This window comes from Moschus berezovskii, chromosome 4 (assembly GCF_049115385.1).
Source record: "Moschus berezovskii isolate FMDL1 chromosome 4, NW_MosBer_1.0, whole genome shotgun sequence".
Classification (NCBI taxonomy): Eukaryota; Metazoa; Chordata; class Mammalia; order Artiodactyla; family Moschidae; genus Moschus; species Moschus berezovskii.
The window spans coordinates 94534944-94597379 of NC_142463.1; the positions used below are offsets into that span (position 1 = coordinate 94534944).

The following is a 62436-nucleotide window of genomic DNA, read 5'->3' on the forward strand; positions in this document are numbered from 1 at the left end:
AAAAATGTACAGTGTCACTAATCTTTGGGAAATACAAATAAAAACCACAGTGAGATGGCATCTCACACCCGTTAAATGGCTATTATCAGAAAGAAAACAAATAGCAAGGGGAAAAGGAAACCCTTTTACATTGTTGGTGGGTTATAAATTGGAGCCACCATGGAAGACTGTATGGAGTTTCCATTAAAAAATTGAAAGTAGAGCTACCATATGATCCAGCAATTCCACATTTGGATATTTATCTGAAGAAAATGAAAACATTAACTGGAAAAGATACATGCACCCTTATGGTCATTACTGCACTATTTATAATAGTCAAGATTGTAGCAACGTTGAAAACAACTAAGTGGCCATGGATGGATAAAGTTTTAGTAGATGTATATAATAGACTACTGCTCAGCAGAGAAGGAAATCTTCCCATTTTTGACAATGTGGATGGACCCTGAGTGTACTATAAGTGAAAAAGTCTGATGGAGAAAGACAAATACCATTTGATTTCACTTATATGTGGCAAAAACCCCCAAACAAGCCCAGAGTAAAAGATAACAGACAGGTGGTTGCCAGAAGTGGAAGGTGGGGGGTAGATGAAATAGATGAAGGGAGTCAGAAGGAACAAACCTCCAGTTATAAAATAAATAAGTGATAGGGGTGTACAGCATGGTGACTGTAGTTAATAGTAGTGTTGCATAGTTGAAAGTTACTGAGAGTAAATCTTAAAAATTCTCACCACAAGAAATAAATTCTTTAAAAATTTATGATGACAGATATTACCTAGACTTATTGTGGTGATCATTTTGAAATATTTGCAAATATTGAATCATTAATTCCTACCTGAAAGTAATATATGTCAATTATACCTCAATTTTTAAAAAGTTTGATTTTTCTGTATGAGATTGCCTCCTATACTGAGCAGCAAGTCTAAGTGCAATAAAAATTCTTTTTTTGTGGTATCTTCCACTCTACTTCTATTGTTAAGTAATAAGTTCTTCCCTACCCTCTCATTTCTCCAGGCCAATTTCTATTTAGCTTTTACACAGCTATGTCTCACTTTCTCAACTTCTATTACTTTTTACTTGACTCATTTGTATGGGTTCTTCAGGACTCAGTTTGGTGTCCTTAAAATTCAGGAAGCCTCTCTCCTCTGACCATTCTCTTCAAGGCTGAGTAGATCCACTCTGGGTTAATGATTATCATAGCACTTACCTCATGGTAATTATACTTTCCTGTTTTCAACTCTAACCTCCTTGAGGGCAGAGACTTGTTTTGTTCATTTTAGCATATCAGCATTCTCATAAAGAGTTTTTCCAAGTGTACAAAATAGTAGTTCTAAAACAAAGTAAAAAAATAATTCTAATATTAGAGTTGGTTGCAGAGAAATAGAGGAAAACAATAGAATGAGAACGACTAGAGATCTCTTCAAGAAAATTAGAGATATCAAGGGAACATTTCATGCAAAGATGGGCTCAATAAAGGACAGAAATGGTTTGGACCTAACAGAAGCAGAAGATATTAAGAAGAGGTGGCAAGAATACACAGAAAAACTGTACAAAAAAGATCTTCACGACCCAGAAAATCACCATGGTGTGATCACTCACACTCACCTAGAGCCAGACATCCTGGAATGTGAAGTCAAGTGGGCCTTAGGAAGCATCACTATGAACAAAGCTAGCGGAGGTGATGGAATTCCAGTTGAGCTATTTCAAATCTTGAAAGATGATGCTGTGAAAGTGCTACACTCAATATGCCAGCAAATTTGGAAAACTCAGCAGTGGCCACAGGACTGGAAAAGGGCAGTTTTCATTCCAATCCCAAAGAAAGGCAATGCCAAAGAATGCTCAAACTACCGCACAATTGCACTCATCTCACACACTCAAAATGCTCAAAATTCTCCAAGCCAGTCTTCATCAATACGTGAACTGTGAACTTCCAGATGTTCAAGCTGGTTTTAGAAAAGGCAGGGGCACCAGAGATCAAATTGCCAACATCTGCTGGATCATCGAAAAAGCAAGAGAGTTCCAGAAAAACATCTATTTCTACTTCATTGACTATGCCAAAGCCTTTGACTGTGTGGATCACAACAAACTGTGGAAAATTCTGAAGGAGATGGGAATACCAGACCACCTGACCTGCCTCTTCAGAAACCTGTATGCAGGTCAGGAAGCAACAGTTAGAACTGGACATGGAACAACAGACTGGTTCCAAATAGGAAAAGGAGTACGTCAAGGCTGTATATTGTTACCCTGCTTATTTAACTTATATGCAGAGTACATCGTGAGAAACACTGGGCTGGAGGAAGCATAAGCTGGAATGAAGATTGCCGGGAGAAATATCAATAACCTCAGATATGCAGATAACACCCTCCTTATGGCAGAAAGTGAAGAAGAACTAAAGAGCCCCTTGATGAAAGTGAAAGAGGAGGGTGAAAAATTGGCTTGAAGCTCAACATTCAGAAAACAAAGATCATGGCATCTGGTCCCATCACTTCATGGAAAGTAGATGGGAAGATAGTGGAAATAGTGTCAGACTTTATTTTTTGGGGCTCCAAAATCACTGAGGATGCTGATTGCAGCCAGGAAATTAAAAGACGCTTACTCCTTGGAAGGAAAGTTATGACCAACCTAGATAGCATATTAAAAAGCAGAGACATTACTTTGTCAACAAAGGTCCGTCTAGTCAAGGCTATGGTTTTTCCCGTGGTCATGTATGGATGTGAGAGTTGGACTATAAAGAAAGCTGAGCACTGAAGAATTGATGCTTTTGAACTGTGGTGTTGGAGAAGATTCTTGAGAGTCCCTTGGACTGCAAGGCGATACAAACAGTCCATCAGAAAGGAGATCAGTCCTGGGTGTTCATTGGAAGGACTGATGTTGAAGCTGAAACTCCAATACTTTGGCCACCTGATGTGAAGAGCTGACTCATTGGAAAAGACCCTGATGCTGGGAAAGATTGAGGGCGGGAGAAGGGGACGACAGAGGATGAGATGGTTGGATGGCATCACCGACTCAATGGACGTGGGTCTGGGTAGACTCTGGCAGTTGGTAATGGACAGGGAGGCCTGGTATGCTGCTGTTCATGGGGTCACAAAGAGTCGGACACGACTGAGTAACTGGACTGAACTGAACTGAACTGAACTGAAGAGTGGGTTGCATCTTATAAGACAGAGAGACCCAGAAAAAAATATAGGAACTCTAACTATGGCTCTTGATATATAGTTGTTAAATTAGAATTGGCAAATATATCAAAAACTATTCATTAATTCAACAGATGAATGTGTTCAAATAGGTATTTGGTATCTTGGAAGTATCTTTAGTTATACACAATTATGCACGTTTCAATTATATTAGGTTGGTGCAAAAGTAATTGCAGTTTTTGCACTGTTGACATTTGTCATTTGATATTGGAGTATCTTCTTAAATAAATGTGATTATGTTAAAACATCATTTTAATGCACATTTCTCATGCTATGTTTTTTCCTAATAATTTATTACTTGCTCTTTATTTTAGGCTAGGGAAACGATGTTAGACAAAAAGCAAATTCAAGTGATTTTCTTATGTGAGTTCAAAATGGGTTGTAAAGCAGTGGAGACAGCTTACAACACCAATAATACCTTTGGCCCAGGAACTGCTAATGAACATACAGTGCAGTAGGGGTTCAGGAATTGGTGATGGACAGGGAGGCCTGGCGTGCTGTGATTCATGGGGTCGCAAAGAGTCGGACACGACTGAGTGACTGAACTGAACTGAATTGAACTGAACTCTGCATATAAGTTAAATAAGCAGAGCAACAATATACATCCTTGATGTACTCCTTTCCCAGTTTGGAACCAGTCTGTTGTTCTATGTCCCATTCTAACTGCTGCTTCTTGACCTGCATACGGATTTCTAAGGAGGCAGGACAGGTGGTCTGGTATTCCCATCACTTTAAGAATTTTCCAGTTTGTTGTGATACATAGTTCCCACTAATAACTCTATGGAAAGGTTACTACTCTTTCCTTTTTTCAGCAATTGTTTGGGTTGATTGATATTAATAGTTAGACATTTAGATAAGTTGTATGATAAATATGTAAGGAAATTTTAAAATAAATCAAACAAGCAATTGCAGTACATAGAAAATTTAATTTGAAATAACTTAAAATATTTCATCAAGATACTTTGATTCAGTGTCTGGGTACCATACATTTAAGAAAATGTTTGGGTCTGATCTCATATTAGTTCAGGTAAACAAATATAACCAAAAACTTATATGTGCATATATATTTGAACACATATATGTATATGTGTTTATATATATACATGTATACATATATTCAAGTTATGCATATATATTCTATATATAGAGAGAGTCAAGATATATATGTATATAAGTCTACTCTCACTCAGAGGTTAAATTCTCTACTTTTACTCATGGCACATATATTAGAAAAATTACTCCCAAAAGATACACTTTAATCATATATGGAACAAATCTCTACTCTTCCACTTAAACTAGACTTCTTTAAGGTTAATTCAGATACAGAATGAAACTCACTTTTGTTGAATCCCAGAGGAATCTGAGCTGGAAGAAACCTAAATATACCCTGAGGCTTGTTTCCTGTCTTTAGGCAGACAAATGAAGTAAAGCCACCAAGAGAGATGGACTGCTTGTTCTTTACTTTCAGAGCTCTATTTCTCAACTACCAGCGCAGAAACATCCATTTCATGAAGTGATTTTCTTAAAATAATCTTTTTGTTACCTGTGAACACAGTGAAGTAACCATGCACAATTAAATTTTTAGCTTGCCTCCAACTGGACTTTTTTTCTAGAAATCTTCCTCCACGGTTATTAGCAGTAGCAAGTATGGCAGGACAAACACGGTTCTCTAAGGGAGTGAGATTATTTCAAATGGATAGGCCTTTTCAGCAAAATGTTTTGTGAAAGTTTCTTGAAGTGTATACTTTCCTTTAGTGCAGACCCAAAGACTTGTGTTCTCACACGAGTATAAACTTATTTGCGGGTTTCAAAAGTCCCCCATACTTTCATTTTTGTATGGCCTTTTAAAATGTAAATTTAAAAAAATCTATGTTTTACTAGCTACAGCAAGTTGTGAAAAATGGACATACGTATCAATTTAGATTATAAATTTGGGACTACAATGAAGCATCAAGACCATAAAGAACACAAACATTTTATTTTTATAAAGAGACTTGCACAGAAGGAACATGTTTCTGTTGTGTGTGTATTTTTATTTCCTTAGCTTGTCTCTGTTGTGTGCACTAAACTAGGAGAGGATGTTTTCCTTTATTTTGGTTTAGCTAAGGATGCTCATGATATAATCTATTTTAAGTGGTGAAAACTTGTAGTTTTTAATCTATAAAGAAGAATTCTCTAGGTGAATAAATAAGAAAAATACAAAAAATTAGGAAAATATGTAAACTCAAGTTTATGAGGTATTTCAAAGATACAGTGCCAGTAAAAATTTTCTTTCCCACAATTTGCAACTGCCAGATCTCTTGCTTTAGTCTTTCTATGCTTCCATCTGAAGAAACACAGAAAAGTTTGAGATCAAAGCCCTTTTGTGGATGTGAAGGTGGCAGTGGTTCAGAGAAGAGTCAGAAAAGGAAAGTGATAAAGCAATATTTAAATGTCTTTATATAAGAACAAAAATATTTCCTTAAAAAGTTGTTAAAAGGTTTTCCTTTTAATCCTGAAAACACTCAGTTTTATAGAGCATGTGATTGTCTGTGTGACACTCTTTCCAGAGTGAGGTTTTTTTTAATATTAGGAAAGTATGACTTATTCAAATTAGATTTTCCATGCTATATTTAGTTTTACCGGTGTATTTAATCCTAAATTCTGGAGAGATTACATATATAAAAAAAAAATCCCAGGAAACCCTTACACCTAACCCAAACACAGTCACTTTTACCACTGCACCATGATCTCTCAATTTCTGTGGCTTATTGCTTCTGTAAGTTAGAAATCCCTGAATTCTCTGTATCTTACTTCCTATGGCTAGAGTCTGAGAAACTGACCTACTATCATTTTTCTTCTAAACAACCAAGTTTCTTTTTTCATAGCTTTTTGATCTTTTTCTTAGAGTTAAATATGCTCACATACCAAGATTCAGGAATTCCCAGCAACCAGATTTCATTATGCATATACCAGAAACACGCAGATCACACATGAACATGCTCTCAGTCAAAATACATAGGCATTCATTAAAGGTGCAAACCGGTCTTGAGCCAAACACGCATACATGTGCAAATGTACAATTAACAGCAAATTATTTTAGATCCTAATGTCCTTTGAATATTAAAAATGAGCCAGGAGACAGCCCCTGTGACATTTGTATATTCTAGATTACACTTTTCATGTAGAAGTAGCTTCATATTACATCTCGTGAATTTCGTATCGCACAGCAAAGGACCATGCTGAATACCATGCCAAAGATCTGAAACAGAAGAGACCACTTGTTAATGACTTTCAAATGATGAAAATTGATTTTAAAAAAAGATCAGCAAACTGCCTGCATGTTTAACTCGAGTTAACAAGTAATTATAACCAATAATTACTGGTTATAAGTGGCACTTTTATGTGTGATACATAATTATGGCTACTGGTTAAGACTTCCATTAACTGCTTAAAATACATTCCTATTTTATTATTGTTTTAAAAATAACAAGACTCTGCTCTAAGAAAAGGCATCTATTTCTAGCTCACAGGACTGTTCTCAATAATTATCAAAGACTTAATACACTACTGGTTTTGAAATTTTATATTTCAGGTTAACCCCAGATCTCATTTTTATTTTTACTTTGGAAAATGTGTTTGTAACCATTTGTTGTTTAAATACACTTGTGGTCTAAATAGTTTTCTATTGCTGGCAAAGCTTTGAATTTTTGCAACACTGACCACATATTAAAAAAATGGAGCATCTTGGGACTTTCCTAGTAATCCAGTGGTTAATACTCCAGGCTTCCACTGCAGGGGGCATGGGTTTGCTTCCTGATCTGAGAACTACGATTAAGATCCTGCATGTCATGCAGCATGGCAAAAAAAAAAAAGAAAAAGCCACTGATTCATTCACAAAGTGGAGCATCTCTTCATTTCCAGTCCATTTTTAAGTGCAAATGATTCTTAATAAAGCATCATTATTTAACTCAATAGTTTCACCAAAGCATAAACTGAGGTGTTTGAACTATGGCATTACTGACATCCTTTATGTCTTGGATAATTCTTTGAGAAACTAAATATCTGGCAAAATCAAAGCTACTTAAATGGTTTGAACAGAATGATGCCAAAAAATCATTTTTGTCCTCAATAACTTCAATTTTGTAGAGTCTATGAAACACTATGTCTAGGTGTGATATTTATAAACTGCTACCAATGTTTGTTCAAAGAAATTAGTATCATAACTCTCTGACTCTCTCCTCAATCTCGTCCTACATCAGACTAAGATCTATAAATGCTGGATTTAAAAAGGCACGTGTTAAAAGTAAATAAATCAATAAAAAGGCACGTGTTATCAGTTTTGGGAAGGGAAAAGATAGACTTAAGGGAATAACCGGGATTGGGACTCCAAGCTTCTGACTGACGGAATTCAGCACCAGGGTGTGGCAGGGGAGACACCTAATGGCCATTTTGTTAACTGATTACACGGTAAAACTTACCTTATGAAGAAAAGAATTAAAGAAGGAACTTTAGGGGTGCTGAGTCAAGATGGCCAACAGAGGGCATTCCTCCTTTTCCGTGGTTTTAAGGAGGGATGCAACCCCTACTTAAGCCACATTGTACCCTCAGAGAGAAACTTCTTCAGTCTCCCCCTGTCACTATCGTGAGTCAGGGGTGACCACTTCTAGAATGGGCAATCCTTGAGACTGTAAAATTGTTGGCAGGGTCTATTTATCACTTCTGTTAATGCAGATCTTTTTCAAATCTTCTGCCTCAGAACTGTCCTTGGGAAGCCACAGACTAGTCATCAGCTAGCCCCAGGGTGTGTGGGGAGGGGCCTGAGAGAGGTCCCCAGATAGGAATGTCCTGCATAGTATTTTCACCCATTGCCCCAGCCCTCTGAGCTCTAAATACAAGAAAAGAGCAAAGATGACTGTGTGTCCCCTGAGAACTGCCAATTTATTAATTTCCTCACAATTCCATTCCCCTTGCCTTAGCTTAGACCCTGAATTAATCTACACAGGAGGACTAGAGGGTAAGTCTATCTCGTCTGCTCAGTTGTTCAGCCATGCCTGAGTCTTTGTGACCCTATGGCCCACCAGGCTCCTCTGTCCATGGGATTTTCCAGGCAAGACTACTGGAGTGGGTTGCCATTTCCTCCTCCAAGGGATCTTCCTGACCCACGGATTCAACCCACATCTGTGTCTCCTGCATTGGCAGGCGGATTCTTTACCACTGAGCCACCTGGGAAGCCTAAGTCTATCTTGAAGTGAAAGTAGCTCAGCCGTGTCCAACTCCTTGTGACCCCATGCACTATACAGTCCATGGAATTCTCCAGGCCAGAATACTGGAGTGGGTAGCCTTTCCTTTCTCCAGGGGATCTTTCCAACCCAGGGATCAAACAAGGGTCTCCCGCATTGCAGGCGGATTCTTTACCAGCTGAGCTCCCAGGGAAGCCCCAAGTCTATCCTAGCATTAGCTATTACTCAACAGCTGGACAGTGGAAATCACCTCTTTAGGGGCTTACCTAAATCTTACTTCCCTCCAACTTTATCTCCACATTGAACTACATGTCCTTCCAAACCTGGGTGGCTCCCCTCTACCTTAAAGGATAAAGCCCGACCTATCAAAAAGTAACGCAAAGAATTCAATTATGTGGACCCTCCTACACCATTCCAGTGTTATCTCTTGCTACACCTACCATAGCTTTCTGACCCTATCGACCGACTCTTGTACATTCTTCTTTTGGGCTTTAGAGGTACTGAGCTACTTGCTGGTGCATGGGTGCACTATGCTTCAATTCACACTTCTATATATGCTTTGCTGGGTCCTGGGTTTGGGAACACTCATTACATGAAGATCTAGCATTTATCGACTGCTGCATTCCAGACACTTTATATGAATTAATTTCTAATTATTCTTTACATCTATTATCCCACTTAATCTTCACAACAATTTAATGAGTTTGGTATATTAAGATCCCCATTCTGCAGATGAAGGAATTAAGACATAGAGAAATTAAGAAAACTTCTAGTGACCCCAGGGTTGTAAATAGTGGAGCTAGCAGTTGAATCCAGGGAGTGGGATGCCAGAAGTCACATTGTTAATCACTACATGGTGCTGCCTCTGAAGATCATAGGTGAGAGAGTTTAACCTGTGTTACCTTCAATTTCTAACAAAGGAAGAGACTCGGAATTAAAAAATCACCTGTCTAGTTTAAGCTTAATGGCCTTAAAATGGGACTGAGTTGAGTTTTTGCAACGAAAAACTCAAAGTCATAATTCATTTAAAATGGAAATTTGTATTACATTTTTAGAGAATTAAGTATTGATGGATCTAATTAGCTTTGTTCTTAGATATCCTGTCAAAAAGTCTTTGTCTTTTATGAGAAATCTCTCCAAAGACACTGCCACATCACACTTGAAGAGAAGTAAGATGCAAAGGTTCAAAGGTTTCTTAGGGGCCAAAGAAGGTACAATCTAGAATTTTCTCACCGTGAGACCTGCAATTCCAATACCGACAATTCCGATGAGCTGGAGCTTAACGCTGATTATGCTCTCAATTTCATCAATGCAATTCTGTTTTGGAAAAGAAAAGGTCAGGAATAACAACTGATAGTATGTGTGAATCATCCAGTTCCAATCCATTCCTGTGAGAGTTGACCTATGTCAGCTTCTGGTCATATTTAAACCATTCCTCCTAGGTACTTAAAATCTCCTTTAGGTTCTGATAAACCAAAAATGTAGTTGGGAGAAAAAGAATAATACTCTCCTTTTGGTGGAATTTTTCTATTTAGGCCAATGGTTGCTTCAAAGCCCTGAAACCTGGCTGGAGGAAACTATTCTGGAACATGAGGCATTTAAAAATTTGCAGCCTCTCCTTCCTTTCAGCAAATAAAAAATAAATAAAACACACCCAGAATAATAGCCCCTTGTTTTGGGAAGCCATTTATAGTTTAAATGATTTTACATACTTTCAAAAAATACTTGGTCCAATTCACTATGCAAGGTAGGCATCACCTAGTGGTAGGTATGTAAGTAAGAAGCTATAAAGTCTGTATAGGTTCAAATTTAACAAAGGAAAGCCAAGTGCAGGACTATTTTCTTCCAGGGTGGCTGAGATGGATGGCCTTATTCTTCCATCTGTGTCCCAAAGAGACTGTGCAGGGCAGGTCCAAAGAAACTTCACGGATGGGGGAATATTGGACAGGGGCAGAGTAGGTCACTCGTATAATAACTGTCACTACTTTCTCCAACTTCTGTTTGGTCCTTCTAAATACAGAGGTATTCTTGCAACCCAAATTTGCCCTTAGGCTGCCCAGGTCCTTTTACTTGTCAATGATCAGCTCTCTCTTATACTTGCATAAGCTCTATGAAACTCTTACCACTATCCTCACACCTCCTATCATACTTGGTTCATTCATGGTTAATTCATTCCACAAACATTTCTCAGCATCTGCCTTACATGCCATGCCACTGGAATGGCATGATGGATTTGGAGAAAATAAGACATGGTTTCTTTCACTCTCAGGGAGCTAATAGTTTAGAGAAGGCCATAGACTCACAAAAATAATTACATTGCATTCTGGTAAGAACCACTGCTTTAGATAATGACTCCTTTACTTACTGGAGTCAAGCCATAGAAATTCTTCCAACCTTCCTCACCTGCACGTATAAACTTACACACCCATTCATCCAGTGCCAGGTACTGCTCTCTGCAGGGAGCATGCAAGCTAAGTAAGGCACACTGCTTCCTGTCACTGCCCTTCTCTGTGGAAAGTTAACCCCTTTACTGACTCTGGATCTTATTCTCTCATCACTTCTGGAAGCTTGTCCTGCCACTTATCTCCCTTCCTTCCTACACATCCAGCCTCTCCTTCTCCACTGACACTGTCACTCATCATGTAACACCATGCACATGATCTGCAGTCTAAAGCAAAAATCCCCTCTAACAGTGTCCTCCAGTTCTGCCCGTGTCCCCTCCTTTCTTTCACAGAAAGTTTCTTTCTATGAAAAAGAGACTAAGAGGTAAAGTGAGGAGATAGGATAATGTGAGGACCATGATACAGATGCTTCTAGAAACATTCTCATACTTCCCTCCTTATTTCCCACATTGTTCTTGCACTTTCCCGACTGCTTCACCAAAACTGCATGGCAAATGTCATTAAGGATCTTCTAAGCATCAAATCCAGCACATTATTTCCAGCCTTTATTTCCTTGTCCTCCTCTCAGCATTTGACTTTACGGACAGTCCACCACCTCCCTCACTCTACAGAAGCACTGTCTTTGAACTTTGCCTCATTCTGACTCCTACACAGTCTCATTCTGGCTACTTGTCCTCATGTGTGTGCATGCTCAGTCACTAAGTCGTGATCGACTCTTTGTGATTCCGTGGGGTGTAGCCCACCAGGCGGCTCTATACATGGAATTTTCCAGGCAAGAATACTGGAGTGGGTTCGATTTCTTTCTCCAGGGGATCTTCCTGACGCTAGGATCAAACCCACATCTCCCATGTCTCCTGCATTTCAGAGTCTTTACCACTGAGCCACCAGGGAAGCCCACTTGTCCTCAGCTTACCCCTTAAATGATAGTACTTTAGCCCACCTCATTCCTTATTCTACATGCTCCCCTGGGCATTTCCACCCACTCCTAGGGTTTAGCTATTACTAGCTTGCTGGATTCTGACACCTGTGTCTTCAGCTCAGATTACCTGTAAATATCACAGGCACCTGGTGTGCAAACTTGACTGAAACTGAAGCTGTCAACTGCTCCTTTCCCTCTGTTCACCTCTCTTGGTGAGTGAGCCTCTGTCTACCCAGCAGGAGTTCAAAGTCTTAGCTTCTTCCCTTTTACTCCCCACTCACAATGAGTCAGTCACCTAGGGCTGTGGATTCTACCCCTAGACATCTCTGAGTCTGTCACTTCCTCTCCCTGCCCTCTGTCTGTGACTTGCTCTAAGCCCTCATCCTCTTTCACCAGGGTGAAACAAGCGTCACCTCCATGGCCTCCCTCCATGAATCTCCAGCCTTCTGTTCTACCAGTCACACCCCCAGTCACCTGAGTGCTCTCTCTACAATGTGAAACCGACTATGTTCATCCTCTACTAAAAGCAATAGTTTCCATCAAGTTCCAGGTATAAAATCATGCCTTTGCCAGCCTTTCCAAAAATGTCCCTTGCCATTCCCTCTGGGCTCCCTATTCTCTTGCAGTCCTGGAATTTCATACTGTCATGTTTTCTGTTCCTGCTACTTTCAGGACCTGGAATGACCTCCCCTTGTTCAAACTTGGCTCAAGAATCCCATCCATGGTCAAACTTTCCTGACTCCACTGTGTCTCCACTGTATGCTGGGCAGATACTGTACTCTGCACTAGCACCAGCTCCCTTGACTAGTCTGTGAGGCCACTGAGACAGGGACCATCTGTTTTTCATCTTAGAGTTTTCAGAACCTGGCATAGTGCCTGTCATGTAGCATTTAATAAAGGAAGCATTTATTAGTGCCATGACACCCATCGAAGGGTATGGGGCAACACTGTTAGAGTGCACACCCCTGGCCTTGGTGAACTTAATTAGTGTCACTCTATTTGCATTATTATCAGCAAGTCAGCACACCGTTATTCCCCAGGGTACCAGGAGATTGGGACTCAGTATTGCTTCACTTGTTCTATATAGAATAAAACTGAGGCTAGAAGTCACTGTGAGAGGGCCTCCTAGAATCACACCCTCCATCCTGAGGGCAAGAACCATCTTAACACCACAGGCAGGATAGGAATCTGGTAGAGAAGCTTACCTTGTGTCCTAGGAGCTCCTTTGGGCAGGTGGGTTGGACCTGTTCAGAGCTTTCTTTTCCACAGCACTGAAACTAGAAAGTCAGAAAAGAGCTTTTAGGGAAGGTAATGAGAGGGCACAGAGGAAGAAGTAGCAGTTACAAGTCTGGGTCTCTCTGTAAAGGACTGGGATTGCTGAGGCTGCAAAACATCTTTGTTGGCTGACATTGCAACCCAACAGCCATTCTGGGGAGAGCGTGGTCATATGGTCATGCTGGCAAAGCAGAAAAATGACTTCACCAAAGTGTCCACCTTTTATGACAGAAGGTAACTGAAGGCAATCCAAACAAGGCAAGAAGCTGACAGTGCCTGTGTAAACTGCTGTTTTTAGACAGGAGTTGGGTCTTTAGATTTTTCCTTTTGGCTTTGCTGAGTAGCTAATGTTTTATGAGCTTCAGGAAAGGCTCATTAACTGAAGAAAGCCCAGTATAGAGAGGAGAAGTGACCACAGAAAACCCCAGGGGCTAAAAAACTGGTGCTCAAAGACTGGCCAGCCAACAGGTATCCTGCCTTAGGGCTGCCCTTCAAAGACAAAGGAACCTGGGTGCTGTTTGATGTCCTTGGGGCGGCTGTGGCTGAACAGGATAAATGGTTGGCAATTTCCAGGACAGACCTGTGACATACAAGAACTGGGCTACCTGAAAACACCTGGCCAGGAGTTCATTGCTGCTTCTCTGTATCACAGTGGCTGAGAAATCAGGACACCGTTGGCCTGGCCCACCTCCTCTGGAAGTCTTTCTCGATTAACCGCTGGTGGCTGAAGAGTACTGCTCTGACAGCACGTTCCCACAGGACGTCCTGGGAGAAATGGCACATGCCTCTCTCACGCACCTCTTTGTCTCACAACTGGGCGAGCTGAGTGCGGATCAGGGAGGCAAGGAACTTGCTCCAGGTCATGAAGCTGTTCTGCGGCAGAGTTGCAGCTAGAGATAAGCTTTTCTGACGTGAAGATCATCGTTGTTTCAGTTACACCGCAGGGCCACTCTTAACAGAAGCTGGTATTTACTTGGGCAGCTTTGTCTCTCTGGGTGCATGTCCAGACTTCCTCTTGTCAACTCTGTGTTAGACCTTTTTCTCTTCTAGATTCTACATATAATGCAAACGGTGACTCCCACAAAGGCAGAAATACAATGCTGCTGCCTGGCTTCACTCAATTTATTCTTATTTTTAATCTAGGTGATTAGAGAGAACCTAGTTTGTGCATAATATTTGTTGCTGCTCAGTCACTCAGTCATGTCCAACTGTTTGTGATCCTATGAACTGCAGCTGCAGCATGCCGGGCTTCCCTATCTTTCACTATCTCCCTGAGTTTGCTCAAACTCAAGTCCATTAAGTCGGTGACTCAATAATCTTTAGAAAATGAAATTTGAAGGAAGAAGTAAAGTCACTTACCGTTGAATGGAAGGTGATGAGAGTCCCATTTCCCTTTTCCTTGTCTCTAAGGTAATCATTATAAGCTTCTTCATACATGGTCTGAACATGTCGTATTGCCTGAAAAAAATTTCAGGAAAACAAAGGGCCATGAGTGGGAAGTTCCAAATGTTCTCCTTTCATCAAGAAAAAAGCCCTCTTCCCCATCCTTCAAGAATATGGCCTTTCCATGTGTTTATTTGGACTTGAGGGTAATTCTGCATATATGGACCAGATTGCAGGTTCTGAAATTTCTAAGATGCTTCTGATGGAAGGATAGACTAACCAAAAATAATTTTCACAGAATAGAAAGATTTCTTAGAGTGGAGGTTCTCAGCCCTGAATGGACAGCAGCAAAAACTGAACCCCCGGTTCCTGGGTCCCACCCAGGTGATTCTGATGCACAGCCAGGGTAGAAACCTATGCATTCTTGGGACTCCCTTGGTAACAGGTACTCAAATGTTTTCATGACATGGTTTAAAAGGTGTTCACGACCAAGGAAAACTGTTTCAGCATTTAAATACCATAGAAAATGCAGAGAATGCTTTTCTAGTATAACAGCATGTGATCCCCAAATCCATAGACTCTCAAGAAGTCATAAGATCCAGTTCCTCTAACCGACATATTTGAGGTTAAAGGAATTTGAGTAAACTCCAGGAGGTGGTGAAGGACAGAAGAGCTGGCATGCTACAGTCCATGGGGTCCCAAAGAGTCGGACATGACTTCGCAACTGAACAACAACAACTTTAGAAAAATTCTAGAGGAGGTGATATTTACTCATTCTACATATTTACCATTTTTAAAATCTAAAATAAATCCATAAACAGAATTGATAGCATGTGGATTTACACAAAATACAGCAAAACTTAAGATTCCATTCTTCCTCCTGTTCCATTTCACTCCTCTTTGCATGTTTAAGCCTAAAATGTTCCCTTTGTCTGTGGGTTCTTCTGATAACCTATCCTGCACACCTACAGTGTGAGCACAAATCTAAACTGGCTTCATGGGCACCCAGAAGGCAGACTGTAGTCTTTGAGGCTGACTTGGCTTCTGCCCAGGCCAAACCCTAAGAACAAAGGACAGGTGAACAGGGATGCGAATGTGTGTTCTTCCCCATCCCTACTTCTCACACCTGTAATCTAGCTCCTCCCACATTCCAAATGGGATCACCTTAAATTAGAGATCCTTTTGTTACAAAAACCCATAGATTCCTTTATGTATCTAATGAAAGCAATTCACTACCTCCCCAGGAATATATGTGCACTTACATGTATGCGTGCGCACGCGCACACACACACACACGCTTAAGTCTGCACCACATTTCTAGGTTAAAAATTCTGCATAAAAGATAATTGTGGGGGTTATTTGGCTTTGGAATATAACTGTGGTTGTCAATATTCTCATGTCCTTTGCCAAGAGAACACTTTAACCATCATTAAAGAACATTTATAAGTAACATTTACTTACTACATCCTTGCCTATGAAAGCAAATACTCCAGTGGTTATTTCAGCAGCAAATATCACCAACAGGCAGGTAAAAAACTGTAAAGGAGAGAAAATACTAACTTCATTAATTCAATAACCTTTTCAATTTATTTAACCTCTTCAATTCTAATTCCATTTGAAAAACAAGGTTATTAGTTTGAACAGAAATATTACAGAAGGAGGCATCTGATCCCTTAGTCCACTTGCAGTTTGTTCTTGCAGTAATTCATTCAGCAATCATTTATCGAGCATTTGCTCTAGGCCAGGAACTTCCCTGGGCACTGGGTATACAGTGGTGAATAAGATAAGATCTCAGGGTCTCTGCTCTTCTGGACATAACATTAATAATAGAAGGAGGAGGAAATGATGAATGAGCAAGCAATTTCTATTGTAAGATAATTTCAAAGTGATCCAGAGTGATATAGAAATCCCGCCACCTGGAACAGTGCCTGGCACCCATATGTTCAGTGACTGCTTGATGAACAAAGAGGTTCTATAAAGATGTAAAATAAGACCAGGAGATAGAGAGTGACTGGAAGTGCTAGATTTGGGGAGGAGGTGACCTGAGACTGCATGCTCTAGATGGATTCTCTGAGGAGGAGGGATTGGGGTGAAAGGTGTCCTTCTGGACCGATTTCTGCTCTGATCTCGTAGGTCTGCTCTGATTAAACTAAGTTCAGTGATAAACAGGACACAAGATGCTCCACAACAGGGGAAAAAGAAAGATTGGAGAACTGAGGAAGTGAGTTAGAAACCTTACGTGGCAAGAGATCGGGAGAAGCGGCCACAGTTCAAACATCAAAGATTGCAGAGAGCAAGGAGAGGCCACCTAATACACCTGCTGTTTCTGATGCCTCGTGGAGAAATACAGAAACTTCCTTCCTGCTCCTCTTTTTGCTTTGGTCACACTGGCATTGGATGGATAGCAGTTAACTGCAGTTCTGCAGTTTTTCCTTTTTTTTTTTTACAGAGGCTGCTTGTTGAAACAAACCACAAGAGGGATGTTTGCTTAAATTATTGATCTCAAACAGCAGTACTTTTCTTGTAGATAACAGTGCTTCCCTGACTACAGGAATCTTGTAGCTGCCTCAGTCACTGTGAGGTAACATCAGGCACTTTTCCTCCCCAAACACCTTCACGCTAACGAACTATTTTTTTTTTTTCATGCTTTCCACAGACATGGGGACAAAGATAATGCCCAGCTCCAGGCCAAGTCCCTCCCCATTTCTCCCCACTTACAAATCCGAGAACACACTGCGACTCCCTCGTGGCCCCACAGCACCCGAAGAAGCCCACGGCCATCATCAGGGCCCCTGCTCCAACCAACACGTACAGCCCTGTGGGGCGAGGACAGAGAAGACGCTGGCCAGTCACGATCGGCTCTCTCCCAGCACCAGGGCCGCCAGCCTGGCCTCCATCACCACCACCCCAGACATCCCACCTGGCAGAGCCTTCAGCTGTTAATATGATAAAGGTTAACCCTTGGGGAACGCTTCTTGCTGAGTGCTTCAAACATCTGCACAAGGATCCTGAGAGGGAGGGGCTACTATAATCCCCAGGGAACAAAGAAAGCTTGTGTTTACAGAGGTGAAGGAAGCCGCTCAGGGTCACACAAGAGCAAAGACTGGCCGGTGCATCTGTTCCACAACTCGTGCCCTTAGTCACCTCCAAGTGCCTCCTATCTGCCTGGCACTGTACCTTCCAGCCTCCACTCCCCTTGTGAAGTGAGTGTTAGTGCCATTCATATAAACTGGTAACACTGAATCCAAGGGTGGTGAGGAGCCAGTGTCAGAGCTTAGCCAAGAACCCACATCTTCCTAGGGGCCCGTGGTCTCTCGTGGCACTCTGGATTAGTAGCTGTCCCCCACCTTGTGGCCCTGAGGACAAAGTGTCTGGGAGGGGAGAGGGCTGTTGATCTGCCCGTGCAGAGACAGGGAAGCAGGGAGGAGGTGGGACAGAAGAGGGAGGCTTTTAATTAAGGAGAGGGGTGGAAGACACAGTGATGAGGCAGTAAGGCTCTGTGTGAATGATAAACTTTACAGGGCAATACCACATACACAGGACACATGCTAGGTTATACATGTTACAAGAAAAAAGCTGGTGAGGGGAGGTAATAAGGTAATATGCACCAACAGTATTATTGTTAATAGACTATTAGCTGGATTTGCTTCAAGGGCTTCTTTTCTCCAGGACTGTTCTAAGCACTCGACACAAATTTATTCATTTAATCTTCATGAAGCAGGTACCATTATTATCTTCTTTTTTTTTTTTCAGGCAGAGGAGCTGGGTCCTGAAGGTCAAGTGATTTGCCCAAGATCATAGAGCTGGGATAAAAATACCCATCTGCCTCTAAAGCCAGCTCCTGGCCATCAGCCCATCCTGCCTCCCCTGCAATAACAGCGGCCTCAATTTGAGTGATAATTTTGCTCAGTTCTAAAGTCAAGCCACAGGAACAGCTCTTCTCACAGAGAAAGAAAAGGGCAGAAATGTTCTCGTTGTGAGAGAAAGAAGGGCAAGCCAGGTTCTGACTTCCTTTCCTGATCCTGAGATAAGTTAGAACACAATATGGGGTCTGGAACTTGGCTTGCTTAGAAGAATGCCCATTGCCTCAACTCTGTTTTCTGCATTTTATTCATGTGAGTCACCTGGAAACCACTCCCATCCATGAGGGGGTGGGGAGCTGGCACACCACCCTTTGGGGAAACCCTGAGGCTGGCCTGCAGGGTGCCTCTGGGGGGCCCCCCTCTGGGTGCTGATGGTGGTTTGTGGGCAGACCTTGCTGTTCCCTGACAGACTGAGCGGCAGGCCTGCCACTTCCTGAACCACCCAGGCTGTTCTCAGGTCCCTCTGCAGAGTCGGGGAAGCCCTGTTTGTCCAAGGTCCCGAGACAGGTATTTATGTATTTCCTGCTAGGCAGGCTCAGCCACTTCCTCCTTTTTCCTTTTCCCTAAAAAAATAATTTCATGGAGAATGGATGTGGTAATGAGAGAAATGAAAGCATGTTAAAAATAATACTACTGTTGGCCCTACTGCCTAAATACCTTATTGTTCTACAGAAATTCTTCACTTTTCAAAGCTCTTTTATTTCCATCTCCTCAAAGCAGTAAGTAAGGCAAGTATTTTACATGTTTCTATTTCTATAATGGCAGGACACACAGGTCTGGAGCCCTGATTCCACCCCATTGAAACAGTTCCCTCACCGAACGTTTCCTGGTTGGGCCACCTTATTGGATGGATTTCCTGCTTACAATGTCCGTCGCCTCTTCACTGCTATGTGATACTGTCTACGGATCCTGCTTGGAGTCACAGCCTAGAGACTGGACCCCCTGGGATCCTTATCCATCCTACACTCCAGCCACATAGGAATTCTTCATGATGAAACTCAACCTGTGGGTTCCCATATGTGTCTTTCTCATTTATAGATGTTAAATCCTTGAACAAACGTTATTCACCCTACCGAGAATATGCCAGGAACAAGATAGAATTCCCAGTCAGTGTTTGTTGGATATGAGGATAAAGGGAGAGCAAATCAGATTGGAAGTTTTAGATGGACTGTCTACCATCACCCATCTTTGCTTAGAGATACATGCTGGGGCTACATTCCAACAAGAATCCAAGAAGCCACCACATGACTGCGCTCTCTTGAGTCAGGCAGGTGAGGACTGGCCGCACACCTGCAGAAAGGCTCCTGAGAGTGGGCAGCCTAGGAGGGAGGGGTGCTCTTGAGGAGGCTCAAGTACAGTGGACAGAGGCACTTGTGTCTGAGGAGGACAGAGCCGCTCCCCACTGTGAACAAGATCCCTCAGCCTCTTGCCCTTCTGAAATAAGAGCTCCCTTAGAAAATGTGCTTATTTGTACAATATTCCATTCTTCCAGTGGTAAAGAATCTGCCTGCCGATGCAGGAGATGTAGGAGACGTGGGTTTGAGCCCTAGGTCAGGAAGGTTCCCCTGGAGTAGGAAACGGCAACCCACTCTAGTATTCTTGCCTGGAGAATCCCACTGATAGAGGAATCTGGTGGGCTATGGTCCATGGGGTCTCAGAGAGTCGGACATGACTGAGCACATACACATGCTCCATGCTCCATTCTTAGGCTATCAGAATCACAGAGCTCAGAGCAAACACCCTGAACCTAACTCAGCAGCTCCAGTTCCCGAGGCCTCTCCCTGGCAGGTCTCTCCCTGGCAAACCTCTCCCCAGCACACCCCCTGTGCATGTGTGGCTACATGACCAGCCCTATGCCAAAAGAGCACTGCTGGTCGGAGTTGATGTGAAAATCAGAAGAAATTCTACTCATGGCAAAGGTCTTGGGCCTGGTGAATCCAGTTTCAGATCTGGCTGTAATACTCTGCACACCATGGGGCCACCTCTAACTTCCAAGGATATCTTATCCTTTTTCTGATCTGGCTCTCAAAACACAGTTATTGAATGGATAGATTGATCGGCAGCCACACTTTAATTCCAAGATGCTTTCTGTAGGTCAGGAAGATCTGCTGGCGAAGGGATAGGCTACCCACTCCAGTATTCTTGGGCTTCCCTTGTGGCTCAGCTGGTAAAGAATCCACCTGCAATGCAGGGAGACCTGGGTTCAGTCTCTGGGTTGGGAAGATGCCCTGGAGAAGGGAAAAGCTACTCATTCCAGTATTCTGGCCTGGAGAATTTCATGGACTATATAGTCCATGGGGTTGCAAAGAGTCAAACATGACTGAGCGACTTCCATTCACTTTCTGTGGAGCCCTTTTGCTCCTCTGCAGCTTTGTGACAAGTGGATAACCTATACCCAATCCCCTATGCTTCCTGAGTCCTTTTTCCCTCAGTTTGAGAAAGAGAAAACATTTTGATATTGCATTTTTAGCATTAACAGCTGGGTCTTGCCATGCCAGGGATCTCCAGGTGACATGCTACCACCAATTTCCTGACAATTCCATCACTTGTCTCTGGTTTCAGATCCTTCTTTATAAGTTAGAGGCATCATCCCAAGTAACACAGAAAGGAGACAGTGACCTCCTAAAAGTCTTGTCTGAGTCAACTCATTTTTAAATGGCTCACCTTTTAGGGACTGAATAGTGGCATGGTCATCAATTTCAGTGACTTTTTGGCAGCAGATGATTTTACATATCCATCTAATGACCGTTTTTCATCTAAAAATATTTTTTTCTCTGCTTCTATGCAACTTTTGCTCCCTCCTAGCTTGTTGTGGACACACACACAATTATATATGAATTTAGAATACCGGATGGGACTTAATTTATGGAGAAAGTTAGGACTTGTGTGCTCAGTTGCTCAGCTGTGTCCAACTCTTTACGACCCCATGGACTGTAGTCTGCCAGGCTCCTCTGTCCATGGGATTCTCCAGGCAAGAATACTGGAGTGGGTTGCCATTTCCTTCTCCAGGGGATCTTCCCGACCCAGGGATGGAACTTGTCTCCTGAATTGGCAGGCGGATTCTTTATCACTGAGCCACTTGAAAAGCCAGGTAAGGACTTGGGTCCTCGCTAAATAACAATGACAGCTGTTAGTTATTGAGTGCTGTTGCAGGAGTTTAACATGCATGAGTCATGGAGTCCTTCAACACTAAGAGTGACCACCACCACTGCAGTGCCTCAGGGGCTCTGAGTCTGTACTGTGCCCTTGACGGGCATTATCTCAGGAATCTGGCGCCTGAGAAGCCTCAGTGCTATCAGCTAGTCTCTCGCCCTGACTCCCTGGCGTCTAAACCACTCCAATATCTCCCCTTCTCCTACTCTCCCATGTAGCTGTGCCACCCGCAGGCTGACTCCTCCCTTGGCCTGCCCTGCAGTAAGAACAGCCGCTAATATTTATTGAGGGCTCACTGCACTCAACTACATTCATAGGTTAAGTCGTCTCATACGCACATCAACCCTGTGAGATATGTAGAAGTGGTATTCATATTTCAGAAGTGAGGAATCTGAGACACAGAGAGGTAACTTACCGAAGACTGTACAGCTAGTAAGGCTCGAAACTGGAACCAAACCTGGGGCTCTCCTCCAAAGTGCGCGCCCTAACTCCTATGCTTCACCTTCAGTAGGAACCAGAAGAAGGGTGATTTTCTTAACTAGAAATCTGTAACTTTTCACTGGAAGGACTGATGCTGAAACTTCAATACTTTGACCACCTGATGCGAAGAGCCAACTCATTGGAAAAGACCCTGATGCTGGGAAAGATTTAAGGCAGGAGGAGAAGGGGAGGACAGAAGATGGGATGGTTGGATGGCATCACCAACTCAATGGACATGAGTTTGAGCAGACTCTGGGAGATCATGAAGGAAAGGGAAGTCAGGCATGCTGCAGCCCATGGGGTTGCAGTCCATGACAAAACAACAATAAATGGCAGGAGGGTTCTTTTTCTCCTTCCTTGAGAAAAGTGCCCAAGGAGTCTAACACTGATGATTTCTGGGTTTTCCCCTCAAAGCACTTTCTGGGGTGGGAGCCAGAAATCTGGGCCTGCCAACTGTGTCTTTAGGTAAGTCCTCTTATTTCTCAGTTTTGTTATTTGCAATATGGCAATAATGATCTATACTTAAGTTCTTGTAAAAATGCTTTGGAGAAATTTTGTCAGCAGTGTAAGCTATATCACATGTCTGTTTTGCAACTACTATGAATCTCAGGTACAACTAAAAATCGAGAAGTAGATCAGAGTGAGTCAGAGTCTTTAAAAAGCCCCAGAACACTCAGCACTGGAACCCTTACCTTACATGTGACATCTAGCCACAATCAAAGCCAGGCTCTGCAGCTCTGTATTCGCGGAGGGATGGCCACAGACAACCTGGGATTCCAGAGAGTGAGTGGCTGAGTCTGAGCAGGCCACTCCTTCCCCTTGGGGAGGAGACTGCTGATGACCTCCATCCTTGGCTCACAGACATGACTTCATGTGTCCCAGCCTTCTGAGGGCCCAGGGAATCTCTCCCCACCCTGTGCCTCTGGAAGGAAAACCCTTGTGTTATCTGTACCCCTAAGGGACAGCCCCAGAGAAAAATTGTAACGGGAGAGCAGAGTGGCATGTTAATGGAACTTGGAAGACATTGGGGGTTTCTTCCAAGAGTGAAGGAGACCAACGTGAAGATGGTCTGGGAAACACCAAGTCACCTAGCCTTTCTCATTGCCAGTTCCACTCTTGCCGGGCTCTCCCTTCTCCACCCTAGCAACTAGTGGTCGCGATACCCTGGGTCAGCATCTAGGTCTTGACCTGAATTCAGAAGTCCTTGAGAAGAGGTGGTAGGTGTATTCAGTCTGACTGCCCTGGCTCCCTGGCCTCATTTCTAACTCCCCTCACAGCTGGATCCTCTCCACACTGGTCCCTCACTATGAAGTCAATTCCAGATCTTTATTATACGAAGTGATATTCTCCCCATCACCAGGGAGGAAGACACAAGGTTCCCAGAAAGGAAAGCATCCCCCTAGAGGAAGAAGTGCATGGGTGCTGTGCTAAGTAGTGTCTGACTCTTTGCGACGCCATGGACTGTAGCCCGCCAGGCTCCTTTGTCCTTGGGGATTCTCCAGCCAAGAATACTGGAGTGGGTTGCCATTTCCTTCTCCAGGGGATCTTCCTGACCCAGGGATGGAACTTGTGTCTCCTGCATTGGCAGTTGGGTTTTTTACCACTAACACTTTTTGAACTGTGATGTCCTAGAAGAGTCTTGAGAGCCCCTTGGACTGAGAGGAGATCAAACCAGTCAATCCTAAAGGAAATCAACCCTGAATATTCATTGGAAGGACTGATGCTGAAGCTGAAGCACCAATACTTTGGCCACCTAATGCGAAGAGCCAACTCATTAGAAAAGACCTTGATGCTGGGAAAGATTGAAGGTGGGAGAAGGGGGTGACAGGACGCGATGGTTGGACAGTATCACCGACTCAATGGACATGAGTTTGAGCAAACTCCAGGAGATGGTGAAGGACAGGGAAGCCTGGCATGCTGTAGTCCATGGAGTCGCAAAGAGTCGGACACAACTGAGCGAATGAACAGCAACAACCACTTGGTAAGCCCCAGAGGAAGGAAGATTTTCTACAAAGGGTGGCAGTCATCTGCCCAGAAGCAGGGAGTTACACCACGTGCCTTCCTGAGGTCCCTCTCAGGGGAAGGTAATGTTTCTTTAAGAGCACTTTAATGGGCCAAGCTTGTTCTCCAGGGCTCTTTAACAAAGTGGTGATAAGAGTTTAATGTGCTGATTGCTTTGGAACCTATTCTGAAAAGAAAATACACAGTTCAGTGCACAGTACCTAGCGACATGAAGTGAGATTTTCCAAAAACCGAGCCTGCTTCTTCTTTAAAGTCCTATTACCTCATACTGTTTGCTATGCAAGTCCATAAACTGGTATCCTGGTACATTTTTTCTTTTCATTTTATTACTAGAGATTTGGTATCTTTCCTTTTTTTTTTTTTTTTTAGTATCTTTCTTATTTGGAAAATTATTTATTGAGGAAAAAAATATCAACTTCTGTAAACACGTATATTGCTCTTTCTATTTATAAGAAATATTTGAAGTGGAGAGAAGGTTCCTGACTTCACAAGGACTTTTTCTTGTTGGCACTCACCAGAGAGACAACACAGGGAAACAAACAGAACAAGCACAGGCCTGGGTATTGGCAAACCTGGATTGAGGGCTAAGCCCCATTGTGAAAAGCTGGAAAACCACAGCTGACTGCCAGCCCCTCTTCCCTGCCTGTTTCACGCCCTGGTCCTTAGTCTCCTTATCCTGTTCAGAGCTAAGACTCTGTGATAACTCTCTTCTCTGAACTTTGAGCACTGACCATAAGCATTCTCACCACCAGCCCTTCACGGGTGACTTAGAGAGGGGAGGTGTGGCTGAGGAAGAACCAAGGGTGGCAGACCCATGCCCATGTGCCAGGCCACCAGGAATAAGCAGGAAGGATTCGGGCCATGTTGTGGGGGCCGTTGTTTTTCACACCCTGAGTTCACTTGCTCTTCTTCTCTATTAGAGAACCTCCTTCACCCTCAGTTCCTGTGGTCTGACAGGGCTGACTTGCCTCAGCTCCATGGCACGTGTGAGGCCCAGGCTTCAGCCAACAAGCCCATCTCAAGCAGCTGGCTACAATGACTGCTGTGGGAATGGGCACTGGACCCAAGACCGCCAATGACAGTGAGACGCAGGACTTTGGCTGAATCAGTTGGAAGAAGAGCACACTGTTGCCAGGGTTACTTGGGAGATGGTACCTGGAGCTGTGGGTGGCTGATTTATCAGATCTCGGGGGAATCTGCCCCAGTCTGGAGCCACAGGAAAGCAGGGCTAAGAGATGGCTACAGACTGGATTCTGATCACATCACTTGTGTCCCTAAGATGAGTATTAATCCTGATGTTTCCATTATGAGTCAAGAAATTTCTGTTTTGCTCAAAACAGTTTGAGTCAAGTTTCTGTGATTTGCAATTGAAAGAGTCCTGACAAATATGTCCACAAACATGTGACATTTGTTGCATCTTGGGCAGTTCATATTGCTTTAGTTTAGATTTGGAAATAGGATCAGGAATGTTTATTTGGAGCTAGTTCACCCTCCTACTCAGCGCAGGAATCTCCTGTATGGCTAGAAGATCCATCTGGATTTTTGGTTAAATACCAATGTACCAGAGGGGTCACTTTCTATAGAAGTCTGCTCAGTTTCTTTGATTTATCAAAACATTGAAAAGTTTTTCTTTTGTTGGACCCAAATCTACACCTGTGAAACTGTTATCAGTGCTTTGTTTCTGGAGGAACACAGATAGAGGCTGCCCCCAGACTGGCCTCCATCCTTCTTTCCACACCACCACCCCTTCTCTAACCCAGCAGGGTCCCTGACTTCTGTAATGCAGGTTTCCATCTGAAAACCATGAGTTGTGACCTCTATGCTTGACTCTATCACTGATAGCTTTTTTTTTTTGGTTTTGATTCCTTCTGTCCCTGAGTTTAACAATGTTTAATAATAACATTTAATAATGCTTAATAAAGTTTCTTGCCTTTCTGTCCTTTTCTTCACAATTCCTACTGCTGCCACCATGGGTTATGCCCTTATTTCTTCAGGTCTGACTGTATCAGTAATCTAGCATGGTCTTTTTTGTCCTCCCCTCTCATTCCAGAATAATCTCTTTAAAATGCAGTGTAGATTGATTGTGAAAGTCACTCAGCCGTGTCCAACTCTTTGTGAGTCCATGGACTGTACAGTCCATGGAATTCTCCAGGCCAGAATACTGGAGTGGGTAGCCTATCCATTCTCCAGTGGATCTTCCCTACCCAGGAATCGTACCAGGGTCTCCTGCATTGCAGGCGGATCCGTTACCAACTGACCTATCAGGGAAGCCCTGTAGATTGAGTGTATCCTCCCCCAAACTCTAAATTATCCTCCTATTGTTTATTTGGTTTTTAAAAATTGTATTACTTATTTACTTTTGGCTGTGCTGTGTCTTCGTTGCAGTGTGGGGCTTTTCTCTAGCTGTGGAGAAGGAGGGCTGCTCTCCAGCTGCCATGCACAGGCCTCTCTTGTTGTGGACCACAGGCTCTAGGGCACATGGGCTTCAGTGGTTGTGGCACGTGGGCTCTGGAGCACAGGCTCAGTAGTTGTGGTGGATGGGCTTAGTTGCTCAGAGGCATGTGCTATCTTCCTGGATCAGGGATGGAACCCACACTTCTGCATTGGCAGGTAGATTCTGTACCACTGAGCCATAAGAGAAGCCCCCCTTCTATTGTTTATTAAATTAACTAGCGCTGACATTCAAGGCCCTCTGTATCTGTCTTCCCTCCCTTCTCAACTTTTCTAATTGTAATTCCTTCCATGCCCATATGCTTTACATTCTGGTAAGAGTTATCTGCCCAGCCTAGGCTTGCTAATCACTGTCCCACAGGCATGCCTTGTGTCCCAAACCTCTTCAGTCCCTAGTCATCCTCTTCTCTATTGATTAAGGTTGGTCTTTCATACCGAACTCAAATTCTTCTTGCCTCACCAGTTTAGAATGACCCCTGATGCACCGACTGCAAACACCACTAAGTTGGCACTTAGTTATACACTAGTTTCTCAGCCTCAACTTATCACATGGTCTACACCAGCTTCCCACTCCTCACCCCTTTCCCACTGCTGGAAGAAGGCTGCACTACCCCACTACTCTGAGGTCTCTGCCTAGGGAAGCTCTCCTGCCCCCACTCCCTTCTCTGCCCTCTCCACACCCCTCTGCTCCACTCCCTTCCCCTCTGCAGTCCCTAGTCATGGCGGGACTCAGATTAGCCCCTCCACACCTTCAGCTGTCTCTCTTTATTTTGAATTAGGTGTGTCTCCTAGACAATTTAAAATATACAAGATCACATATACACAAGACCAGAGCTTGACTGGGCAGGGCTCCCCTGTCACCCCAGGGATGAGCAAAGGACTGACTTTGCCGTGTACCCACTTCACTCAGAGGGTGCAGGGGTTTTTTCCGATTCTTTGGACATGAATTGTGGTTACATGCTGGGCTTCTTTCTTGAAGTGGCTGAAAGAAGTATAACCATTCAGTCCCAGCTGGTCGTCCTTGGTTTTGGAAGCAGAGGGATGAACCAGGTGTCGGGTAGCGGGGCCCTCTCCCCTCTGCCTGGCCTGGGTGGGCATCTGGGGCTCTGATTTGCCTCCTTTCTCTCCCTCCGTTCCCCTCCCATGGAAGTCTAGCTGCAGGCTCCCCTCTAAGCGCGGGCAACCCTGTCTAAAGAAGGGGAGGCTGCAGTCACTCACCCATGTAGAAGTACTCTGGGGACTTGTCCTCCGAGGAGAAATCCTTCATGGAGCCGCCAAACCGAAACCATAGTCCAAAAGCAATGACAGCCGACCCTGCCAGCTGAAAGGTAAACAGCTTGTGTTTACAAGGACGGGGAGCATGTGTGTATGAGCCGGGAGACTGGGGGGGCTGGCAGAGTGGCCCCTGAAAAACCAGCTGGACCCCTCTTCATGTTTCATACAGTGGGGGTGGAATGATGTGCTGAGTCCCCACCCCCACCCCGGGTCCCTGATGGGGTGTTGAAGCTGGGCTCTCCTGATTCCAAGCTCAGAGTTTCTCCCATTCTGTCAGGCTGCCCTGCGGTGACGGGGCAGGCACAGTCTAGCCCAGGACGCCTCTCAAACAGAGTTCCCACCACAGTCCCCCTGGAAGCTGTCTGCTCCTTGTCCTACTGTTCCCTGCTGGCTACTCTGGACCTCCTCACCAGCACCACAGAGAGAGGTCACCGAGAGCAAGAAGAACTCCCAGACCTGGGGGAAACCCACTTTTCTAAATAGGAAGAAAACACGCCAACCTCAGAACCCACCCACGCCTCCTGAGTGCGCAGCGCCCAGTTAGAAAGCCACTTTAGAAGCGTCTAGAACCTATCCAGCCCCCCAGGCCACCATGGTCACTGCACTGCCCTGCCTGAGGATGGTTTTGCAGGAGGGAAACTGGCCAGGTTTTTTTTTGTTTCTTTCTTTTTTTTGGTTGCTATTTTGGGTTTCCATGGAAAGCAAGAAAGGAAAAAATAATTTTCTGAAAAAGCCTGGTCTGTGTGCTGTGTGGCTCATGGAGAGGCTGCGTGGCTGGCACAGGCAGTGGCTGGGCAGGCTGGAGGTTGCTAGACTCATTGCCTGCTTCTCTGCTGCGGTGAGGGCTTCTGTGAGGCTCCGCACTGGCTCTGGACGCCTTCCCTGCCACTGCAGCACTGTCCCAGCGGGCTCCCGCCATGGCATCCTCTCTCTCCACAAACAACCATCTCGAATTTCATTATATCAATTCAACAGTTACTCACTGGCACCTTCTGGACTCAAAGCACCACAGGAAAGTGAGCAGAGATGTAACAAGAGCCTCCTGGTTCGGCCAACCCATTCGGTTAGAGCTGGGCTGCCTAAGCCATCCCTGAACCACAGTTCAGAGGCTGCCCCGGCCCCAGTAGGGAAAAGCAGGCATGGAGGCTGGTGACAGAGACAGAAGCATGAAAGTCAGAGACGTAGAGGTTTAATAAGGAAAATGATGTCAAAGTTGGGGTCAAAGCCCTGCTTATACTGGATCCTTCTGTGGGCTGTCTGTGAAGGGCTGGGGCTCTCTGACTGGATTTATATGTGGACTTTATCTCTTTTCACCCTCTATTCCCCCAAGGCCCATTCCCTTGGTGGCCGGCTTCTTCAGTAGAGCAGCATGATGTCTGCAGAAGGAACTGGAGGCGCAGAGTTCTACCAGCTGGACTCTCTGAGGTGGAACAACTAAATGTTTCCAGTACTTAGAGGAAAACACTAATTGGATAATGTGAGGGACAGTGAAAGGAACTGGGCTGCTCGACCAGCTTTAAAAGATTTTTGCAGTTTAAAAAACATTAGCAAGGCATGGAAAAATATTTAGAGAAGTACTGTTAAAACATTAAAAATATTTTTCTTTGAAAGGTAAAATTACAGGTGACTTTTCTCTTTGCATGATCCTCTCGAAGTTTTGTGGGTGAAGCAGGTATATTATAAACTTAAAAGCCTGATGTGGTAGTTTATCTCCTCAATCCAAAAAAAGTGGGGTGAGTTTTCTTGGGCTGGGCTTTAGTTTGGGAGGAAACTGGCTTTGAAGGTCATTACTATTTCTCGTACAGGGAAGAGAGCGATGCCCTTTGGGACAGCCCTGTCCTCGGGGTGCTGCCTGGATGGCTGTGTCCAGCAGAACCTCACATGCAGCCCTGCCTGCCCTGCCTCAGCAGCCACTCGGTGGAAAGAGTTTCCAAACACAAAGCAAAAATCGATTGACAGAGGCGTCAGGCCAAGGCTTGCAGCCACCGAGCAGACGGTGGAGGAGGTGACTGGTCACAGGGACACCGCACCACGAGGCCACATTTTTGGCATCTCTGTACACAGGCTCTAATTTATAGCTGTCTGGGATCATCCTTCCAGACGGAATACATTTGTCCGCTTCTGGCACAGATGTGTCTGATGCATAATGGAAAATTAAAAGAGAGGTTGCAATTTAAAGCCCCAGGACCAATGAGGAAAAAAATCTGAGCTTGCTCATCCACGTACCCCCCAACCCCCAACCTCAAACCTAGGGTTTCCTCCTGGGTCCAGGAAACCGTGGGGGAGCTGGGTGTCGTCACTGTGGAGGGAATCCTCCCAGCATGCCGCCAGGTTGGGAACACTGTGGGTGTGGACCAGGTCAAGCCAGAGGCTGCCCCAGATGACAGCCATGCCTGCTTTGGAAAGTGGTATCATCTGAGAGGACATAGTCCGTTGGTCCTTTATAACTCACCATTCTCGCAAGACTCTTAAAATACTCTGTGTTCACTGGGCTTTGGTTGCTCTACCACATACCTGAAATCATGTGAAAATAATTCCCATCGAGTCCAGTGCAGTCAGGGACAAAGTGAGCAAGTCTACCGTCAGTAAGACCCATTGCTCTGTGCCTCCCAAGCCTAGGAAGAGACGCCTCACCGAGTGAGCCTCTAGGCCTACATTTTAACCCTCCCAGACAAACCCATCACCCCTTGCACAATGCCCCCATTCTCAGTCCATCCTTTGCGTTCAGTCATAACACTCCACCTCAGCCAACATGGGAACAAAGGCTGCCCGACCATGCTGCTTTCCTTCTCATGCCCCCGCTGCCCTCACCTCCTTTCCTTTCTACATATCTTTCAAAGGTAACTATGGTCCTGACTGGGGCTAGGCTAAGCATCAAAGAAGCAACAATGAAGAAGACAGTCTGGCTTCCAGGGGGTGCTGGTGGTAAAGAATCCTCCTGCCAGTGCAGGAGATGTGGGTTTGATCCTGGGTCAGGAAAAGGATCCTTCTGGAGGAGGGCAACCCAATCCAGTATTCCTACCTGAAGAATCCCGTGGACAGAGGAGCCTGGCAGGCCATGGTTCATAGGGTCGCAAAGAGTCAGACATGACTGAAGTGACTTAACACACATGCACAGTCTGACATGGAAGATAATCCCATAAGCTAATAAACGTCACAGGATGCAGGAAGCATGCTCCATGGGACTGCATCACCACCCAGGGATTAGACCAAACTATGACGACCGGCTGTCAGCAGAAGACATTCCATTTTGACTTACATCTTGAAGAATGAGTTAGAGGAGCAGGGAGGGACTGCAGGCAGAGGGAACAGCATGGGTAAGGGCTGTACTTCCTTATGTGGAACCCTGTGCTGGGGAGAGAGAAGCATCTGGGGGAAGTAAGAGTCTGGAGCTTGAAACTGGATTTACAGCATGTGGCTCATGGCTTCTACTAAGCTTGCTACCATTGTGGAAAGCCCTTGGCAGGGTCTTGAGGGTAGGAGGAGGTGGAAGCCGTCACTTTGATGGGGACGAGTGCTGTGTGATGTCAGACACAGTGAGGAGCCACAGGTAACGACCTGAGTGGCTGAAGATGATTGGGGTTGCTACAGGATGGAGGCGATGATGGGCAAGGACCATGAAGGATCCACTCTATCAACCGGAGAACTTTGCTGAGGGCTGCTCTGCATCCAGGACCAGTATCACTCCCAGTGCCTTTGGAACAATTGCCATTAGGAATATTGTTTTTCCAGGAACGGGCTTTTTCATACAACAGCATGAGTCGGGCTTTGATGTTAATCATTTAATAAGTATTTATTGAACATCTATTGTGAGCCAGGAGGCAAAGATTCACAGATAAGGAAGATCTAGGAGGATCCTTCTCCAGAGGATCTCAGGGGCTTGTGAGAAGCTGATCCTGCCTCTATGGCCCAAGAGAGACTTTTAACGCTGTGGGTAAGAATTCCATCAGAGAACCAGCCCCTGAGAAGACACCGGATGTCACCGTTCTTTGTGTCACCATTTCTTTTCTGAGTACCAGTTGCGCGTTAAGCACTCAGAGAATGTTACGCAACAGGATTTTGAGGGCAAAAGTGTGTGCACTGTTTAAAACGAGGACAGAAGTAAAATAGAGAAGATAGAAGTGAAAGAAACAGACAATGACATAAATCCTCGCCATTAGATCGGGGATCACCCGGTACAATTACATTGTGCATTTTCACGGACAAGTTATTTCAGTAGCTAACTATATTCTGTAGAGTCTGCAGGACAAAGTTGCAAACTGTAAGCATATGTCTGTGGAGAAAGTACGTTTTTTTAAAACTAAAGTAGCAGGGGATAGGATGACTACAGATTTGATTAGAAAACTTTTAATGCAAAGCGGATGGACAAAAAGTTTTAAGTAATGCCCATCTGCCAGAAACAAGTCATTTAACATGAAGCAAAGCTTGTTAGTGGATTTCAACTGTATTGTACTGTATTTATTTCCACTTTCTTGTGATTGCTGATGAAAGGTTCTATCTTGAGGATATATATTTTTACTTCAGAATTTATTTTTTCACGAATCATAAACATGGTTCTTAGGAAGGCACTAATTGAAGGGAAGGGCAGTGCTGAGACATAAAAATGCAAATATTACTCACCAGTCCTGGGTCCTCCATTTTGCTCAGCTCCCCCCGACTCCCACCCCCACCTCTAGCAGAAGGTAGCCATGTTGACCACAAAGAGCAAATACATGCTACTCTGTTATCTGATGACGAAACTCTCCAGATAAAAAGCATCACTTAGGGGTGTTCTCAGACAGTTCATGTACTTTTTCCCTAGATGGGTGTGTGTGCTTAGTCATTCAGTCATGTCCAACTCTTTGCAACCCCATGGACTGTAGCCTGCCAGGCTCCTCTGTCCATGGGATTCTCCAGGCAAGAATACTGGAGTGGGTTGCCATGCCCTCCTCCAGGGGATTTTCCCAAACCAGGGATGGAACCCAGGTCTCCCGCATTGCAGGAGAATTCTTTACTGTCTGAGCCACCAGGGAAGCCCAAGAACAGTGGAGTGGTTATCCTATCCTTCTCCAGGGGATCTTCCCGACCCAGGAATTGAACCAGGGTCTCCTGCATTGCAAGCAGATTCTTTACCAGCTGAACTACCAGGGAAGCCCCTAGATGGGAGACACGGTAAATTGTCCTCAGATGCTCTCTCTAGTCACACACAGTTCCTTCTCTCACCTGGGGACCCTGCTCTTGCTATTTCCTTAGCTTAGAAAGCTCCCTGTTCCTTCCGCCTGGCTCACAGCTTTCAGCTCTGACGTTACTTCCTCTAGGAAGCTTACCCTGGCCTATGTACGTGCCTTCCTCCATGTCTTATATAACCATTTCTGTTTAAATATTTTTGTAACTTAAAGAAAATTAAGGCCTGAGCTGTGTGAGGGCAAGCACAGGGTCTACACTGCTGTGTTCCAAGCTCCTAATCCCTCTTCCTTGAACAACCAGTTCTGAACAGACATCTGTTGAGTGAATGAATGGAGGGCCTTCTTCACCAAGTGTCATTTAGGCTGTGCTGTGGACTGAATTGTGTCTCCCCCTAATTCATACATCACTGAAGTCCTAACTGGCCCTCACCGTGATGGTGTTTGGAGGTGGGGCCTTTGGGAGGTGATACGTTAGATGAGCTCATGAGGTGGGGATACCCTGTAAGAGACATCAGAGCCCTCTCCTTGCCATGGAGGATGCAGGGAGAGGCAGCTGTCTGCAAGCCACGAAGAAAGCTTTCATCAGGAACTGAACTGGTGGATACCTTGAACTTGACTTTCCAGCCTCCAGAACTATGAGAAATAAATTCCTGTTGTTTAAGCCACTCAATCTATAGTTTTTTTTTTTTTTTCTTTATGTTGTACTGACCTAAGACAGGCTGAGAGGAGCAACTGTGAACAACCTCCTTCACAGCCTTCCAAGGGAATACTTTCAAAGTAAAATTTAAGTAATTTTAAATTCATCTGTGCCTGGGAAACACTGGCCAGACACCTCAGATGGCACTGTGTGGAGACACTGTTGAGTCTACTCAGCATAGCACTTGCCCACAGAAAAATAATTAGAGCAGCTAGTATCAGTTCTGTTTTTCCAGCCTGTAAGGATGGAACTGAACTGAACTGAAGGATGCATGCCAGGCATCAGGCATGAACACAAAGAATAAATCTATATACACCTTTTACAGGCAGAACATATGAAGACTTAACATAATCATGGCAACACACACACACAGTGCCCTTAAAGGAAAGAATAAACAAAATGAATTCTGTATTTCTAGCTCTTCCAGGGTGAATGCCATTGTGTATATACATTGTGTATATACATAACTCATTGGCAATTTTCTTCTTTGGGATGACGTCACACAAAGCGGAAAATGACACTTCAACCCTAGAGATTTCATTAAAAGCTTTTAAGCTAATACTTGCTCTTGGAGGCAATTCTCAGCCCAGATGGAATCATGTAATGAACACTCATAATTCTTCATCTGATTGCAAACCACATTAGGAAACCATAAGGGTAATGGAGTTTCATCCTTTTAGCAGGCAAAAGTCAGAAGCACATTTGCTCTAGAAGATGATACTAGTTTTCTCAAAGAGGAAAGCCAGCTCCCAAGATTTTCATCCTCTTATGCAGTGAAAGCAAGGCAAGGATTCAGATGGCACTTTCTCAAAATGAAGGATTTTGTCAGAAGAAATTCAAGAGCCAAATGCCATATGACATCCAGGTGAAACCACCTCTGAGGAAGGTTGGTATCCTTGCTTCTGCATCAGGACCAGGTGAGGTGGAATTGGGATGCAGGATTGTGGCAGCGGACGAAGACATGGCTGTTAGCTTGGAAATGCATGGCTGTCAGTCTGGAAATACACTGGTTAGATCCCAGTGTTTCTGATTTCCCACATTACTTTCCTTATAACGATTTCATGAGAGCAAGCTCATGCTAAGAAATTCCTGAAAGACTTCCTTCAGGTAAGAATAGATTTTAAAATCAATGCTTAATTCTCGGTACCATGGAAGGGTATCTGTGTGTGTCAGTTGCTCAGTTGTGTCCGACTCTTTGCGACTCCATAGACTGTAGTCTACCAGGCCCCTCTGTCCATGGAATTCTCCAGGCAAGAATACTGGAGTGGGTTGTCATTCCCTTCTCCAGGGAATCTTTATGACCCAGGGGTTGAACCTGGGTCTCCTGTGTAACAGGCAGATTTTTTACCATCTGGGCCACCAGGAAAGCCCAATGGAAGGATTCTGCCATCCAAACTGCAACAGATTGGGACATTATCTATCTAACTAGAAAGACAATCAGGTGATATATTTGTGTTAAACACACCTTCTTCTGTTTGTTTAGGTTGTTACAGGGTTAACTGGTATGGATCAACTGACATTGCTGAGGTTGGGGGGATGCTTTGCACAAAAGAACTGGGGAGACACTACATTCAGGGGAGGAAATTGAGCCAGGATGAAAAGCTTCCTCTGAATGATAAAGCAGGTAACTTAAATACAGATAGGCAAAGTGTCTGTGTTTTTTCAGTGGTTGTACACACTGTATTTTTCTAAGAAGTACAAGGGAAAGGAGAAGAGAGATCCGTAAGAATTAGGAGACAGATGATGGTTACACGGTTTTCTTCACACATTAAAACAAATGCCACAGACTACTGGCTAATGATTCCAAAGAGCAGATGGCTTTATCAAATGAAGATCAAGTACAACTAAAGTAAAACCCAACCTACCAAGTTATCAAACTGATTTAAACCCAATGTCTGTCTCACATGACCTAGAAGACCAGCTCCAGGGGGACAAAATTGGTCTTTTGGATGTTGTCTGAACTTCCTCCCAGCAGCATCTAGCTGGCTTCATCCCAGGCTTGCCTCTGAGTAAGCATGTGACATCTCATTTGTATGGAGCTTTACACAAGCAAATTGAATATTTGCTTATTGAATATTCCACAAATAGAATATTAAACAATACTTATTTTATGGCCTAATGTTTTACAAGGTAGTCTGAGAGAACTACTCTTGAGCAGATAGACAGGTGTCGAATATCAACCAATAATAACAATCTTTGCCCAGTTTTAGTTGTTACAGAAAGACAATGGGAGGGGAGAAAAAATGTTTCAGGTAAAACTCACATTAGATTGGAACAAGCCAAAATACTTTTTTAATTAAAAAGTTAGCTTGAATGGAACCCAGTAGGAATCATGAGTCTTATATTCTAGAGAGATTATTCTTAACTATTTAACCAGAAATTATTTGGGGCAGGAAGGCAGACAGCACGAGGCCATTACAGGGGGCTAGACAGATACAGCTAGGGCAAGGAGAGACCACATGGGCTTCCTGGAGGAGTGGCAGCAGCTTCCAGGACCTGTCCCTGCCCCACTGGGCGGGCCTCTGTTGTCTCTCCCCATTCCCTTGGCCTAGTTCATAAGCTGACGCTTTCCCAATCACAATTACAATGGAGGGGACAGTGCTTAGCGTACACTTTGGAACATTTGCCAACTGCTCTTGTAGAAAACTTCACTTCTTCTGAGCTTTCAGACTGAATAACGATGCACTTGGACAGGTTAGTAATAAAAACATCCACTTGTATATGCTGTGTTGTTGAGGAGCTGCAGCAGATAAAAATAGGGGTTCTAGGCATCCTGGGTTTGAATTAAGCTCTGTCACTTCCTAGTCCTGTGACTTCAGGCAAGTCTCTTAACTTCTTTAATCCCCAGCTTCCTCAGCTGCAAAGTGGAGGTAATAATAGTGCCTCCCTGAGAGGATTAAATGACTTCATCTTACACACTCAGAACAGTGAGTGCCCAGCATTGATGATTATTATGGAGGTAGACTGACTAATGTTACATTCAAACTGGAAACTTAATCCTACTCAAGATAGGAAATACTGTGGCCATGATTCTAATGGCTTAGACCTCTGCTGTCTTCCTCTACTAATTTTAACTTTAGCTCTCTCTGTAACAGCTGGGAGTTTTCTAAACCTCTGTACTAAGTATGTCGGGGCCCCTTTCCGGAAGCTATGTTCCCCCTCTCTCTTGAGTTTAGTTAAGATCCAATAGAGAAAAGCAGGAGAAGATGACTTATGAGAGAAAGAATAAATTAGGCTCAGTTCAGTTCAGTTCAGTCGCTCAGTCGTGTCCGACTCTTTGCGACCCCATGAATCACAGCACGCCAGGCCTCCCTGTCCATCACCAACTCCCAGAGTTCACTCAAACTCATGTCCATCAAGTCGGTGATGCCATCCAGCCATCTCATTGTCTGTCGTCCCCGTCTCCTCCCACCCCCAATCTCTCCCAGCATCAGACTCTTTTCCAGTGAGTCAACTCGTCGCATGAGGTGGCCAAAGTATTACAGTTTCAGCTTCAACATCAGTCCTTCCAATGAACACCCAGGACTGATCTCCTTTAGAATGGATTGGTTTGACCTCCTTGCTGTCCAAGGGACTCTCAAGAGTCTTCTCCAGCACCACAGTTCAAAAGCATCAATTCTTCAGCGATCAGTTTTCTTCACAGTCCAACTCTCACATCCATACATGGCCACGGGAAAAACCATAGCCTTGACTAGACGGACCTTTGTTGGCAAAGTATAATGTCTCTGCTTTTTAATATGCTATCTAGGTTGGTCATAACTTTCCTTCCAAGGAGTAAGCGTCTTTTAATTTCATGGCTGCAATCAGCATCTGCAGTGATTTTGGAGCCCAGAAAAATAAAGTCTGACACTGTTTCCACTGTTTCCCCATCTATTTCCCATGAAGTGATGGGACCAGATGCCATGATCTTTGTTTTCTGAATGTTGAGCTTCAAGCCAAACTTTTCCCTCTTCTCTTTCACTTCCATCAAGAGGCCTTTGAGTTCCTCTTCACTTTCTGCCATAAGGGTGGTGTCATCTGCATATCTGAGGTTATTGATATTTCTCCCGGCAATCTTGATTCCAGCTTGTGCTTCTTCCAGCCCAGCGTTCCTCATGATGTACTCTGCGTATAAGTTAAATAAGCAGGGTGACAATATACAGCCTTGACGTACTCCTTTTCCTATTTGGAACCAGTCTGTTGTTCCATGTCCAGTTCTAACTGTTGCTTCCTGACCTGCATACAGGTTTCTGAAGAGGCAGGTCAGGTGGTCTGGTATTCCCATCTCTTTCAGAATGTTCCACAGTTTATTGTGATCCACAGCTATCCAACAGAACTTTCTCCAATGATGTAAATAGAAATGTTCTGCTGTCCAATATTGCAGCCATTGGTGACCCATTGTCACTGAGCACTTGAGATGTGGCTAGTGTGACTGAGAAGTTGAATATAAAATTCCTTTTAATACTAGTTAATTTAAATGTGCAAAGCCACATGTGGTTGGTAGCACAGCCACCATACTGGAGAGTGAAGAATTAACATGCTCATCCCAGCTTCAAACTTCTCTCCTTGTCAGTCTGTAGACTTGAGTGGTTAAGAGGGTAGATGCTGGGCCGCACACAGAAAGCCAGCTCTGCCACTGGTCAGCTCTGAGGCCATGGAAATGGCTCTGAACTCTCTGTGCCTGTTCCCTCATATGTAAACTAGGGGTGACAATAGCTGCTGTTTTAGAAGGTCATTGTGAGGATTAAAGAAGTTAATATAGAAAATATGCATGGGAAAGCAGATATCACATAGCTTCCATTTATATTTTGTTGTTCAGTTGCTCAGTCGTGTCCAGCTCTTTGCAACCCCATGGACTGCAGCACGCCAGGCTTCCCTGTCATTCATGTAATGTTTCATATTCTTCTTCAAGTTTTTGCTTACTGAAATTAATTTTAAACACCATCTCTTGATATCAATATATACCCTTTATCAATTCCCATCTTGCTTTTCCTTTGTCTTAAGGTGATCAGAGGTATTCTCAACTTCTCCCTCTTTCTCCCATATGCCAGAGTGTTTTATGCATCTTTTTTGTACCTGCATTTCTGGAACGCATCAAGACAATCAAACACTGGATGTAATCTCGCTGGTCATAGACTTCACATTTTCCAAGTCTGCAGCATTTATTGTACCTTTCACTCCACATGCCTTCATAAGTATGTATGGTGAAAACAGCATGGTGTTTAAAATCAGAAGACCTGAATGTGAATCTTGGTTTTGTTCCTCTTTAACTCTTTGATCCTAGACACCATCTACTGTGCCTGCCTTCCAGCTTCCTCATCTGTAAAATGGGGGTTACATTATTTCATGGGACTGTTGTGATTCATGATCAAATGGGATCATGTATGGAAGAGCATTTTGTAAGCCAAGGCATCATGTGAACGTTACTTTTGCCCATAAAAAAATTCAAACAGGATAAAAAAAAGCAAGCCAAGGTAACCCCTATTCATATCTGTATGATGCGCTCTCAACCCATCTGGTCATCCCATCTTACCCCCTTCTTTCCCAATTCCTTCTCTTTAATTCCCTAGCAAGAATGACATGATGGTGAGTGTAGTGTCACTTGCTTTAGAAGAACAACCTTGTTGTGATATAAACTGTCAGAGGTAAGATGGGGGATAGAAGTTGTGTTCCTTTTTGTCAGTCGTGGCTGGAGACTCAAAGATACTGCATTTTCTGAGATAACACAGTGAAATGCCACGGACAATGGGCAGATGACCTCCTGGTACTTGTAGAAACTATCAACCCTCAATGTGAAAGAAAAATCTTAAAAGAATAATGGTAGAGAGGTAACTGGAAAAAGAACTGCCACAAGGAAGCCAGATAAGCAGACCAAAAGGGAGGACATTCCCTGCTCCATTCAGAAATGAGAGCCACAGGGGCACCTTTGATCTTTTAGGGCCACATCTAAACCAGTTGTTCTCAAAATGTGTTTCCTGGACCAGCAGCAGCAGCAACATCTGGGGGCTTCTTAGAAATGCAGACCTACTGAATCAGAATATTTGAACAAGATTCCCTGGTGATCTGTATGCACATTAAAGTGTGAGAGGCACTGATCATGGGGTTTTCCTATTTCCACCCAGTGGGCTCCGCTTGGTTGCACAGAAGCATGACAGAGAAGAAAACAAACAGCTGCCAAGCTGGTGTGTATTAACCAGAGCCATGTCAGTGACTGCTGAAGCTCCTCTAGGTGCTGAGGGGTGGGAGGAGGAGGAGACTGGCACAGCGCACTCACGCCCCCGAGGAGCAAAGACATTAGAGAGATAATAAACTACACTCAAAGGCACAAGGGAGTGTGGTTCATTATCTTACTAATAAAATAGACAACTAATGAGAACCTCGGAGAAGGCAATGGCAAGCCACTCCAGTACTCTTGCCTAGAAAATCCCATGGATGGAGGAGCCTGGTAGGCTGCAGTCCGTGGGGTCGCTAAGGGTTGGACACGACTGAGCGACTTCACTTTCCCTTTTCACTTTCATGCATTGGAGAAGGAAATGGCAACCCACTCCAGTGTTCTTGCCTGGAGAATCCCAGGGACGGGGGAGCCTGGTGGGCTTCCGTCTATGGGGTCACACAGAGTTGGACACGACTGAAGTGACTTAGCAGTAGCAGCAGCAATGAGAACCTGCTGTACAGCACAGGGAACTCTACTCAGTGTTCTGTGGTGACCAAAATGGGAAGGACATCCAAAAAAAGAGGTGATAAGTGTATACATATAGCTGATTCACTTTGCTGTACAGAAGAAACTAACACAACACTGTCAAGCAACTATACCTCAATAAAAAGTTAATTTAAAAAAAGGCTCAATGAAGCACCAAATAAAGGCCTCTTGAGTGTCTCAAGATCAAGGACTGTATCTTAATCATTTCTGAATGCCCAGCACTTGGCAGGGTGCTGTGCACATGCTAGGTGGTCAGCACATATTTGCTGAGTGACTAATTGCAGGGAAAAGAATCTCTCCTTTTGACTCCAGGCCTTCAATAAGCTACAAGACTCTTGCCACTTTGCTTGATTGGTTGGACTTCGTTTTTTTTTAAGTCGCTCAGTCGTGTCTGACTCTTTGCGACCCCCGTGGACGGTAGACCACCAGGCTCCTCCATGCAGGGGATTCTCCAGGCAAGAATACTGGAGTGGGTTGCCATTTCCTTCTCCAGGGGATCTTCCTGATCCGGGGATTGAACTCAGGTCTCCCACATTGCAGGCAGACGCTTTAACGTCTGAGCCACCAGGGAAGCCCTTAGGACACCTGTTTCCCACTTTTCCTTACTTTCCCGGATCTCTTAGATTTTGGATTCCACTTTCCTACTTGTCTTCCATTGTTTTAACAGAATCACCACTAATATCTGTATGAGTGTTTACTATGCACATGTACCATACTTAATACTTTACATTTATTTACTCTTTTATCTGCGCCAAAATCCTAGGTTGATGTTGGGACTAGATAAGAAAAGCCTCAAGGAGGTTAAACAGTTTACTCACCAAGCTTCCTTAGTTAGTTAGGAAATACTATGGCCAGGAATAAACTCAATGAGTTGCAAGTATCCACTTTCCAGGCTTCGAATCCGTGGATGTGAACTGCCATGCTGCCTAGACCTGCCTGAGGTCTGTAAGACTACTGGGATGATAGCTCTTGCTTCTCCAGGCTGGTCCCTATTATAGGGTCCTTGCCTCTCCCAGCAACACTGGGCACCCTCTGTCATCCACAATAGGGGAGGCTGGCAGCTGGCATTCTCTTCTCACCTTGACAGAAATCAAAAGTGGAGACCAGGGCTTCCCTAGTTGCACAGTGGATAAGAATCTGCCTGCCAATGCAGGGGACACAGGTTTGATCCCTGGTTTGGGAAGATTCCATATGCAGGGCAACCAAGCCTGAGTGTTGCAACTACCGAAGCCCAAGTGCCTAGAGCCTGCGCTCTTCAACAAGAGAAGCCTGGCATTGCAACTGAAGAGGAGCCCCTGCTCACCACAGCTAGAGAAATGTCCACGCGAAGCAATGAAGACCCAACACAGCCCCCCGCAAAAAAATCACAAAAACTAAAGATTAAAATAAGTAGAGACCATCCGACAACAGGGCTGAGGAAATTTCTAACCTCCTTCTGGGGTGGTCTAACTTTGGGGTGGACCCCAAAGAATACTTTCTTCGCGTATTGTTTTTTTCAGTTTTTCTGATAGGTGGTACCTCTGAAGTTGCTATTTGAAATAAGTTTGGGAAAGAGGAGGAAGCAACCTCTGTGAGCTTTGGTGGAGTCAAACATCTTTGACTCGCAAGCCCACAAGACACAGCCCTTCTTAAAAGGACACGTTAGACATCACCAAGTGAAACCCCAAAGCTGCATTACAACAGTGAGAAGGAAAGGAGAGCAACTTCAAACAAGCCATATATGGCATCGGACTTTCGACAATGAGCGGTCTTGCTTCCTGTTGGTCGGCAACCCTGAGCAGCTCACACAGCACAATGATAGGAAAACGCTGAACACACAACAAACCAAGGAATAAACAGCGCCCAGGTTTTTTTTTCTTTAAACCAACACAAGTGGCTTGTTGGATTGTGGTGTTTTATTTATATTGCTATGCAACGGAGGGAAAAAAATAAAGGTGATTTCAGTGAAATGCATGGAACTATGTCATGCTATCTGATTGTAGTGGCCGAATTTAGACACGACAGATGTTGGGAGGGGTTACGTGTTAGACATCAACTGTGATAACAAATTAAATTAGTGGGGCTCGGGGCTAGGCTTTACTTTTGTTTTGTTAAAATTCAAGGGTGAACACAGTCATCAGCCCTTGGCCAGGCTCTGGTGGGATCTAGTTGAACGTTTATAAAATCAGGAGCACGACCTAGGGAAACTTTAGCCAAGCAGCCAGAAGGAGGTTGCAAATCCATTTGTCAAATTGCAGATCACAAAATATACCCCACCCCCGCTTTCCTCTGCGCCTGCCTTCTGGTGAGTTCCAGACAGGAAAGGAAGCGCTGTCACCCAGGGAGACCTCAGACAGGCAGACACACGAGCATCTAAGATTGTGTGTAAATATTACGCTTCAAGTCCCAAGTCCCGCCAAACGCCTGTCCTTCCAGGAAAATTCTCCCCTGCTCTCTCCCCCTTCCCCAAACTTCCCACAAATTCTCCAGCCAGGAAAAAACAACATAAGAAGCTAGGGTGGGGCTTTTCTGCAGTCAGGTTCCCTTGGTTACAGTGAAGGTAGATACTCAGACTATGTATCCCAAACAATCGCTTTCCTCTAAATCATTAGGCACTTGTTTCAAGTCCCCCCATTCCCTTTTTAGTACAAGTATAGACATGGGAGACCTGCCCGGCCCTGGTCCCCATTCCTCATGGAACTGAGAGTGAGCAAGGCCCCGCTTCCCCTCCTGGGCCCAATCTGTGCAAAGAATCAGTCGACAGGTAATAAGTAGAAAGAGTCCTCCAGATAAAGTTGACAATTGATTATCTGTGCAAATAGCGAAGGCCATGTATATCACGTTCTCTAGACTCATGAATTCTTTCTAGGGGTGCATTCTGTGTGCTGAGTACTATTAGGCACTAGAGATATATTTGTGAGCAAGGCAGAAAAAAATTTTCTGCTCTCCGAGTATTCTAAGTTCTAGTGGGGAAAATCCACAAGTGCACATTGAGAAGCTAATGTGTAAATGAAGACAAGCTGCAAGTTCCTTGGCAGCAAACATACACACTTTTCCCAGATATTAAGGGACTCTGGGGAAAGAGGGCTAACTTTCATTAATGCTTTCTGTGTGCCAGGCACTTAATAATAATTTTAAAACACTGAGCACTTACTGTATACTGGGCTCATGGGAAGGCGAAATCAAATACTTTATGTCTTTCCTTTTAATCCTCTCAACAACTCTTACCCCAATTGTTCAGCTGAGAAAACAAGGCTAGAAATAAGAATAACTTGCTTAAGCACACTCTGCTTGGAATCTCTGCGCTTGAACCTGATCCCTTTGTCAGATGGCACTCTCACTTTTGCTCTGTTATTCTGCTGGGGATGGAGGTGGTGTATCACCCCCTCACCCTTGTCCACCTCCAGTCTACCAGTCCTTCTAAATTCAGTTTAAACATCACCTTCTTCAGGAGAACTGTTCCAACTCATCACTAAGGCTATGGACTTTTTAAAAAATTGCTTACTTATTTATTTATTGTGTGTGTGTTTCCATTTATTTATTTGACTGTGTGGCATGTGGGATCTTAGATCCCTGACCAGGGATCAAATCCGTGTCCTGCAAGTCCCTGCATTGGAAGCGTGGAGTCTTAACCACTGGACCACCAGGGAAGTCCCTCCTGTGAACTTAATTAGATAAGATATATAAAAGGCCATGCCTAACCCTAGTGGCTAACATATGGTGGGCATTCAAGCATTGCTTGTTCCTACCTCCCTTCCTTCCTGTGTCAGAGGTGTGAAATTTGTCACTTGATTATATACTGTTGTGTTTGTTGTTGCTCTATAGGCCTTGGTCATTTCTTCAACTAGATTAGCAGCTCAGGGAACAGTATTTTTATTTACAAATAGATATGCGTGATTGTGTGTGCATACAGATATTTATATTTACATATATGCTATTTTGACAAGTCTCATGTAATGATGGTTTAACAGAATGGTTCTCAAACTTGAACATGCATCAGCATTTCCTGGACTTGTTTAAAAAGATTTCTGGGTCTCTCCTCCAGAATTTCTGATTCAGCAGGACTGTGATGGAACTTAGAATGTGCCTCTCTGACAACTTTCCCGGAGGTGCTCTGGCTCAGGACTCACTTTGAGAACAGCTGGTTAACTCCATGTACCACAGTGCTCAGAAGCATGAAGGCTGAGCTGGAGGCCCACCTCTGCCTCTCACTAGCTGTGTGACCTTGGGCAAGTGGACCTATTTGTGCCTCTGTTTTTCCTTATTTGTATAAATGGGGATAATAATAGTATGCATATCCAGTGTTGTGAGGATTAAGTTAATAATGAATGCAATGTGCTTAGCACTGTCCCTGACACAATGAAAATGCTCAATAAATGTTGCCTATTATCCCTGGAAAGGCTGGCATGACATCAAGTACTAAATAAGCTGAACCCAGTCTAAGAATTCCTTCTCAGACTTAGATAAGACCTCTTTTAAGCAGTCAGAGTGTAACTGAAGCATAACACTTATAATTACAGCTTTGAAATTAAGCCAGACTATTACAAAGTACAACATAAAAGGCCTTTAGGAATGCCCCTCCCCATGTATGCTGGATGCAAATGACCAAGTATACAAAAGCCGTAAGTATTTTTAAAACTCAGGACTGTCTACCGGGTACCTGCTTCACACCTTACCCTGCTGAAGGATGCTGAGGATGGCAACTTGGCCTCTGAGAGCTTGGAACAGCTGGAGTCACCCAGGCCTCTGGGCTTATGGGTTGGCAGACACCAGTGGAGACCATCCTTCAGTAATTAGTTGGTGTCACTGAAGAAAAGCTCCCCAGAGTAGCCAGGACAGCCACCAACCTCCTCTATCCTAGTTGTTTGAAAGCCCTCAGCCCCCTGCTGCTCCCTCCCAGCTCCAAGAACTTCTGCACCCAAAGCAGGATCTGTATTTTCCTTCAGGGTCTATCTGAGCAGTTAGTGGCTGGCAGTCACTCAAGGAAGCCCAAGAAGGAATATGCACACGAGACAATTCTCAGACCTTGTCTCCCAGTCCTTCAGTGCCTCAGACAGAATATCTAGGAATTCAGGGATGGTCTAGCCTTAATCTTGTTCCAGTAATACGGGAGACAAGGGTCGTGGCCCTATCAGTCAGTGAACCGCTAATCCCTGGAATGTTGTTCATTCAATGCAAAGTTGAATGAGATCATCTCTGGGAGCAGTAGTATTTTGCAGAGCCTTCTGGCAGGGCGTTGTGGGGTGGTGCTGCCGCCCCTTGGAAGCCCCTCCCTTCCTCCCATTCCCTTGCAGAAGAACACAACCCCTTCCTTCCATCCCAGCGGTACCCTCCCCTAATATTCAGAAAAAGGATGGCCCCGCCAATATCACTTCCACTGCTACCCCCGATTTCCCACATAAGCCCACCACAGCCAGGTGCTGTCTTCACACACTCTGGATGGGGCACCACCTCTGGCAGTCCCGGCGCCCTGGCCAGGCCCTGGCTCCAACGGAAAGGCAGAGCGAGAAGGGGGTGTGTGCACTGGGGGCGGGGGTGGGGGTGGTGGTGCGGGGTGCGGGACGGAATCTGGAGGTAAGGAGAGGCTGGTGTCCCCGCATCTGGTGTCATCAGGCTCCAGATGAAAAGCAAGGCAAAGAGGTTCTTCAACGGGAAGAGCCACACGCACGGGGTCTCCCTGCTTCTCACCATTTTCCGTTGCTCGATCTCTCTCTCGGTTCTCTCCCCCTCCACCCCTCTCTCCCTCCCCCCAACCCCTTTTGTCTGCCTTTTTCTCACCTCCGCATTTTTGAACACCCAGCCTTCAGGAGCCGGGATCGTACGCCACAGCGGTCAGCTCCCTGGGAACCCCGGCCCTGCGCCCCCGCCCGGCCCCCTCCCCTGCCCGGCCCTCTCCGCTCCGGGTCTCACCCAGAAGAGCAGGTTGAAGCCGAGCAGCAGGTACTTGATGCACCGCAGGCCCCCGCGAAAGCGCCCCATGCTGCGGCCCCGGCGGCGGGATCCGGAGTCCCCAGGCCCGGGCTCTGAGCGCCGGGAGCCGGCGGGGAGGGGGCGGAGCGCGATGGGTGGGCGGGGCCGGCGGTGGGCGGGGCGGTAGCCCGCACCGGGTGAGAGAGGGTCGGGGAGGACCCGAGGTCCCGAGGCGCGCGATGGGTGGGGGCGCCGCGGGCCGGGGGTCGAAAAGCCGGAGGAGCGGATACCCGGCTCTCCCCCGGAACGAGGGAAGACTGCCTCCTTCCCTCCCCAGGCCGGGGGACGCGCCCCGCAGGCGCCGGGTTCGCGGTGATTATCGGAGCATCTGCGAGAAAGGAGCGTCCACTGGGAACCCGAGACCCATTTAATCAGCGCTCTGTGCAGACTCATTTGAGGCCTGCGGTGATGGTTGAGAATAAGGACACGGCCCTGGTGGCTATGGAAACCTGGCAAGGTGGCCTCGGGTAGAAGAGATAAGCAGGACCCAAGGCTGCCCAGAAGCTGTCAGTACCCATCGCGGGACACCAGGCCCGGGGCACCCGGGTCCCAAGTTGTGGTTTCCCAGCGCCTTGCCAGCGCACGGGCCGCGCGGAAGCAGATTCTAGGGGACCCTCCCTGGGCTCCTCCCGCGCTTCTCCAGAACTCTTACCTTAATAGGCAAGAACTGGGAGAAGGAGCGGGATGCGGTTTTCCTGCGTCCAGGAGGCTGTTGCCCGCGCTGCACCGCCTGGCCTGCGGAGGGGAGTCAGACAACCCGGGTCCTGATGGATTCGACAATGGAAACCCCTGGAAAGAAATGCAAAACCTCAGGGATTATTGTGATGTGGTGATGGGAGAAAAGCGGGAGCAGGTTTTGTTTTGCTTTGTTTTATTAATATAAAACCGCTGGTGGGGAAACCAGGCTCCCACTCCCATTGACTAAGTGTCTGCAATATGTGGTGCCAGACAGTACGGCGGGGGCGACAAGAAAGTGTGAAATCCAGGGAGCATATGCATTAATTCAGTAAAACTTCAAGTGCCTCTTATAGACCAGGGATAGCAGCAAGCCTCAGGGACTCGACAATGAGAAGACAGCCAGGCCTGGCGCGATGACTGGTGGTGGTAGAGACAGATCTGTGAACAAATAGTTTTAGCGAGACGAGGGCAAGGCTCTGGTAGGCACCTCCTGGCCTCAAGGCATCGGGCAGGGAAGGCATTGCTGGGGAGAGTGGGCAGGTCTTGAATGGGTCTGAATAAAGTGGAAAAGCAGATGGGGCAGCTTGGGCAAAAGTACAGGCTGGAGAGGCAAGGGCCTTCTGTGGGGACTTGAGAAGTGAGGGTCCCAAATGGAGCAGAGGGAGGTGGGAGGGGATGGTGCTAAACTATGCTGGAGCCTCCATTTTCCTCGTCTGCAACATGGAGATAATAGTACATACCTCATAGAGTTGTGAAGATTAATATTTGTAAAGTGCCTAGAACAATGCGTGGCACAGAGTAAGAACTGTAAGGGTTAGCTTTTACTGTGTGTCTTCCAGTCAGTTTCTACTATGTTGCCATCTTTGCCTACCTCTATGTCTTTGGACATGTGTTTGAATATCTCATGCATTTTACTTATGAAAATGAATAGAAGACAGAAAAACGAGTGTGCAGATTCAAGTAATAAGCGTAAACCCCAAATAGTGAAATAGTCATTAGGTATGCAGAAAGAGGCACATCTCTAGCTTCAGTCAGACAACTTGACATCTCTGATTTATTAAAAAAGAAAAAAACTAAATTAAAAAATAATGTCTAGTACATAGTAGAGATTCAATAAGTCTCTGAAGAAAATGAAAAACAATGATATCATACTTTAAATATATTGTTGAATATTATGTCTCTAAGTAAGACAGACTACATTTAGAGACTAGTCTAGGCTCTTTAGGAAAGAATCCCTATTATAAATCTATTGTTCTTTGGTATTACAATTTTAGTACACATGTACTGGAGACAGATCATTGCCTACAGAACTGTGGTGCTGGAGAAGACTCTTGAGAGTCCCTTGGACTGCGAGGAGATCCAACCAGTCCATTCTAAAGGAGATCAATCCTGGGTGTTCATTGGAAGGACTGATGCTAAAGCTGAAACTCCAATACTTTGGCCACCTCATGAGAAGAGTTGACTCACTGGAAAAGACTCTGATGCTGGGAAGGATTGGGGGCAGGAGGAGAAGGGGACAACAGATAATGAGATGGCTGGATGGCATCACCGACTCGATGGACATGAGTTTGAGTGAACTCCGGGAGTTGGTGATGGACAGGGAGGCCTGGCGTGCTGTGATTCATGGGGTCGCAAAGAGTCGGTCATGACTGAGTGACTGAAATGAACTGAACATAACGGATATAGATTTTGAGTGTAGACTTCCTCAGTCACTCCCTGTAACAAAGCTGCGTCTTAGGGGAGATGACTCTTGACAGGATTAGGGCATTCTAACTGATAACACATGTTCAAGAGTAGATTATTATAAGAAAGTAGGAAACTCCATTAAATAAGGAAGTTAGCCTTTAAACTAGACATTATGCAAAGCTAGAGACAGAAACTAAGCAGGGGTAAGATGGTTAGATTTCTATTTTTAGTCAAATTGGGGCTGTGTGGAGAATGTTTTGAAGTGAAGACTTGAAGCTAATTAAGAGACTATTACAGAAATGCAGGGATTCCCTGGTGGCTCAGTAGTAAAGAATCTGCCTGCAATACAGGAGACAGGGTTCGATTCCTGGATCAGGAAGATCACCTAGAGAAGGAAATGGCAACTTGGCTCCAGTATTCTTCCCTGGGAAATCCCATGGACAGAGGAGCCTAGTGGGCTACAGTCCATGGGGTTGCTAGAGTCGGACATGACTTAGCAACTAAACCACCACCCATAGCAATTCAGATAAGAAATGAGAAACCTGAACCAAGACAGGGGTAGTGGGCTTAGGAAAGAGGCTCAGATTTGAGAGATATTCAGACTTGATGAAAGATCAAGACAGATTGGATATGAGGGGTAGAGGGGAAAGAGAAGAGGATGACTGCTGGATTTCTTACTTGGGTAAGTAAGCAGACAGATCATGGAACCATTAACAGAGATAGCGCTTTTAGAAGGTGGTGCAGGTTTGGGGGAGAATGTTACAGACACTGTAGGTGGACTCACCTGTCACCCAATCCTACATCCGATTTAGAGGATGGGAATGCTTCCTGGTATCCTTTCCAGCTAGGCATGGTCGTATAACATAGTTCTGATTAATGGCATTTATATGAAAGTCTGTTGGAAGGTTTCTGGAAAACCTGAAATTGTCTTGAAAAAAGGTTCATATCGCTGGCGTTGTTCCCTTCCCTTTTTTCCTGTCTTGAACTAAGACATGATGCCTAGAGCTGTAGAACATTTTGTGACTGTGAGGAAAGGCCAAGAAATTGCAGACTTGCCAGCCAGGAGATCACTGAACTGTGGAACCAACACCAGCAGCCACCTATCTCCAGATTTCTTGTTATGTAAGAAAAATAACCCTTGCTTTGTTTGACGCATATATTCTGTTATTTGTGGCTGATGATATTTTAACTGACATAGGGAGATAATACTTTTGTCTTTGGATCTGTTGAGTTTTAGATCTGATGGGAATTCCAGATGATGTGGTCCAAGAGACAGATGGAAATATGATTGGGATTTTGGAGAGAAGTTTGGACTATAAGTTTAGGTTGAAGATTCATCAGCAAATGCTGATAATAGAAGCCAATGTTCTCCAAACTTTTGTCCACACATTCCCTAAAATAATTACGAAAAATTATATCCTTCTTTGCACATTTCTCCCAATATTTTATTATGAATATTTTCTTTTATTTACTTATTTATTTTTTATTGGAGGCTAATTATTTTACAATATTATATTGGTTGCTTTTGTCATACATTGACATGAATCCACCCCGGGTGTACATGAGTTCCCCCTCCCAAACCCCCCTCCCTGAATATTTTCAAACATACAAAAAGTTGAAATAATTGAGCAGTAAACACCATATACTCACTGCCTAGATTCTACATTTTGCTTTAGTTACTTTACTTACCTCTACATCTCTCCATTCATCAATTTATCTTATTTTTTATGCACTTATAGGTAAATTTTAGACATTAATGCATTTTACCTCTAAACTCTTTAGAATGAATAACAGTAAGTAGAGTTCTAATATTTGTTTATACTTTTTAAAGATGAAATTTATCTGAATGAAATGTTCACATTTTAAGCATACCAGTCAATGATTTTGGCAAATATGTTTGCCTTTCTAACTCCAAACCCTGTTAAGGTTTAGGATATTACTGTCACCACTAGAAAGTTTCCTTGTACCATTTCCTGGCCAGTCCATGGCCCCATCTCCCCTGGGGAAAACTACTGTTTTAATGTTTTTACTATAGATTAGTTTTTCTTGTTACATAATATCATACAAATAGAATTGTACAGTATTTATTCTCATGCATTAAACTGACACATAAAATTATGTGTCATAAATTTGAGTGTATGCAAAAGATCTCATTATGATGTATTTAAAATATTTTGAAAGAAAATGTTCACGTTCCTCATTTTAATGCATTCAGTAGAAACTAGTGTGATCTGCTACCTACCATCATCCAAATTTTCTTTTTCAGATTTAATATCTGAAATGACAATATGAAATTTTTGATCAAAAGTTTTAGATGATGTTCTCTTCAATTTTTAAACATTTATATTTATGAGCAGCTTAATTCAAAATAATTTCTTAAATTGAGGTATAATTGACATGCAACATTCATTTTTGGTGTAAAAACATAATGATTCATCGTTTATATATTCATCATCTGTTAAAAATACATGAACAAGCTCCTTGAAAGTTTTACGTCTTTCTTTTTACTCCTTGAACTTGTATTTTATTTCATGAAATGTAATCCTAAAGCAATGCATTTTTATGCTTGAAAGATTTTTCTTGAATGTTCTTTTATATTTGTCTGAACAAATATTTTTATATGTTTATTAAAAGAGATTAAATGTTTCCTCCTGAGACCATAAAGCTTCAAGTTTTAATTAATTTCTTATAGACTATTATTAAAATTATTCTTAGTATAGAGTTGACTAACATAACAAATGCATCTTAAATAAGCAATCATTAAACATAGAAGTAAAATATTCCTGGAAGTGTATCTGTTAATGAGATTGGTGGAGTTGGGATTTTTTTTCTACTAGCTCATGTATCCATGAATGAGAATATTCCTTATTGCTAGAACAACACAGGTCCCAGTGTAAATCTCCTTAATATTTTTTTTTATTGCTTTGATATTAATGCTGAGAAACTATGGAAGGAGTTGTTATAGCAATGCCAATCAATTCTTTAAACCCCTTCTGAATTATATGCCCCAATTTACATACTGATCTATCATCAAAAACTATTTCTAATGATCTATAGCTGACAACTTCATTTAGTGTTTCTTCAATTTTTTTGAAAACATAGTTGGAACTCTTCTAACTTACAAGAGCATTTGTTGCTCATGTTATAGTCATTCATTATATTAATGTCATTGTTAGCGCTCTCAGTACCTACATGAATTTTTCAAGTTGCTGGTCCAGAGAATTTTATGTATTAACTCTGGGGAAATGTACTGTAATTAGATTTAGGATGAGTGAGCAGTAGCTTGTAAGGGAAGACACCTTGATCACAGACATATTCTCAGACGGATCGATTCTAGGAAAGAGTACATGTGGAAACTGAGGATCTGGAAATGGATTCTTTAAAAACTATTCATGTTGGAGTACCCCTGGAAAGATTTCTTATACTGCCAGGATATGCATGCCTGAGACAAAAGGCTGTTTTAGGCAACCAGAATGGATAATATGGCCAGGGAGAATGTGAGAATGGTTGAGAACAGAAATTTTAGAACAACAGCATTTTAGCAAGTTTGCTTCCCTGGTGCCTCAGACAATAAAGAATCTGCCTGAAATGCAAGAGACCCGGGTTCGATCCTTGGGTTGGGAAGATCCCCTAGAGGAGGAAATGGCAACCCACTCCAGTATTCTCACCTGGAGTCTATTAGGAAACAAGTACACGGACAAGTACAGAGGAGCCTGGTGGGCTACAGTCCATGGGGTGGCAAAAAGTTGGATACGACGGAGCAACTAACATACACACAAGCACTCAAATGAGACTGGACAGAAATGACCAGAGAGGTAAGAGAAAACTCAAAAGAAAGTGATGTCACAGAAGCCGAGGGAGCAAAGGGCTTCTGAGGAGGGAATGGCCACCGCACAAACACCTCAGTGATAGCAGCTGAGATTACAGTTCCCTGGAATTGGCGTTATTGAAATTTAGGATCTTGACAACTGGGTAAGAGCTATTTCAGAATAGTAGGGGGATGTTCCTCCAGAATAGGTGTACTTCGACTTCTGCAAATCATCTCAAGTTACTACCACAGTGTATTCAGATGACAAGCGCATTTAAAGGTTGGTTTTACAAGTTGCCAGGGGAGTTCCCCGCTAATCACCATGATCAAAATATGTACGTCTCCTTTTTCATGATGGTTATTTCCTATATACTCCTATCTTGAAGGTGTAGTCCTTCAGAGGGGGGACCAGGTTTGGGTGGGGTCTCCTAATAGACTCCTTGCCTTAATGGGATTTCAGGCTTTACTTCATAAGCCCCAAGTCTTTGCAGTTGTTGAAACAGAAACTTGGGGCCAAATATGGCCTTCAGTTCAGTTCAGTTCAGTCGCTCAGTCGTGTCCGACTCTTTGCAACCCCATGAATCACAGCATGCCAGGCCTCCCTGTCCATCACCAACTCCCGGAGTTCACTCAAACTCATGTCCATCGAGTCGGTGATGCCATCCAGCCATCTCATTCTCTGTCGTCCCCGTCTCCTCCCGCCCCCAATCCTTCCCAGCATCAGACTCTTTTCCAGTGAGTCAGCTCGTCGCATGAGGTGGCCAAAGTATTGGAGTTTCAGCTTTAGCATCAGTCCTTCCAATGAACACCCAGGATTGATCTCCTTTAGAATGGACTGGTTTGGTACCTGCTTAATTTCGAGGGTTCTTGCTTTCATTTCATCATGGGCTTTGTAGATTCTCTTGCTTTTGTGCTAGCTAAGCAATATGTTTTAAAAAAGATGCTTATATATTTCTAGTGTTTAGTTTCAATGGAGAATGTAGTTTAGGATCAATTCTGCCCTAGTGCTAGAAAAAGAAGCCCGGTGTGCCTGCTGTTGTGACTTTCATTCTGATAAGCAGGTCACGGGCAGTGTTTTGACTGTTAGGTTTGCAGCATATTAATCCTGTTGCTATGCAGTTGTTGCTGGAAAATAGTCTGTGGGCTCAGGGTTTCTAAACCAACCATGTCTTGGATGCCCAGAGAAGGAAGGAAGGCGAGGGCCTTGGCTTGCTGATTACAAACTATCTCCATGGTCACAGGTTGTTGAGCTCTCCTGTCACAATGTTTTCCCAGCAGCATTCAGGCATCTGTGGCTTCCTCTCATTATTTTTCTGCTTCTCATTATTTTTCTGGTGTTTGCTGGTGAGAGGAAGGAGTATATACTTGCTTGTGCAGGCATGTATGAAGCAAGAGAAGGGACTATGAAACAGGAGAGAGGAGCAAACTCAAAAGACAGTTGTTTTCACAACCTTAGGAGTTGGGGAATAACCTAGTCATTTTAATTTTCCCTTTTGTAGGAGGTTGGGGAAAGGAGAGGAACATAACCCATTCAGGTCTGAGTTCTAAGTCTGAATATTTACTGTGTCTTCTAGATGATCCTCATTTGAATGATCTGAATTAGGAAATTAATTAGATTAATTAAAAATTACAGAATAATAATCTGGTATTATTTTAATGTGATTTTTCCTTTTGTTCCTAAGTTTCAACAGAGGCCCCAAACACTGAGAACAAAATCATAGCTACTTAAGGACCTTTATAGTCTAAAGCAATGTGCAAGACTGTCTGCATAGTCAGGGTTCTCTGGAGAAACAAAACCAATAGGATGTACTTGTATATGTACTAAAGGAATTACTCATGTGATTATGGAGGTTGAAAAGCCCCACAATCTAACGTCCACATGCTGGAGACCCAGGAGAGCCAATGGTGTAGTTCCAGTCCAATAGCTGGCAGGCTCCATATCCAAGTAGAGCTGATTTTTCAGTTGGTTCTGATTTTTCAGTTCCTGAAGGCAGGAAAAGACCAATGTCCCAGATCAAGGAAGTCAGGCAGAAGGAATTCTCTCTTACTCAGCCTTTTTGTTCTAGTCCAGTCTTCAGCTGATTGTGTGAGGCTCACTCACATTAGGAAGGCAATCTATTTTGCTCAGTCTACCCATTCAAATGTTAATCTCATAACAGACACATTCTCACAGACACATCCAAATAATGTTGGGCAGATGTCTAGGTACCCTCAGTCAAGGTGACATGTAAAATCAATCATCACACAGTCTATATAGGACTTGCAAAAGATGGAATGAAACATGATTCTGTTAGCCAAGGGCACCCCTTATCATCTTGGCTAAGAGAAGGCTAAGAGTACATTGACAGATTAAAAAGAGAGGGTCAGTCTCACCCTACCAAGGAGAAGGGTGATGGATGGGATACTGTCCCTTCCCAACTTCAAGTCACCTGTAACAGGCTTCAAGAAAACCCCTGGAGGGCTTGACAGATGTCCCTGGAGTTTTTGGGGACAGAAGAACTGGTACTGGATTCATGTCTGGCGCTGTCCCCACATGATAGAGTACAAGTTGGCCTACACTGAGAATGATAGACTTAATGACATGAGTGTTTCCTGAGGACCAGACATGAGCCCTTTGGAGAGACTTGCACTTGGGATGTCCTAAAAGATACCCTGGCAAGAGGAGTTCCCAGCAGATGTGGGGGTGGGGTGGGGAATAGTTAGAAACCAGGGGCTCCAGGGATAGTCATGATTACACAGCTAGAAGGGGCATTCCCCAACTCAAGAGAACTAAAGATGGGGCAGGGGCTTCAGAGACCATAAAAATTTACTGTCACTTATGGACATGGGAAATTTATGGGATATTCCATGTTCAAACCAGCTATGCAAGCATTACATGAGACATCTGGCTGCACAGCCTTTGATGGGAATAATGTAAATAATAGACTTTATTGAGCATTTAACATGCAGAGCTCTGTTCTAAGCTCATTATGTTATTAGCTTCTTTGACCCTTAAAACAACTCTAAGAGTTATTGCCATCTTAAAAAGAGGAAATTGTGGCATGGAGGGTTGAAGTAACCTGTCCAGGATAAACTGTGACAATGCTTGGTTTCAGGTCCTAGAGGTCTGGTTAGAGAGCTTACGTTTTCACTCCCGCTTTGGTCACTCATCAAATCTTGAGTGCCTACTATTTGCCAGGTACTATGGTAGGCACTGGGGATATTGAATGACACTTGCTTTTGGGAACTTATGGACCAATGGAAGCAACAGTCATTTAAACAAGAAATTATAATATCGTTGACAAGTGCGTCAGTAAAAAATGTTTAGAATGATTTGGGAAAACACAGAGGAAGGACTTAAGAGAGCTGGGAAAGTCTTCAAGGAAGAGATGCCACTTTGGCTAACACTTGACGAGCTACAGTTTGACAGACAGAGAAAAAGTATATTTCTTGGGTTGATGATAAGGAGACTAGCCAAAGAGACAGTAAGGAGTTGGGTGTGGCTAGAGTGTGTGGTTGGGGTGGGGTGCTGGCTGGGAGGAGAGCAGGGAGATGGCAGAGGGGATAAAATGACACGTGGAGCCAAACTGTAAGAGACCTTGTCTCTTTGTGTCTGGTAATTTATTGGGACTTTATTTTGTGGGAAGCAGGAGAATGACTCAAGTTTGTATTTTACACAAAGAGAGGACTGAGGAGTGAGGGAGATACATTCATTCAACCAGTCTTAATTGTGCCAGACCCTCTGCAGTGACCAGATGTTGCCTCAAGAAGCCTGCAGATGTTCTGAGAGGGCAGATAGCATCTAGCCAAACCTCCTATTTCAAGGAGACCAACACTGAGTCCCAAATGAGAAGTGCCCAGTGCTTCAAGGGCAGTGAGGGTTCAGAGGAGCGAGACACCCTTCAGGCCGGGGGAGTCGTTGAAGGCCTCAAGAGGTGGGGGGGTGTCAGGGTTTCGGGCCTTGAATGATTGTGTGATTTGAAAGGCAGAGACGTGGTGGGACAAACATGGATGTGGGTGATGTGTGTGGGGAAAGGTGAATCATCCCTCTCAGCTGGAGTGCAGGGGACATGAAGGGTGCCTGGCTGGAGCCATGGGCAGACTTGGAATTGTGTTTCCCAAAGTATGGTGCCAGTAGGGGATTCACAAGATGACTTTTGGTGGTACGTGATGGACGTTTTAAAGGTAGGTGTTTATATGCATGCACATTAAAAATATTCAAATAGTAATTATAATATTGTTTACAGTGAAGCAAAACAAATGAGGCAATTTAATCAACATTCAGGAAGTAATAATATAGATGGTATTCAGATAGGACAGAATCATCAAGGAAATAAAGATTCAGGAAAACTGGGCTAAGGTGTTTAGAGTGATTTAGGAGGGTAGGCACACCAGAGTGGGGATTCAATAGAATGATCAATCTGAGAGCTTCTGTACAGTGGATCAAATTGGAAAAAGAAATCTGAGCTGGAGAGACCAGTAAGGAAACAATTATAGTGAATCAGTAGTAAGGGTTTCCTTTTTAGGGAGCCTGTGCTGCTCCAGTTCTTGTAAATTCATCTTCTGGCTGCACATGGAAGTAACCTGTGCTGTTGGAAGTGGCCACGATATCTCCCACTGCCTCCCTGTAAAGAGGCATCTCTTGGTTTTGGCAGTGGTGTTGTGAAGATTTGACACATTATACATCACAGTTTCATCTCTGAGCTCTTCGTTGGAATCATTGCCACTCTTTTTCCACCAGAAACTTTTCATCTAATGCAATGGAAGAAGTCTTCTGTGAAAGAGGGGAAAAAATGAGTCTTTCAGAAACTGTCAGGCCAGTGCCTCAACACTGCACAAGAACCTTGAGCTCTGCTCCAACAAAGCAAAACAGTATGAAGGCAAGCCAAGGCTTCCTGTCCCACTTTAGTGTCCAACTCTTGTGCAATTTTTATCTTTAGGCCTTTTTCAATGTCGTCTTAAGATACTGCAACCCACATTTGAAATTTTCTTCCTGTGAGAAATTTCATGTTGAATTTACATATTTTGAGCAAAGCTTGCCTGTCTGGGAAGGAAATCACAATGCGACTCCAAGAGATATATCTCCAGGGGCAAGGGAAGTGGTCTGGCCCACCACGGGTGGTTCCTGACTACAGGTGTTTTAGCAGATCCCTTGTTTTATTTTCCTTTTGTCCTGCACACCCAAAATCTCATCTATAGGTAACACTTACCTCTTCCTTCACCCTCCAAAGTAGAGGAGAGGGTCAGAGTCAGATGTACATGTTTCTACATAATGATTGGCAGAATGAGTAAATGCCTTCTCAGTTTCCTCTAACACCTCTCACTATGCTTGGTGGCTTATGTATTTAGTGGTTACCTTACCTCTCTGAAGGCTACAGATGACTCAGGGAATGGGGCCTGGGGGAGCATTATGTGATATGTGACCTGATATGAGGCGCTGTCTGGTAGTTTTTTCTCGACTTCCCATGTCTCAAGCCTCCTATATGGTCTGTCCTCTTGATGTGATGTTGCCTGAGTTTGTTTCCTAACCACAGGAATCCAGTTTGTCCTTAATGAGCCTCCTGCCTTTCTTTCGGAATCTTTAGTAGATCTCTGATTTTTTCCCCCCAGAATTCTTTCCCATTTCTTTGGGAATATCAGTCCATTTTTTTTTTTTTTTAATTTGGCTGCCTCTTGTGGGATCTAGTTCCATGACTAGGGATTGAACCCAGGCCCTCTCCATTAGAAGTGGGGAATCTTAATCATGGACCATCAGGGAAGTCCCACAGATTTTTTGGTGATTTTCCCTTTGGGGGAACACTGGTCCCTCTTTGGAAGCTGTTTTGAGAGAGGCTGGCACTTATGTGTGTTGTCTTGTGGCCAAGTTGAGCCCACGTGAGTTTGGCAGGTTAGTTCTGATGGTGGTGAAAGTGAAAGTTGCTCACAGTCATGTCTGACTCTTTGCGACCCTATGGACTATACAGTCCATGGAATTCTCCAGGCAAGAACACTAAAGTGGGTAGCCTTTCCCTTCTCCTGGGTATCTTCCCAACCCAGGGATTGAACCCAGATCTCCCTGATTGAACCCAGGTCTCCTGCATTGTGGGGAGATTCTTTACCGGCTGAGGCACGAGGGAACCCCAAGAATACTGGGGTGGGTAGCCTATCCCTTCTCCAGCAGATCTTCCCGACCCAGGAATTGAACCAGGGTCTCTGGTATTGCAGGTGGATTCTTTACTAACTGAGCTATCCCTTAATCTCTGCTGCCTGCCTCTGTGGGATTTCCTTTGTTCCTGTCCTTTTCAAGGCCCGGTTGTTTAGCCTTTCCTTTGATGCTATAACATCTGCTTCCCATAAATTAGTTTTTTTCTGAAGCAAGTCAGACTCTGCTACTGTTGTTTAAGATCAAAGAACCTGAAAAGGCCACCGTCTGCTCCCTTTTCTCGGTGCTCGTTTAACTTCCCCCTGCTTAAAGCTCTATTGTGGCTGCACACTTTTGTTAGATGGAGACCCAGATCCCAACCACAGCCTGCAGACCCAGCCTGTCCTTACCTTGGTGGTCTCCCTGTCCCACCTTCTCCATCACTCTCTCTGCCGCCTGGCTTGCCACCTTCCCTTACCTTGAGTGTTCTGTGTACTATTGTGTGGGGAGTCCACACAGCTGCCCTCTGCCTGCCCAGCTCTTGGAGTGGGCCTTCCTGTGTGCTTCCCAACCCATGGCTGGGTTTATAGGTTAGGTGCTCTCTCAGCACACCTGGTCCTTCCCCATCATAACACTTATCTCAGTTTGTATATGTGCATGCGTGCTAAGTCACTTTAGTCATGTCCTACTCTGCAACGCTATGGATTGTAGCCCACCAGGCTCCTCTGTCCATGGGATACTCCAAGCAAAAATACTGGAGTGGGGCTGCTGTGCCCTCCTTGAGGGGATCTTCCTAAGCCAGGGATCGAATCTGCTTCTCGTATGTCTCCTGCATTGGCTGTCAGGCTCTTTACCCCTAGTGCCACCTGGGAAGCCCTTGTGTGTATACGTGTAAATCTACTTGCAGCCTCTGTGGTCCTTATTTATCTCCGTCACCAGATGGCAAGTACCGCGAAGACAGGAAATGTTTTTGTCCCAGACTGCCTGCTGGTGTCTGACACAGCGCCTGCTGTGTGGTCAGAGTGCAGAACACTTCTGTGGAACAGATACCTAGGAAGATGCACAACCTGACCTTGTCAGATGACCCGAGATGTGAGCTGTGCTCCCAGCCTTCCCCTCATTGAGACTGCTGTGCTTCATCTGTCCTCTTTAGGGCTCTGATCTGCACTGGGCAATGGTGGCTGCAGTGGTTTAATCAAACACATAAACATAGTTTTTGCTAACAAGCTTCTCCACTGCTTTCTTTTCTCCAGTCTTCTTTCATATCCTACCATCCAGCTTATCCTGCTGTCCACCTTGTCCTACTGAACTGTATTCCTCTATGGAGGCTGTCAATTCTCCTATGGTCGGATTATTAAACCCATGAGGGCAGGAACTAGCGGTGTGAAGACTAATTCTCTGGTTCTGCCTGAGTTGCTGGGTGGACATTAGCTAATTCATTTAATCTCACTGAACCTGAGTTTCCTCATCTTTAAAATGGAGAGAGCATCTGTTCCACTATATCGTACCATCAGTCATCCCTCAGTATCCATGAGGGTTGGTTTCAGTCTCCCTGCTCCCCACACCTACCCAAATCCAAAGATGTTCAAGTCTCTTATGAAAAATAGCATAGTATTTGGATATAACCTACCCATATTTTCCTATATACTTTAAATCACCTCTAAATTACTTATGACACCAATACAATGTAAATGTTACGTAAATAGTTGCTCATGTGGCAAATTCAAGTTTTGCCTTTTGGAACTTTCTGGAATTTTTTTCCCCTGAATATTTTCAATCTGCGGTTGATTGGAACTGCAGTTGCTTGGATCTTTGGATATGGAACCCATGAATACAAAGGACTGCTTGTACCTGGTGGTTGGGAGGATGTGAAGAGATGATAAATGTCAAAGCACTTGGGAAAATTGCTCAATAGACAAAAAATATAGGAAGCATTTTTTATTACCTTATATCTTTCTGATACCCTTTATAATATGTGGTCTTTTACAGGTACTCTCCAAAAATTACAATGCCTTAATCTATCTGCCCTTATTTCATCTAGTAAGTAAAATAAGATGTACTAATAGCTAGACACAGAGTTAAAAGTTTCATGTACGGGATCGCATTTCGTCCTCTCAAGACTGACGTTAGTTTTCCTCAGCTGACTGGGAGGAAACTGAGAGAGGTTAAAGAGCTTATTCAAGGTCACTCAACAGGTTGGGGAGCGGGGGTTCAAACCTGCACCCACTGACTCCAAGGTCAGTGCTCTTCACTCAGACCCACAGGGCCTCCCTTGCACACTCCTCAGGTGGCTGCCCAGAGGCCCCACTATGCTCAGTGTCCCATACTTTGGGCACCTTGTTGGCTGATTGACATCCTTCGTTTCCCTTAATGTTTACACTATCATCATCATTTCACAAGTGAGGAAAGCAGAAGCTCAGAGACGGAACGTGGACTTCTGCTTCTGGAAAGGATAGATCAAGTTGCATCAGGCCACCACCACTACCACGCCATGACACAGTTCAGTTCAGCTCAGTTCAGTCGCTCAGTCGTGTCCGACTCTCCGCGACCCCATGAATCACAGCACGCCAGGCCTCCCTGTCCATCACCAACTCCCGGAGTTCACTCAAACTCATGCCCACAGAGTCAGAGATGCCATCCAGCCATCTCATTCTCTGTCGTCCCCTTCTCCTCCCGCCCCCAACCTTTCCCAGCATCAGAGTCTTTTCCAGTGACACAGTAACAAGGAGAAAATCGGGGAAGCTGTCAAAGTCATCTACTGAAACAAGACGAAGAGCAGAGGAAGCAATGAGTAGGCGGCACACTGACCTAGAGAAGAAACAGCCCTTCCTAGGACAGCTGATCCCTACTTATTTTCTTCCCTGGGGGCATCTGCATATTCTGAGCATGGGTGTGGACTTGACCTGAGCGAGCAGACTCCACAGAGGGAGAGAGAAACCACAGAGGCTATGGCCATCTTGAGGGGCTGGTATGACAGATGAGAAACCATAAAAGCGGGCTGGTTTTCCCCCTGGGACACTGGCTGAGCTCTGGGGAAGCTGATAAGAGGGCTCAATAAGCCGGGAGCTAAATCTGAGGTTGATCATCCTGCATCACAGGCTAGTTTTGTTTTGGGTTTCTTTTCTGGGGCCCACGGGGCCCAAAGGATAGTTTCCACTTCTTCCCTTTAGCCTCTGTAGTCCTCTTGTATCAATCATTTCTAGATTTTCTGCGACAAGTAGTTTTTCGAAGACATTGGCGCCCCCTGCTGTCAGAAGTCAGCTTTGCAAGGACTTGGAGCCTGCCCTTAGCATCTTCTGATACCCTTCTTCCAAGAATCAGAGGTTTAACCTTCATGATCAATTTCAAAGTCTCACTGGTCTCCTTTGAATGCTGATTGTCTTGACTAATAGATGCCCATGGCATCTACATGTCAGTTTCTCTTCTGTAAAACAGAGTCAAGGGGGACCACTTCCCAGGTTGTTTGTGCATTAAAGAAGGCGGTGGAAAAAGTTTTTTAACATTGCCTGGTATACAATTAGTGCCAGGTAGACAGTAATAGTAGCAGTGATGATTGCTAAGGCTGCCTTAGGTTCTTCTCAAAGCTCCTCAAAGCAGGCAGCCCTAGCTGTCACTTTCAGCGGTGGTAAGAGCTACTCTGGCTCTGGATGTTCCAGGAGGTTCAGATGTTCTCAGTTCTTCTCATAGAAGGACACCAAGGACCTGGAGGCTGGTGGTCAAAACCAGGAAGAGGAAGGCTTGAATTATGGCAAGGTGAGTGCCATGCAGTTCCCCTGACTTCAGCCTCTAGTCTGTTAACTGGCTAGTCTTGGCAATTCTCAAGTCGCAGGCCTCTGGGAGCTGAGGTTACTAAAACACTCTCTGAAAAACTGCCTTTCACAAGGCTGCATTTTGGTCCCCTCTTAGAAGATGAAACCCCTGACTTCCCTTATGTGGAAGTGCTCTTGAGTTGACTTTGCAGGGAGTTCAGGCCTTTGGGGTTTGTGGCTTCAGCTCTGCATCATGCTGTTTCCCAATTTTCAGTTTCTCCACCTCTCAA

At 44.4% G+C, this 62436-nt stretch overlaps 1 protein-coding gene across 1 annotated transcript; it reads right to left on the reverse strand.

Moving 5' to 3' along the window:
* Positions 1-6174: 6174 nt before the first annotated feature.
* On the reverse strand, positions 6175-46195 carry TSPAN2 (tetraspanin 2). Its single transcript, XM_055402838.2, has 8 exons — positions 46066-46195; positions 27579-27681; positions 17110-17207; positions 15853-15927; positions 14368-14466; positions 12939-13010; positions 9646-9729; positions 6175-6431 (listed from the first exon to the last, which is right to left on the reverse strand). Exons 1-8 carry the CDS (start codon positions 46132-46134, stop codon positions 6366-6368), a joined length of 666 nt encoding a protein of 221 aa, XP_055258813.2. The 5' UTR covers positions 46135-46195; the 3' UTR covers positions 6175-6365.
* Positions 46196-62436: the final 16241 nt, after the last annotated feature.

What these genes read in the sequence shown, in the direction of transcription:
- TSPAN2 (XM_055402838.2), bottom strand. Translation starts at nt 46,134, where the DNA reads ATGGGGCGCTTTCGCGGGGGCCTGCGGTGCATCAAGTACCTGCTGCTC. An exon ending in TCATCACCTTCCATTCAACG is followed by an intron (nt 13,011 to 14,367) that starts GTAAGTGACTTT and finishes CTGACTTTCTAG; the next exon opens with TTTCAGTGCTGTGGAAAAGA. An exon ending in TTGGAATTGCAGGTCTCACG is followed by an intron (nt 6,432 to 9,645) that starts GTGAGAAAATTC and finishes CTTCTGTTTCAG; the next exon opens with ATCTTTGGCATGGTATTCAG.